We start from the raw sequence: 72089 nt of genomic DNA, 5'->3' as shown, positions 1-72089 counted from the left end.
TAAAGTTTGTTATCTGGTAACCTTAAAGTCGTTGCCGTATATAATATTTTAAATTCTTTGAAATAAAGTCTAGATAATACACAGGATAAGCAACACACAAGTATTCTGGACACTGAAAAAATATTCAAAATTTTATTTTTCCTTAATAATAAAATGAGTAAGCAATAACCGTTTCAAGATCGTTAGTTAGATTTTTTGTATAAACGAATTCAATAGCGACAATAAATTTGAAAAGCAATATTTACGTCTTTTGTTATTTTCACATTTGTAAACGTAATTGAAAAATAATTGTTTTCCGTCATTCCCCTCAAATTCCTACCTCTCCTTTGTAATAAATTCTGATGCTCATGTTTTGACAATCGAAAAGTCTAGCAGAAAGTCCCTTTACACCCGAACTAAATGCGCGTAACAATGTAAGATGGTAAGATATTTAAGATTTTACCTCCCATCCTGATCATTTAGGGAGAATAAAGTCTGTGCGTTGACCAGTTCATTGTCGCGCCTTTCCGTGTTTGGTGAACAACAATGGCAGATAGCAGTGACTTCACTTTGGAGGACCGCTTAGTGACAAGTGTGTGGGTCCATGAACGGAAGCATAACAACGAAAATATGCCGCAGGTGATGGATAGGTTTCATGAACGGTTCGGTAAGAAGCCACCAAGTCGTCAGACTTTGATCACGTGGGAGTAGAAAGCTTTTCGCCTGGTAAGTGTTTTGGATGGTTACTTATCTGGAGCTGTTGAATGACTGGCTTCTTCCACAGCTGCAGAATCTCGGCATCAACAACACGGTTGTTTACCAACACGATGGAGCCCCCGCCCACTTCGCACTTGCTGTTCGTGAACGCCTTAACGAACTGTTCCCTGGCCGGTGGATAGGACGTGGGTCCCCAAATTCACCAGCCCCTTATCCTTGGCCGCCTCGAAGTCCGGACCTTACGACACCAGACAATGCCCTGTGGGGTATCATCAAATCACACGTCAGGAAGAAGCGGTGCGTGGACAATGATGCTCTGCGGGCAAGTGTGCTTGAAGCCTTCCAGCTTGTGACGCTGCAGCTGCTAAAGAGGATGAGTAGGAGGACATGGAGGTGTATCAAGCTGTGCAGGGATCATGGAGGTGCACATACGGATGTTTTGGACAACTAACTGTAAATATTATTAATGTAGGGAGGAAATACGTGGAGGTGTAAAGGGACTTTCTGGCCACCTAGTTTTCGGGGTGAAAATAATATTTCTAAGTTCCCTAGCAACGTCCATTTCCATGCACAACAACAAGCATGGCAAGCTCTAAATAACACTAGGGAACATGATTTTTGCCCCCGTGAAAGTAATGACTGTTTCTAATGTGTTTTGTAGTGTAGTAAGCGGAACTAATCCTCAAAATTCTCCTACACGTAAAAATTTTTCATAATGTCAATTTTTAATAAAATAAAATTTAAGGTACAAGGTATACGAACATTGGAAAATAAGGCTAGATGTTTACCTGGAAAAGAAAGGGAAAGAATTACTTCATTCGAAAAGTTGTTATGCAAATTTATATATAAGAGACCGGTACACCACAGCGAGGAACTACCAGTTCCACCCCCCCACCCCCACCCCCCACGCACATAGGTTGTGCAAGCACCAGATGAAGATACCACAGACGAGCCGTCAACATCAATCGACGTAGAATTCCATTGTGACGAACAAGATGATGGTGTGCACCTCATTATGCATGATGGGCTAAGTGATCTTATACGCGATTTAAATTTGGAAAAAAAAGAAGCAGATTCTTGGTTCAAGGCTTCAGCAGTGGAAACTCCTTGCGAAAGACACAAAAATTTCCATTTATCGAAACCGTCACGAACAGTTTTTCAAGTATTTCACAATGAGAGAAAATATGTGCTTCTGTCTAGATATCGTTTCCTTAATGAATGAGTTCGGTGTTCGACATTCAGTACCCGATTGGAGACTGTTCATAGACTCTTCAAAATTAAGTATGAAAGCTGTATTGCTGCATAATGGCAATGTTTTACCATCAATTCCTTTATTCCATGCTCTAAATATGAAGGAAACATACGAAACAATGTCTGCTTTGTTAGCAGCTGTAAATTATAATAAATATGAATGGTAAATCTGTGCTGATCTCAAGGTTATTGCCTTGCTCACAGGATTACAGGGAGTTTTTACGAAACATTGCTGCTTTTTCTGCCTGTGGGACAGTCGCGACACAAGTCGTCATTTTGTAGTTAAAGATTGGGGAATGAGGGATGAATACCAAATTTGAGAAAAAATGTGGAATATGTGGCGCTTGTTGATCCAAAGAAGATTCTTCTCCCACCACTACATATTAAATTAGGATTGATGAAGAACATCGTGAAAGCCTTGAATAAAGGTGGCAGTGGATTTCATTACCTCCAAGACCTTTTCTCGAACTAGACAACAAGCAAAATTGAAGGAAAGTATTTTTGTGGGACCACAAATTAGAAAACTCCTGAAGACATTTTTTTTAAATCAAAGCTCCAAGACGTCGAGCTGGCAGCGTGGCGTTTCTTCAAAGCTGTGGTGAATGGATTCCTGGGAAACAAAAAAGAAGAGAACTATGAATTTCTAGTTTCAGAGCTACTGAGGTGTTACAAAGAAATGGGTTGCCGAATGTCTTTAAAAATTCATCTTCTACATTATCATCTTGAATATCTTGAATATTTTCCACAGAATTTAGGTGATGTAAGTGATAAACAGGGGGAAAGGTTCCATTAGGACATTTCTGACATGGAACGTCGTTACCAAGGACGATGGGACCCAGCCATGTTAGGGGATTACTGTTGGAATACGAAACGAGAAAGTAGCACTGAATATAAGAGACGTTCATTGAAAGGTAGACATTTTTTACCTATTCTCAAGTAAACGTATGCTTTTGTATTGTTCAAATTTCCTTATCTGAAGCAAGCTAATTACTTCTGACTAGTGGTTGATTACTAATTTCCTTATAAAATGATACTTTATATTATTTACATGTACTTGCATGATGTACAATTCATGGCTCTGTACATTTGTTACGCATATTTCCATGTATACTAAAATCTACCTGTAAAAATAAAATCTTGCGTGTTAGAGCATTTTTTTTTGTTATTTTTGAATTCAGCACACTTGTTTCCATAAGAGGCAACTTATTTCGCTCTGGAGGCAAAAAAAAAAATATTTCATTTGTTCCCTAGTGTAATTGTTTGTTATTGTGCCTCTAAACATTTAGTTAAATGAAGCACGATGTACATATGTAATATTTTCGCATTGAGAATACCAATATGTACGTAATTGTATCTGGACCAGTGATTTGCGTTGTCTACACGTAATCTACGCGTATATTACATTGGGTTGTAGTTTACATAAACTACGTAGACAATCTAAAGTGCATTTTTAAGGATTTCATGAAAGGAAAATGACTTTTTCAACTATATTGGTTCCTAACGAAATAAAAAGAATCCTATTTACAACAACATTTCTCTTCTCTTCTATTATCAACTATGGAAGAAGATAAATAGTATGCAAACAACAGCAACAGATGGCAGTCGTGAGGCAAGAGTAATCTCTTTCTCATAAAAAAACTAGAATATTTCCTATATTAGTTTCTTCCTAGGTGAGAAATTGTTCGAATTTGGAAGAAAGAGTATGAAAGTTCTCCTCACACCTTCAGCAACTGATACGCAGTATAATTTTCTTTTAATTCCATGGCTCCCTTTGCTAAATTATCACCTTTCGCCATTTTGTTTACATAGATTACGTAATCTACGTGTAGAATGTAGATTATCGCTGTATGCGCGCAGACCAGTGATGTGCCGTAGACTATAAGTTTACGTCTACATGCGTTGTCTACAGGTTACTCTGCAAGGTACATAGAGATTAGGTAAAGCCATCCGAAGATTGCCGATCTTGCACGAACGCGTGACGTCACCAGAGAGGGAGTGAGCTCGGCTGAAGCAGACGGCTCCTAGCATTTATATGGGAGATTCAGAGAGCGAAAGTATATTATTACTTTTAGGAGGGGGAAAATATTAATTGTCATCCTCCAAGATGGTATTGAGGCATCCTTTTAATGATTAGTAACATAAATGAAAACGCGCTACTTTTAAAAGGGGGCAAAGTACATGCGAAAAAATGTATTTTGAAAATCCATATTCCTGAAACTTTCTGACCGATGCGCTACAAAGAAAGTTGCGTGTTCTCCTTTAGAATTTCGTCATTTTACAAATCGTAATATAATTTTAACAAAAACGTGGCATGCGAAAGAAGAATTAAAGAGTTTAAAAAAATAGTTGATTAATAGACTTAGTTTATTTTACTTCGCTTATGTGTAAAATATGGCTAATCGCAAAGATGAGGATGCGTGATGATATGATGAAATTGAAGAAAGGAAAGTAGACCCATGCCCGGGAGGGGATTCGAACCTGGGGCCCCTTGGCATCGTAAAGCGTTGTGCTAACCACTTCGCCATGGAGGTCAACATTACAAGGAAATAAACAGAAAATGACAATCATATGGCATCTATCTTTTAATATGCGAGAAACATTTGCGAGGAGGTTATTGAAGTAACAAATAATGATTACTAGACGTTGTGATGAAAATTATTAATATATCTGAAATATCGAGAGTTGACCTTGCAGTCTCTATATGTACTTTTAGGGTTACGCAAAACCTTTATCAAAATTGCTAGTGTAAATTTATAAGCTATTAAAATTTAGAAGTTATTCCTGTTCGAAAAAAGAAACTGCCAAGTCAAATTAATATTTTATATAAATACATATATTTTTCTTTCATGAGGCCAGGACAGTATTTGGAGGGGACGGTGGCTTGGGAAGGCTATAGCCCCGGATCTCGATCTGCAAAGGGGCTTCCAGTGGGAAAACATCGTCCAGAAGAACGGGCGAAATGATTCTTTTTAAATGGCTCAAGAATACAAAGATATAAGTGGACATTTGACAAGCGTAGTCTAAAACTTACAACTGAAATCGTACATTTGTGTGTGGGGGGGGGGGGGGTAGGGGTGGCTACGTGAGGTAGCACAGTGGAATATGATTCACAATACTAAAATTAAAATAAATATGTGGGAACAATAGAAATCAAAATATGTTGTAGCTAGTGACGGCGCAATAGAAAAGATGGAGGGGTAAATCATATTTTCCCGGGGCAATCATGTTTATTATTTCGTTACATACGACACAAAAATGCATATTTTGGCTAAAAGAGCATTCATTCATTTATTTATTTTTGTCGTTTTACTGGGTGCAGATAAGAGAGAGAGAGAGAGAGAGAGAGAGAGAGAGAAATTGTCGAACGAGAATAGGGGGGCGTTCCTGCCCCCCCCCGTAGTGTGGTCACTGCCTATAGCTATGCTGGAGATGAATGCACTACGTTATTAAATAAAACAGATACTTTTAAAACTTTTAATCAAATTATTTGTGAACTATACTTTAAATTTAGAGAGAGCACATACCTGTTTAATTTAATTTGGATGAGTTAACTTCTGAAGCCTGCCATTTCCGAGCCTTCTTCCGGTGTAACTGCACTGTCCTATCTGCTGCGTTCAGGTGGCGGAACGAGCAGAATACTAATTAAAACAAATATGTGACAAATATATATAAAAAAACAACGTGTTGAAGCTATTGACGGCGCCAAAGAAAAGACAGAAGAGAAACGTGGAGAGTGCAGTGATATTTTACGGGAAGCAGTCACGTTTATTACACCCTTACATTTACATACCATATTAAAATGTTCTGCTTTTAGATCTCGCACAATGTCTTTTTCACATAAATGGGCAATCCCGCATTTTTTATAACAATCTTGTATTTTCGTTTACTTACGCAATTACCGACTGGAAAGGCTGTGATATTTTAGATTTCTTCCGTTAGTTTTCTGATAATAGTTTTCACAGCAAGAACAAAATAATCTTATTTTAAAACATACAGCAAAAAGAAATCCAACGCGCTTAAGTTAAAACTCCCTTATATTGGAAGCCTGGAGAGAACAAAACAGGGGTTCCTTCGTAACACGATTTCTTGAAAACCATTTTACACATTTGAATCAACTTTGTGATAAATTGATTAGAAAGGATGAATCTTAACAGTAAAAGTTGTAACTTTTCCACTGCTACTATATTTTAGAAGATATTCGTTGTCAAATATCTCAATATTTGCATAAGGAACCAGCCTTTTCCGTGCCGAGCTTCTTGATGGTGACGTCATGTATCCACGGACAACTGCGCATACGATCTGCGCCGCCGAACGAGCACCCCCTGGGTAATCTGCGCATAGATTACATTGGGTTGTAGTTTACATAGACTACGTAGACAATCTAAAGTGCATTAAAATTAATTTTCAAGTGTTTCATGAAAGGAAAGTGAAATTTTCAACTATACTGGTTCGTAACGAAATGAAAAGAATCCACTTTACAACAAAATTTCTCTTCTCTTCTATTATCAACTATGGAAGAAGATAATAGTATGCAAAAAACAACAACAGATGGCAGACGTGAGGCAAGAGTGGTTTTTTCCCCCATAAAACACTAGAATATTTCCTATATTAGGTTTTTTCCTAGGTGAGAAATTGTTCGAATTTGGAAGAAAGAGTATGAAAAGTTCTCCTCACACATCAGCAACTGGCACGCAGTATAATTTTATTTCAATTCCACGGCGCCCTTTTCTAAGTTATCACCTTTCGCCATGTTGTTTACATAGATTACGATAATCTACGTGTACAAAGTAGTCTACGTGTAGAATGTAGACTATCGTTGTTTACGCGTAGACGCACATCACTGATCTGGACTGAAACTCCTTATTATGTAGATGTCACTGTTATTTGAAGCATCTATTCTAACCAGGGGTTGATTCATCTGTGTGTTATTGATCTGTGAGAAATATAATGTAGCTTGACAATGAAAACGTGAATCAAACAATCTGCGCAAAAAATTCCCCGTGGGAATGGGTTGCTAAGGACATGAAAAAAGGGCATTTTTAACCTTAAAAAGGGCTAATTGAGCGATTTTGGAATTTTCTCGGCCTTTTAGGACAATTTCATGAGGGGTCGTAATCGGGCAATTTTTGCCTCTGGGGCTTCCTTCATGGAGAACATTTATGTCAGTGAGTGAGTTAGTGGTGGGATTGGGGCTTTATTGGATTTCGACGACTAATAAAGTCCTCTACAATTATATGTATTAAGAGGCAACAAATAACTTTGTTATTGAATACTGTACCTATATTAACCCGTTGCTAGTTCGTTGCACACTTTGACACTCGATATAGTGCAAATGTATCCCGGTGGTGCAAGGAAATGACGTTGAACCAAGTAGACGAAATGCGGTGTTCAAGTTCAGAAGATCCAACAAATGCCTGTATGCCGCTTTAAACGTTAATTTGATTAGTTAGCGCGCACCACGTGACAATGCACCATACACTACACTGCTCCCGAAGGTAGTGCAAACGGTGCAGACACAAAATACACTACTTGACACAAAATCAACGAACTAGACGATACGGTGTTGCACCGTGTAACCAAGTGTGCAGAATAAAAACTTACCTGCGAACTAGTCGAGGCTATTACCAGATTTAAAGGCCCTTGTGGAATGTACGACAATAATTTCAACTTTCAATAATGTATTCACGGAAAGGTTAACTTTGATGGTGGAAGTTATGTAAATTAGCAAGTTACGTGTGACAAATTTATTTACATCAGTGTAAGAAATTATGGAAAGGTGATCAAAATAAGTATTATAATAACATAGTACAGAATAAATGACCATTTAACATACAGGGTGTTTCAATAAAAAGGTAACTTAAAGTATAAAAGAACACCATGTTCAGTTACCTTTTTTATTGAAACACCCTGTATTACAATAAGTATATCTCTCCATGCGAAGCAACAATATTCCAAGCGTAAGTTCGTATGTTATGGGGCGGTAGGGTGTATATAAGTTTCTTCCGTTTCGCGTCACTTCGTCCTCAGTGGGTGTCCAGTCTAAACCCGGAATTGGCATTGGTGCCAGAGATAATTCTCAGTCACGCGATGTTGCATGCTAGAAAAAAGCACTATGGAACTCCTGTTTTTCCCAACATATGGTTAATTTCCACCTCAACAATTGGTCTGAATGATTAAGGTCAATTCCACAACAATATAATTTTGTCTGTAACAGTAACATACTCAAAATTCGACAAAGACTAGCTTTCAGATTGACATCAACAATGATCACAAATAGTTGGGAAAAGGAACATTCCCTCCTACACATGAATACCTAAACAGAGAGTTTCCGATTAGTAGAGATATTGAAAATAATAGAATGGTCGCATATGAATAAAAATAGGAGACGTAGGTCCTAAATAGGAGACCTAGATTCTAAATAGGAGACCAGGATCCTAATTAGGAGACCTAGATCTTAAATAGGAGACCCAGATCCTAAATATTAGACTTAGATCCTAAATAGAAAACCTAGATCCTAAATAGGAGACCCAGATCCTAAATTCGAGACCTAGATCCTAAATAGGAGACCCAGATCCTAAATAAGAAATCTAGATCTTAAAATACTCGGTTTCTGTGTGTTGCCCATTCTACGTCAAGACCCGAACCTGGTGTTGAAAAGTTGCTACTGTATAATTATCATAAACAATTAGCACATGAAACCAAATTTATTACATAAAAGTTCACATTTGTAGCATTTATAATTTAGCAAACTTCCGAACTTCAGTAGAAACGTTTCAACACCAGCGAACGACGCTACCTACCACTGCACCATCGGTGAGGTCCCAAAACTACTATTTTATGCCAAAATATATGCTAATTTTAGTAAATTGTGCATATTCACACTATCGTGGTCCTGAATCTTCTAAAAACTATTTTGTATGCATGTATTCACTACTCACATTTCAACTTATTCTTTGATTGATTGATTTGCTTCATTTTACTTCGGCTTTTGTGCCACTTTTGGCTAATTTGCGAAGATGGGAATGAGTAATGACATGATGAAATTGATGAATGGACATTCACAAACATCCTTGCCCAGGCCGAGATTCGAACCCGGGGACACCTGTCGTCGTAGCGCGATGTGCTAACCACTCAGCCACGGAGTCCGGCGAGTTGAAGTTCATGTTGCTAACGTTAGTAAACATATTTCATATTAATAATTAATAAACTAAAATCATATTGAAATAACAGAACATGCAGTGTAAAAATACAACAATCATGTTTTGTTTACAAAATCTTGTCGTATTACTGATGAATTCAATGAATTCACATGTAGATAAAACTGATTTGCACAGAAAATTTGGTTAAAATCAACAGCCTTTCGTTTGACAGGGTCAAAACAAGAAATGAACGAATGAATGAAATAACTTAGAATAAGTCATTAAGGCACGTTCTATTGGTACACAATCATTCAAGATTTGAAGAACATTTTTTAACAAGGTTTGTTCAGAAAGATTGAAGACTCAGAATTATAAAGTAGTGCAACATTTTATCGTTTCATAAAATATGATAGAAGCTATTTTCGTTCCTTCACATATTTTGCACTGGATTATCTCTTCCTGGATTCCTTCTTCTTGACAAAAAGTATACTTTTTGGTTGGCATTTTTACTTGCCATCTCGGGCCGCTATTGGGCAATGGGCTCTCGTTTGACCCAGAGAATCCCGAGACGGTGTGTAGAAATGTCAAAATTCTTATAATTAGAAAGTTCTCAAGAGATGGTGCTGTGTGTATTATTTATCTCGACTGACAAAGTCGCGGGCTCTATCCCTTGTGTGTGTATTTCCATATGTTCTACAATGACAAGATAATTTTAGAAGGTATTCAAAAGCCATGCCAACCTCAAGTAACCTCTAGTATTAAGCAGAAGTTAAATAATTCCAGCATGTTGTAAGCATGACGTATCTGTAAGTAATTTTAACATTTTAGGCGTCTGATAAGTGCGTCAATGTAAACTCATTGAGTCATCTTGATCTGTCTCGAAAACGCTGATAGAAACCTGTAACGAATTGCGGGTGCAATTTATCCTTCGCCTACGTCCCTGAAATGAATATAATTAAATATTTACTATGTGTCGGTTGCTAACGTCTCCATCAGAAAAGGGAAACAGCAAACAATATCGACTTCACATTAGGCGTTCTTCTATTGATGGCTCAGAATTATAAAGTAGTGCTACATCTTTTCGTTTCATAAAATATGATAGAAACTATTTTAAAATACAACACACGAAGTGTTCGTACGTATCCACGGATAGTTAAATACATTTCGCTTTCATATTAATATCTTACTGCGTATAAAATGTCTAGTGGTATGACATCTAAATTTATTCTAAAAAAAATTGGCGCAGAATTTCTTCTTGCATACTTTTACGTGACACGTGTATCGAAAATATACCGTTAAAGATCGAAATGGCTTTTTAAAATTGAAAGGATGACATTTCTTGTTTTCTACATTATTATTATGATTGTTATTATTATTAATAATAATAATAACAATTGTAATATAAAACTCATTGAAACACTACACCAGGTGCAGGAGCACTAACTTTTTTTAAACACAGAAGCCATTATTATTAAATTATTATTATTATTATTAAATTATTGTATTTTTTTAAAAAAAAGATAGTTTATAACTTCAATATTATATTCCACTGACTTTACCTACATAAGCATAATCATATTGTGATGACAACGGAAAATCAATTGCAATAAACCAAACTTTCTGAACACTGAGTTCCACTGAGGCGAGGTCTTCTTCACGTGATCAATGCTGGTGGCTGATAACACCAATAATTTGGGGAAAACGCTCAAAGTATATTTGCACGGAACCATTTTTCACATGCAACAAAAGTTTGATTGGGGCACACATCGCGTAGATATGTGTCCAACTGGTGTAGCAACAACTGTAATTGTAGAACACGATATTTCTGTTTGTTTGGAACTATTTACACTATGCGGAGCCAGGATTGGCATATTTGTTGTACAAGAAGGGTAAGTATAAACACATTTATATCACTCTGTGTAGAACACAAAGACATTTATGAGTGTCTTTAAACTTTTAGATTTATAATCGTATTGTTATGTTATTGTGCACGGTTTCTATTCCTTTTTGGGTTAATCGTGAGTTTGAGGAATGCTGAAATACATACAAGAACAAACACAATTAACCATCAACAATTTGAACCCAGGACCGTTACACCACATAAGTTGGATTATTATTCAAGTTTGTAAATAACATTCATTTGTGAGTAATAATACAGTGCGTCCAATTCCTTGCGAGGCCGAGAGATCAAGAGAAGTGTGGCTGGCGGCGCTAGCGGAGATGCCGACATTTTCGACATTTTCCCGCTTATTTTTATAACTAACTCCCTAGCCTTCATAAACCCGAAGGTTCATGGCTGCAGCAATACAGGCCTTCCATCTTTCCCTATCTTGAGCAAGATCTATATACTCTTTTCCATCCCTACCGATTTCCCTTAGGTCCATCTCAACGTTGTCCCTCCATCTTCTTCTTGGCCTTCCTACAGGTCTCTTACCATCAGGTTTCCCAACAAGAATCCTGTAAACTCCTCTTTCTTCTCCCATTCGTGCCACATGGCCTGCCCACCTAAGTCTTCTTGATTTAATTATTCTAATAATATCTGGACATGAATACAAATTATGTAGTTCTAAATTATGTAACCTTCTCCACTCACCTGTCTCCTCATCCCTTTTAGGTCCAAATATTTTCCTAAGGATCTTGTTTTCAAATACTCTCAATTTATGTTCCTCTTTCAATGTAAGGGACCAAGTTTCACATCCATATAATACTACAGGCAAAATTACTGTTTTGTATATTTTAACTTTTAGTTTCTTAGATATTAAACGAGAAGACAAAAGTTTATGAAGAGAGAAGTAAGATGCATTTCCTGAATTAAGCCTACTTTTTATTTCCTCTTTAATATAATTTTCATTTGTTAATATTACTCCTAAGTATTTGAATTTGGAAACTGGTTCAAACGAGTTGTTATCAATAATTAGATTTTGATTATTACCTAACACTTGGTTTCGGCCTGTAAGCATATATTTAGTTTTCTCTTTGTTAACTTCCAAACCTATCTCTTTAGCAGTTCTGAAAAATATTTTAGCATTATTCTTAATTGTATTCACATCATCCCCCAGTAAGTCCACATTATCTGCATATGCTAACAACTGAGTCACACCATTTAATTTTAGTCCTTCGTTAGTTTCTTTTACCTTCCTAACAGCATATTCTAAGGCAAAATTAAAGAGCAATGGAGATAATGCATCTCCCTGTTTTAACCCATCATGAATTGTAAATTTATCAGACATATTAATACCCACACGAATTTTACTTTCTGTTTCGCTTATTTTTATGGACATAACAATAGATATTTAGTATTTTAATTGTAGTTAGTGGCTGTATGTGTTGATGATTTTGACACACCCACCTCCTGTGAAACACGGCATGTTCGTTTGGAGAGCTTTCTAACGCTGTCCCAATTTCGTCGAGTTTTTCGTCGGTTAGAATCCGTCGTTTTTGCTTAGGGGTTCTACAATTTAAGAATCCAGTTTCTCGTAATGAAAGGACAAGACGTTAAACCATCTCTCTACCTGGAGGTGAAACGCCAGGGAATTTCTGTGCAAATTGCCTACACACGTCTCGGTATGAGTCTTTTTTCACGTAAGTGTCATACATAAAAAGTCTTTGTTATAACTTGAACTTTGCGGCTGGCATTTCAATCGTCTCACTTACACACAACACACACGCACTGCAATCACACAAAGAAGTAGCACGGCAAGTAACCAAAAACCACGCTCTTTCAAACAGTACGAAATTAACCCTCGCATTTCCAAGCGGGGTATTCTGACTACCCCAGGTTTATTTTTCCATATAATAATTTTATCTGAAGAGCTACATACTTGTGGTTTTAAGACGTTGTCCTAAAACGATTGAAATTGTATTCACACTCGTGACTGACTCAATTTTTTTTGTTTTTGTAGTTATTATTGACAGGATATATTGGTGGGGTTGTGAGACTAACCCGCTTGGTATGAAATGTCTTATCTTCTTATTTCTCACAAATGAAGGTTTTACGAAATATGTCTCTCATTCATCTTCGTTATTTAACTTTTCCATTGTTGAGTTTTACCATACATCCATTGTTTAGCTCAAATAACATATATTGTTCTCTATTGTGTCAGGTTACTATAGTTGAGTTGAATTAGAGCGCGCATACATGACAACGCTGCACTAGTGTCACATACGGTGTTTATGTTCAGTTTAAATACTTTTAATAATTTGAAAAACTGTATTTCAATACTAAATAAAGATATTCATTGAAAATAACAGAATCGAAAAACAAATATTACACTAAATCACAAAATTGTATTGGGGTAGTCAAAATACCCCACTTGGTAAAATAAAGATGTCGAAAAGCTTGGCAACGGGAGGGTTAACACGCTCTTGGTTCAAGGTCTGTTCCTCACTCAATTCGCAGCTATGTCCAGGGCACCTGTAGTCGCAAAGGAAAGAACAACTCAAGCTCTGAGCTTTCAGATTGTAAACAATGCTCACGAAAACCATTGACTTTTAACGGTTTAGTCTGCAACGTAATCTTCATACAGTGTTACACATTCGAAACCTCCAAACGATTCCGAGCGAAGCAAAACGCTTTCGAGGGTAAACTTAAGCGGGACGTTACTGGTCGAAAATGTTGGCATCTCCGCTAGCGCCGCCCGAAACACTTCTTCCGATCTCTCGGCTTCGCAAGGAATTGGACGCACAGTAATTTCGACATTTGACACTCTTTTAAGTCTGCTCGTCTCTTACACAACTAAATCTATTAAGGAAATTTTGATACTAAAAGGCATGCCATGTCTCACACAGACGTAGTATGCCACCTACGTCCAATGAACGAACATTTAAAACACAATTGCAATTTTGGAAACTGAATTTGTTTTACAAGCTTCAAATCGAAATAACTAACTTACAATTGTTATTATACTGTTGATAAAAATCTGAAAATTTACCCTCCAGATGAAACCAATACTGATGAGCATACCTTATTTGTTGCAGGTTTTGTGGCAAAGTTCTCGTCAGTAAAGTGAAGTCGTTCACGTTCTCAATAAAATGAGTGGATATCATTCATACTTGACACTAATATGGTAAGTGTGTATTCCGGAGAAGAAATAAAGTTTTTATTAACATAGAAATGCAGTATTATAAGTAGGGCTCGCATAGTTATGCACTAAAAAAACGCAAAATATGCGCTAATAAAGTGTCAAATATGCAGTTTAAAAATCCGTTTAATTTATAAATCCTGCATATTACAATCTATGAAAGATTTCATGCCAGGCAATGAATATGCATTATTCTGAATGCTAATTGGCTACACAATTTTTTTTACAATTAATATGGTTCTGCGTTAAATAAGGCCTCCCCGATGGCGCAGTGGTAGTGTCGTCGCCTTGTAATCAAGTGGTCAGGGGTTCGGGCACAAGTGGTGCGGATCGCACTTTAAAAAACTGTAGGTTCAGTACCGATTAGCCTTCCTGTGTACGAAGTGGACTTAAGACACCAAAGTAATCACCAATCAATCAATCGTTAAATGAAACACAATACATTGCAGATCAAGATCATGATTGAATTTGATAACAACATGTCTCAAATTTTCGAACTTGAAACTCCTTCTGTTTTCAGCTAGAATAGTCTTATATTCAGAAACACACGTTCCTCTTCGCAAGATACAAGTGGACTGTATTTTAGGGCAACAGAGTCAGACACATCAAGTTCCAGATCATCCACACGTCCATTTGTATGCAGAATTTTCCAAACTTTCACCACTGTTCTTTTTCAATACTGCATCCAAAAAATAAATGCAGTATATGCTCGGTGTTGGTTGTGGGCACAAAAATATGCACAACATCAACTTATTTTCATACAAATATGCACCTGCATATGAAATATGCATTTTTAGTTAAAAATCCTTAAATATGCATTTGCATACGCAATATGCAAAACGCATATGTATCCGAGCCCAAATTGTAAGTATTAATGAAATTATATTCATTTACGTGTTCTGTCTTGTCTGTAAGAACCATGCGGAATTTAGTTAGATATTGCTATAACCTGTTCCAACTATCTGTGGAGTAGGAGAGCGAAAACAAGTCTGAGCGCAAGTAGTGACGCGAGACTGTCCCGCCAATGAACATGTAAGTGAGAGGGAACGGGATTGCTTGAAGGGGAGTGACTGCAGTTAGCAGCCTTCGCAGCAGATGTACTGATTCGGTTAGCCCACTTCATTCCCCCCCTTCTCTGATGCTATGCGCGGCCTGGCTTCAGAGATACTTGGGACAGGGTATAGTTAGTTTACATTTTTAATTACACAGGTACATATAAGCTGAGTATCCTGTTACGAGTTGATGACGTCACTATGGGCAAATATTACGTCATTTCTTGTGAACAGAAGAATTATAGTTTCTAGTAAGACCCCATGCAATGAGGTTATATGTATACAGAAAATCTCTTAATTTCTAGAATTACGTGTGAGCGTTACGAAATTCAAAGGTTTGTTGATTTCTATAAATTAAGTTTAGTATCTTGACGTGGATAAAACTATCTGAAGCCTGAGTAGGGTGCGATGTTTAAGTATTACCAGGCACATTGTTCAACATTATGCTTATTTTCTTCGTTTTCGGCAATGAGAGTCTCAAAAACTAAAATTAAATGCCTTACAAGCTACTGACAACGTCTCAAACAGAATATTCCGTAAGAACAGGAGGATGTAATAGAAAAAGTATTGAAAACAGAAATGCCTAATTTGACGGGCAATACTTATCCATGCAATATGCCACTAAGACAAACATTGTACAGCATCAGCGAAAATACTAGTATTATAAATATGAAAATAGCCCGTAGCGTTGATGAAAGGGGCTGTAGGGGTAGAAGCCCTTCAGTGAACAAATAAAAACAAAACAAAATCTAATAGTGGTTGAATGTTAGGTGTTTCTTTGTGTAATTTAGACAGTCTAAAAGATTTCGAACTCCCAAGGTCGAGTCTCGAAATCAAGTTTATTACTAACGCGCGATTTTGGTATATGCAAATTACTAAATTTCATTTTTAAATTCAGAATGTGCTCAGAAAGCTTTTTTTAATAATTTTAATTATTATTCTTAACTTTTTTGTATTTCTTTACTTGTAGGCTTATATTGTGGGAACGCACTGCTGGGTTTCTTAAGTAGTAATAATAATGTTATGCAAGATGTTCTTCACATACTAAAACATAAATGAAACATTCCTAAATATGCTAAACCTTTTGTTTAAAATCAGAAATGCAAACTACGAATTTCAAAATACAGGGTGATTTCAAAAGGACTTTACAACTTTGAAACCATATATAAATTTATTCAGATAACTTACAGAGTCGGATGAGGTGCCATTGCAAAGCGAAACACATCAAACTTTTACTGACGTAGTTCATTAGTATCGAACTTACCCACCAGTAGCGCTGTCAGCATTGTTCTTGAAAATAGCTACTTTTACAGGTGCTGAACGTGCTCGCTGTGTGGTTTTGTTTTAAGTTAACCAAGATGGACGCCTTTACTATAAGCAAGATGGGGCACCACCTCACTACCACGTAGAAGTCCGAGATTTTCTTGATACCCAATTCCCAGGTCGGTGGATTGGTCGTGGAAGTCCAATGTCATGGCTATCTCACACCCAGATTTGACCCGCTAGATTTTTTCTTGTGGAGTTTCGTTAAATTTCACGTTTTTGTACCACCTTTACCTGCTGATCTTGCTGAGCTGAGACTAAGCTTGAACTTCCCGAGTATAGAAATAGATTGCAATTCTTGTTCTTTTCTTGCACTGAATGATCACTACAACGAAAACACTTAATAATGCAATGTAAATTTGCCTTTGCCAGGTTCTACATAACGCATACACTACTGTTAAATTACCTACATGCGGAGACGAGCAACAACTGTAGCAATTTGTAGATATATAATACATTGGAGTCATTCCATGCCAAATCAACACAGATATGTGCAATTTCCAACCTGACCATCTCCGATTTTCATGAAATTTGGGGAGTTGGAACTTTGCATGGAACTTAGTAACTATGAAAATTTTGAGTCTCGTGCGTCTTGTAATTGTTAAATTATTCAAGGTCAAAATTCGCATAAATTGCTCTTTTTGAGCCAGCTTAGCTTTACTAAATGTGCTGTAACTCCGCCCCTATTTCGTCTAGAAATACCAAATAAAGCTTATTGTACAGGGAATTCAACAAGCTTTCCAGTAAGCCTACCTTTGCATAAAAATATAATTTTGTCACGTGAATTTGGCCTTTGACCTTGAATATCTCAAAACATGTCATCAACAAAAATCATGAAAATAAGATATTTGGTCCCTCATGCCATACTCTAAAATATGATTCTGGGACTGTAATGGGATCAGAAGGTACAACATAATATGCGTAACTATGTGACTGATAAAAGCGTCATTACATGAACTATGACGAGTAAAATTTCCCTTAACACCCCCCTACAAAATGTAAAGGAGTTATCCTGGGTATAACTGGTCATGAAAGAAATAGGTTAGGCACAGGGAGATCCCTAGCCGTGTGTGTCAAGCGCAGGTCAAGCATATTGTTGACCGCCATATTGAATTCAACGAAAAATTTCAAAGGAAAGGGGGTGATGTGATATATCAATTCAGGCTAGAATTTCACGAGAAATGAAGTGACGAAGGTGAAGTGACGTGCTTAACCTGACGTGCCTAACGTCCCTGTGACTAACCTATTTCTTTCATGACCAGTTATACCCAGGATAACTCCATTACATTTTGTAGGGGTGTGTTAAGGGAAACTTGACTCGTCATAGTTCATATAATGAGGCTTCTATCAGTCACATAGTTACACATATTATTTTGTATCTTCTGATCCCATTGCAGTCCCACAATCATGTTTTGATATGTTTTAGAGTATGGAATGAGGGACCAAATATATTTTTTTCATGATTTTTGGTGATGACATGTTTTGATGTTTTCAGATATTCAAGGTCAAAGGCCAAGGTCACATGACAAAATTATACTTTTATCCAAAGGTAGGCTTACTGGAAAGCTTGTTGAATTCCCTGTACAATAAGCTTAATTTGGTATTTATAGGTGAAATAGGGGCGGAGTTACAGCACATTTAGTAAAGCTAAGCTGGCTCAAAAAGAGCAATTTATGCGAATTTTGACCTTGAATAATTTAACAATTACAAGACGCACGAGACTCAAAATTTTCATAGTTACTAAGTTCTATGCATAGTTTCAACTCCCCAAAATTCATGAAAATCGGTGATGGTCAGGTTGGATGCTGTGTTGATTTCGCATGGAATGACTCATTGCAAGCCATAACACTAGGGAACAAATTTAATTTTTTTCTGTATCCTGGTTAAAATATAGCGTTCCTAACTAATTTCGATGCGAATAATTCATAGAAAGTCTCAAAATTTGTGTATCACGTCACATTTCCGAGACAGGGTGTCCCAAATGTCACACAACAGAGACTTTGAACGTTCTTAACTTTCGTACAAAAACGATAGAGACATGAATCTTATATTAGTTATTAGCATTATGTGTATGGATATTCTTTAAACATTAAACACGAAAATAATTCTCTGCATGAACGTACAGTATGGAATAAAAGCTCGTAAATTGTAAAAAAAATATTGTACAAAGGAAAAGAAACATGGATATAAGACAGATATGTAGTCCCTTGAAATATGTTTTGATGTGTATCGATGGTCTCAATAGGTATTTACCGAATTTATCAAATGACGATACATTCTTATGCATTCTATGCATAAAAGGTAAAAAAAAGGTAACGTTCACCGTGCCTTGAAGGCACATTAGAGGATTTGGGAGTCATTACAGACGATTTATGGGGTTAATCATGCCATATATATACACTATGTGGAAGAAAGTCATTGGACACCTCGGTTTCAACTCTGAAACGAACTCCTCATGGAAAAGAGAGTACAGACGGATATATGTACGGCAGCAGGAGGCTTCTCAGATCATTCGCTGATAAAATGACGGACAGGAAAGGGCTCAGCATGTTTGAAAGATGGATCATAGTAGGCTGCTCTATAGGAGGCATGAGTATACGTAGCATAGCTGATGCCCGACAGGTCCCTAAATCAACTGTAGCCTTTGTCATCAAGAAGTCGAAGGAAAAGGGACACTGCAGACCCACGAAATTGGACGACCGGGACAGGAGAGTGCTGAAGAGGGAGATTCGGAAAAACAGGACCCGTCCGATGCATTCGATTGCAGGACAGTTTCAAAGTGCGACCAATTTGACTTTTTCGACCAAGACACTTCGCAAGGAGGTCTATGCGTTCGGTTATCATGGTCGAGCCGCTGCCCACAATCCCCTGATAACAAAAAACAATAAACGGCAGAGATTACGCGGGTGTAAAGAGCTGAGAAACTGGACGGTGGAGCAATGGCGGAAAGTCCTATGGAGCGATGAATCACGCTTCACGCTGTTTCGATCACATGGGAGAGTGTGGGTATGGTGATTACCCGGAGAACGTCTGTTACCCGAGTGTGTAGTGCCCACAGAGAAATATGGTGGTGGCGGCATCATGTTCTCGGGTTGTTTCAGCTGGCATGTCGCGGGGCAACTGGTACCAGTGTATGGCCACATGACGTCTGCGTCCTACCGAGATATTCTCGACAACTCGATGCTCCCCACGTTGTGGCGTTTCTATGGAAACGAAGAATATGTGTTCCAGGACGATAATGCGACTTGTCATGTTTCCAGGGCTACCATAGAGTGGTATGCAGAAAATAATGTCACCCGACTGGATTCGCCTGCTCAGAGTCCTGACCTCAACCCTATCAAACATCTATGGGACGAACTGGAGCGCCGATTGAGGTCGCGATCGCCTCCTCCTTCTACACTTCCAGGGTTGGTGACTGTACTGCAGGAGGAATGGCGGAATATCCCACTCGGTGTACAACACGACCTTGTGCCACGTTTACCGACCACCTATTGATTGCAAGAAAACTGATGGTATCCGCTGACATGTGGTGTCCAATGACTTTCTTCCACACAGTGTATATATATATATGTTTAAAAAGTTACGAAGTGTAGTGGCTACATTGGTCGTGTCAGAGTGCAGTACCAGGTGCACTGACAATTAATTTCCCGATGAAATATAAGATTTGAAATTTATCGTGCAAAAAAGTAACCTACTTATCTTGTACTATCTAACACTATATTTTAAATTTGAAAGAATGTTCCTGGTCACCAGAAATGTTGAATTCTACTGTGCTGGATAGTGATTTAGTAATTGGGAACCCCTCAGTATGTTGTGCCGACTTCAATGCTGAGGGCACATGGGCATATGCATATACTATAATTCTTGGAGGAAAAGCCACGCTTTACAGTGCGACAACTAAAAAAAATTGTAACCTGGTCCCTTGGTTAAAGCCATATCATAGATATATCACAAGGCATTGAATGAATACCATTTAACCATCCTCTTAGTGTTACAGCACAATTATGATATGTACAGTGTCTCTCAAAAGTTTTAGGACAACGACATTTTAAACTATGCAACCCAATTTACACAAGACGTTCGTGGGTTGCGTGTAGAACTAGGCTCAATTTCAGGGTTGCCACATGCACAATAGATATTTGTAAAATACGCGAAAGAAATAAAAACAAGTATTATTGTATAAAAGTATTAAAAATATCACTATTATATCGCATGTGACAAAATTACTTCTCAAAGGAAAAAAATAGGTTTTCTAGTATTTGATTGCTGATGAGTCTACAGAAAGGAAAAGAGGTGAGAGAAAACGAGAGGTGACAAAGTGCAGGAGAAAGAGAAAGCGAAAGGAAAAGACGAAAAGTAGAGGAGAGAAGAAAGAGAGGATAGACGAGGAGAGGAGATGTAGTGAGGAGAATGGAAAAATATTCTAGGAGAGATGAGCAAAGAAGATAAAGGAGAAGAAAAACGAGATGAGAGAAGAGGAGACGAGAAGAGGGGAGTGGAGAGTAGAGTAAAGGAGAGAAAAAAAGAGAAGAACGAAAAGAGGAGGAGAAAAGTGCAGTCGAGTAGGAAATCTAAGACAGGAGAGGAGATACGAGGAGTGGAGATGAGTGGGATGGAGATAAGATGCGAGAAAAGTAGTGAAAGCGATATGAGAAAAGAGCAGAGCAGAAGGAGGGGAGAGAAGAAGGAGAAGGAGAAATGAGAAAAACAGAAGGGACTGAAGAGAAGAGGTAGTTGCAGAAAATATCGTCTAAGCGTCAAGAATTGATGCATTGGTCAAATTGTCGACATGAAACATTCAATAACATTTTGAAATGTATTGGAGAATGTATTAGATCGGTGCGAAATGCCTTTTGGCTGAGTTCAGAGCAAGATAAAATCTTCCATGTAAGATCTTTGATTTTACCTGCGATTATACCACTAAAAGCATGAATGTAATTTTAATATTTATAAGAATTATCCAATTCTTGTCCACTTCTCGGTTCGTTGAAATGGAGATTTTGTAATTTAATATTTCCCCTCCCCGCATCGTTAATTCCAAACTGAATTATTCCGTTTCACACGACGTGGACAATGAACACAATGGGCGGTCCCAGGTTCGATCCTCCATGCAAGGGGTTCTTTTGCTTTTTTTTAAGTCCCCTTCTATTAAACAAGAGCATGGTGACATTATTTGTAATAGCGGTGTATAGTGGCTACATTGTCCTGCGTATGGAATTTATAAAAAATAAACAAATAAATGATTTGACACACGTTCAAAGGGATATTTTTATGTATAAGATCGTGAATTACGATACTCTAACGATAACTGTGTACAGCTTCAAAGACAATGAAAAATATTAATGAAATAACTATTTATATTTGTGCAATTCAGGACATACTAATTTTACCCCTTTTCCCACTCGAGTTCAATGCAAGGATACATCCGCAAATATCGAATGAAAAGTTTTCATCATGTGCAATTCTCCATTAAATATTTTCGCCGAGTTTTACTACCTTCGTTTCCTTTGTTAGAAACAAGTATTATTTGCACATTACATGTAGGAGGAGAGTTGCATCTTCATTTCACATTGATCAGCTCCTTCTACTTACCTTCAGGAGCGAAAGTTTGTAGGGTAGTGTTTACCGTTCAGGACTGTCAATCTGATGGTCGTAGGTTCAAACCCTTCCTGTGGCAGAAAATTTTCTAAAGTTTTAGACGTATCCCATTGTGTTCATTGTCCACGTCGTGTGAAACGGAATAATTCAGTTTGGAATTAACGATGGGGGGGAGGGGAAATATTAAATTACAAAATCTCCATTTCAACGAACCGAGAAGTGGACAAAAATTGGATAATTCTTATAAATATTAAAATTACATTCATGCTTTTAGTGGTATAATCGCAGGTAAAATCAAAGATCTTACATGGAAGATTTTATCTTGCTCTGAACTAAGCCAAAAGGCATTTCGCACCGATCTAATACATTCTCCAATACATTTCAAAATGTTATTGAATGTTTCATGTCGACAATTTGACCAATGCATCAATTCTTGACGCTTAGACGATATTTTCTGCAACTACCTCTTCTCTTCAGTCCCTTCTGTTTTTCTCATTTCTCCTTCTCCTTCTTCTCTCCCCTCCTTCTGCTCTGCTCTTTTCTCATATCGCTTTCACTACTTTTCTCGCATCTTATCTCCATCCCACTCATCTCCACTCCTCGTATCTCCTCTCCTGTCTTAGATTTCCTACTCGACTGCACTTTTCTCCTCCTCTTTTCGTTCTTCTCTTTTTTTCTCTCCTTTACTCTACTCTCCACTCCCCTCTTCTCGTCTCCTCTTCTCTCATCTCGTTTTTCTTCTCCTTTATCTTCTTTGCTCATCTCTCCTAGAATATTTTTCCATTCTCCTCACTACATCTCCTCTCCTCGTCTATCCTCTCTTTCTTCTCTCCTCTACTTTTCGTCTTTTCCTTTCGCTTTCTCTTTCTCCTGCCCTTTGTCACCTCTCGTTTTCTCTCACCTCTTTTCCTTTCTGTAGACTCATCAGCAATCAAATACTAGAAAACCTATTTTTTTCCTTTGAGAAGTAATTTTGTCACATGCGATATAATAGTGATATTTTTAATACTTTTATACAATAATACTTGTTTTTATTTCTTTCGCGTATTTTACAAATATCTATTGTGCATGTGGCAACCCTGAAATTGAGCCTAGCTCTACACGCAACCCACCAACGTCTTGTGTAAATTGGGTTGCTTAGTTTAAAATGTCGTTGTCCTAAAACTTTTGAGAGACACTGTACCATGTGACGCCCATGGTTATCTCCCCGCGATAACCAAAGTACAGACGGTATACTATCTTTACACAATCTGTGATGTTTTTCCATTGCAATTTTGGAGTGCATTGGTAAAAAATGTAGCATAATATGTTGGGATGATATACACAGCTCAGGGGTTCTTTCAGTCGACATAGTTTATCACAGCACAGTCCACTGTGTTACTGCACAAGTAAAATGCTGTACACTGCATGTTGATTTATTACGATATGTATTAATATCCTTTATTGTAGGGAACAGCGTTCCAATAAATATCACACGAATGAGGAATAATTACATGATGATTTGGCACGCAAACAGTATGCAGTGTTGCCAGATTACAGAAAAGCGGAATTCAGCGATATACACATTACCCATATTATACATTATATGACGTCACGAGCATCTCGAAAATGGTACGTGATGGAGAAAAATGAGTGGCAAATCCGAAATCAGCATGCCGAAATTAGTTAAGAACACATATTCGCTAACAGGATACAAAATGGCTGTTCCCTAGTGTAATTCACGAGGGGGTTCCAACACTGAAAAATGACTATGTTAATTATGGGAATATCTAATTTGTTTGTTATCTAGAAAGTAGACATACGGGATAAAATTTTGACCACCATTCAGCAGAGCCACATTGCCCACATCCAAGAACACGGTGACGCACTTGCGGACTATTTTCTGGAATCGAATTATTTCACGAAATTCAGATATTCATTGGCCTCCAAGTTCACCAGATTTGTCAGCAGAAAACTTTTTTTCTTTAGTGATGCCTCAAAGAACGGGTGAATGTTACCAAACCCCAAACAATGCAGCAGCTTAAGGAGAACATCCGTCCAGAAATTCAAGCCATGACACTGGCAACATTGACACGTATAATGATGGATGTTGTAGCAGAAGTTCCTGCGTGCGAAATCATTATTATAGTGACATTTACTTGAAATAATTTTCCACAAATAGGTGAAAGAAATCACCCATATGTAATGTACCGTGCGTCCATTTCGATCTGCAGCCGAGAGATCGGGAGAAACGTGGCGGGTGGCGCTGGCGGAGATGCTGACATTTGCGGCCTGTAATGCCCGCTTATTTTTATGGACATATGCAGACATTTATATAAATATTGCAAAACGAGCGCTAACCTGTGTTATAAGAGTTGTTCAAACTGATATCCACCAAGTGCCAAGTGTGTAGACTTTCGGGGAGAATACGTTGAATAGCCTGAAACTTTCGTGCCTGTAGCTAAAGTCCTTCTGGGTCGGGCCGAGAACTTATCAGCCCCCCTCGTAACGTCAACCTTGCAGCTGGCATTCCAATCCTCTCACTGACACAACACACATACACACTGCAATAACACAAACAAGTAACGGCAAGTAACCAATAATAACACTCTTGCGCACAGTACGAAATTAACACGCTCTTGGTTTACATTGCTCGCCACTATATTCAACTCTGTCGCGAAGGAACAAAAAACTCGAGCTCGGGATTTCGGATTGCAAGGAAGCTCACGAACACCATTGACTTTTAACGGTTTCGTCTACAGCGTAATCTTGATACAGTGTTGCACATTCGAAACCTCCAAACGATCCCCATCGACACAAAACTCTTTCAAGGATATAAACTTAAGCAGGACGTTACTGGTCAAAACTATGATTAAAATGGTTTATTATCTGTGGCTCTTTACATTGTTTTTTAAAGCGTATTTTTTGTGTATATAAGGGCAAAACTTGGATGAATTACAGATGATAAATTATAACACAGGTTAGTGCTCGTTTTGCAATATTTATATAAATGTCTGCATATGTCCATAAAAATAAGCGGGCATTACAGGCCGCAAATGTCGGCATCTCCGCCAGCGCCACCCGCCACGTTTCTCCCGATCTCTCGGCTGCAGATCGAAATGGACACACTGTACATAATACCAGGAAATCAATAAATACCACTATCATATGCTCTGCTGAAATCGCTCCGTGACTTATGGTCCGCCCTGTATAACGAAACCTGACCAGCCTTCTCGCATATGTGCCCAATAGTAGGAATAAACGTGTGAATAGGTCGTGCAGGTTAGATTCCATGCTGCAAGAGTAATTTACACAGCGGACAATATATGCGTGACGTCAGTCAGTGATGAAGGTTATCTTTGAGTTGCTAAAGCTGTCTCCATCTGCTAGTCAACCAGAGTCATGATATTCCAGGAGTCTCAAAGTTCAAATCAAGTACAGTGAGTTGAAAAAAATTAAGAACATAATGAATCTGTAAAAAAAAACACACAAATATGTCCATGCATAAGTTGTATAATATGTCTTGTCTTCTTCATTTAGGTTCATGCTCCCCTCAGCAGAAGCCGCATACAATATGTTCGATTTAGATAAGGAATACACAAAGAATATGCCTCCGATGGAAGGACGTAAGTTTTCATTTATATATTTTAAGGAAGAGATGAAGAAAATCTGAAAAACAGTATCCTATCTATGTCTCGGAAAATATAAAATGCTAATGTCTGGGAGATTGTGACACTGAAGACACAGGCATTTTTTTTCACGCGTACTGTACATATCCATCTATCTGTGGAAGTAATTAATCGATTTATTTCAAATATTCGATACCATCCAAAATATTCAGTCGAGGTGTAGGAATGGTTTACAAGTAGAATGCACTGAGAATTATAACTTTTAATGAGGAAATTTTAAAAAAAATCACAATTAATTTAGAAGATACATGGAAGTACCAAATAAAACTTGGGGCGTTTTCCCTCTTGGACTTGAAACCAGAAAAGGTTAGGATATGAAGGATTGGACTGACCAGAATAGTAGTGTTATCTTAAACCTTAATGGTTCGTTTATAAACAGTGGTTATTTTCAAGTCGATAGTGAGAGTATGAGGAATATACAAATAAATGAAGTAGATATTATGTTAAATATTATAAACAAGACAGTTGCCATAGCAATAGGAATTGTCCTTAAAAGATTACAGCGGGAGGGTAATGAAATGAGATTTTGACAAACTGTGAACTGCAAAGACGTAGAAAGAACGGCAGATCTACAAGCCCAAGGGAAAATAATTAATTGGGAATAAGGAATTTGAAGGACAGAGAAAAACGGAGAATCCTTATAGGAGCAGATATATAGATAGAACAAGAAGTATATTTTGTTCACAATAATCACAACGATAATGAACAAAACTCGAATCATCATTTTCGTGATTTTTCAAAAGAGCAGTGAAATATTAATTTTAATTGTCCTTAAATTAAGTAAATAATATAATACCTTTATGGTTATAAAGCTAAAAATATTTGGCAAGTTTTTGTTTATTATTTTTACTCATTGTTTCCAGACAAACCAACATTAGTTCGGATAATCTTCAAGGTCGATAGGATATCAGATATCGTGGAAGAGAAAGGGGTAAGCAAAATATATTAAAATATAAGAGTAATTATGTAATTATTTGCAGTTTTTACTGAATGTTGGATTTACATAAACTTATCATGGATAAATAATAACGAAGCAGGGAAATGATCTTGGAATCCATAAGAACAAACTATTCAAGAGCACAGTCTTGCAAACAAATGTCTTGAATTTAAAAAAAAAGTGATTCAACTTTTCACCATCGATTATGAAATCAAATGTTTCTCTTCCCATTTACTGCCTGAACTATTATTCCCATAGCAAGTAATACCTTTACGATTTTCCATTCAATCTTATTACAAGGCAGAGTCAAATGAAAATCTTAATTTGATTTTGTTTCTTACATAGTAGATTTCTGTATGTAGGGTTGCACACGTTTGCTTCATTTTAGCACAGACCTATTGCCGATCTACATATATTTTCAACTTTGAGTTAGTGCCTGTATTCCTTAAGAAGAATAAGTCTTTGGGGTCTACGTGCTGTCACTTATGAGGCACTGCGAAGACCTTTCCACCCATCTGCCTGCCAACTGAGGCCATTGTCGAACTTTCACATAGATGTTGAATTTTCATTTTCCGAGAACTTTCTGTAAGTTTTATACTACAGAGAGCAAGAAAAACACTTCTCTTCACTGGTGCAAGTGTGTAAAGGAGGCGCCATCTTTAAATTTAAAAAAATGCCGTTTTGAAGCTGACTTGATTAGTGTTTCAGCCTTGAAGCCAGTCGTTTTGTAAATAATAGGTGATACCTCATGTAAATTTGAGCTGTATACAGTCTTCCCTACCATATTTATTGGACATTTATAGTTTTAATTTGACTCATGTAATATTTTTGCCCATTTTTTGATGCCCAGCATAACATAAACGACTATTAAATTTTGCAGATATAGCTTACATACTTACATCATGTTCATCAATAGTATTTCAGTTCATAGTTATTAAGTTTCATCTTCGTTCGGTACTCGGCAATCTTCATCGATCATTTTCATTTGAATTTACTCACAAGTTCATTTATATTTCTACTGCCAGTTATTGTTTTAATTTTCACTTTATCACTCGACATTGTTTCAGCGACCGTTTATATTCCAAGTTACTCTACCACAGGACATTGTTTCAACGATCGTTTGTATACACAGTTACTCTAGCACTCGGCATCATTTCAGCGATTGTTTGTATTCCCAGTTACTCTACCACACGACATTATTTCAGCGCTTGTTTGTATCTCCAGTTACTCTGCCACATTGTTTGAATGATCGTTTGTCTACCCAGTTACTCTAACACTGGCATTATTTCAGCGATTGTTTGTATTCCCAGTTACTCTACCACACTACATAATTTCAGCGAATGCTTGTATCTCCAGTTACTCTACCACACGACATTGTTTCAACGATCGTTTGTATACCCAGGTACTCAAGCAATCGGCATTATTTCAGCGATTGTTTGTGTTTCCTGTTACACTAGCACTCGACGTTGTTTCACAATTATTTGTATTCCCTATTATTTTCACTTTTTGCTCTAGGACTGTACATTATCTCAGCGATTTATTTTTATCCCCAATTTTTTTGCACTTATACTCTAGCACTCAACATAGCTTCAACTATTATTTGTATTTCCAATTACTTTAGCACTCGACAGTGTTTTAGCGAGTGTCTATTCCCCATGGTATTCGCGCTTATTCTTGCTCTCGACATTGTTAAAGCTATTGTTTCTAAACTAACTAACTAACTAACTCTCTAGCCTTCTTAAACCAGAAGGTTTATGGCCTTCGATCTGTCCCTATCCTGGGCGAGATCAATCCAATATTTTACATCCTTACCGATTTCCTTTAGGTCCATCTCAACGTTATCCCTCCATCCTTCTATTGGCCTTTTCGATCTTACTCTGGCACTAGACATTGCACCAGCAATGTCTTCTATTCACAGTTAACATCTAGCTTTCTGTAGCAGTAGACAATATTTCAGCGTCTGTTTCTATTTCTAGCTATTTCTTTCTCTCTTGTTCTAGTACTCGACATTATTTGAGCGATTGTTTCTATTATAAGTTATTACTTTCACACTTACATTCGAGTCACGTGCAACTGCAGATAATTATTGTTGTATTATTTTCAACAAATAATTGTTATTGGTTTCAAATTTACCGTTCAGTCAATTCACTACCTCCTTGTACGTATTTTTGCATTTCAGGAGATCGAATTCAGCGGATCTTTCGAGATGGTGTGGAGAGAACACAGACTTATCCTCAATAACTCCTTCTTCCCGGACAAAGATGTGAGGGATTACCTCAACGAGAAGGAGAAAGATATGCTTTGGTTGCCGGATCTTACCATAATGCCCATGAGGTACTTACGAATAATGCATGGCGTGACGGACGTCAACAATATTTATTTGGATGGGCACAAGACGATCAGATATGTGCTGGGGTAGGTTAAAAGTAAAGTTTAAATATCACTAGTAATAACGCCCACTTCGAGTGGCAAGGGCGCCAACATAAGGGGGGCCAGGGGGTGGTACTTCCTCCTTGAGATACAGTAAAACCTCCAGACCCCGATAAGTCGGACTTCGCTTAATCCGGACAGGGAAAAGGCATAAGGCAAAATAATAACAATAAAAAAAGATTGTAGAATATAGACATGCACTTCAAACCAGCTTCCACGGCAAGGGTTTCGAGAGATACAGAGCCAGGTCCGTCCTGCACATCATCATAATATGTGTATCGCGTACGTACGTACTGCATGGTCGTATTGCTTTACATTTTAGTGTACTGTATAGTGTATTTAGGCCTATGCCCTTTAAATACACTACAATAAACGTGTTTTGTTGCTACAAACGGAGTTTTAATGCACTTTCTACTGTTCTTTTAGGTTATTTAAGTAAATCCGGACTTTCGTTAAACCGGTCAATTTATCCCCCCATTAGTCCGGATTAACGAGGTTTTACTGTATATGAAAAAGTTCAAATAATTCGAATGGTGAAATTGTAGCGATATTTTATTACAAGGAATATTGTTCTCTCCGATGTACAGACTGTAACTTCCAGCAAATTAACTGCCATAATAAGGAGAGAATATTTTCACAAGAGACATTTGAATTATGTTGTTCTGCTGCTGTACTCGTAACTATGGGAGTGCGGGACGAAAATATTTTGATCTGGACGAGATTGGGAAAGAAATACAGAAGGTTGATTCGTCTATATGTGTCCGATTTTGACGTCTCATCTACTTTAGGAAAAACCACGGGACCACCAGCGGTTGCCCTCCATGTGAGCACCATGGGTCCTGGCAATAGCCCTGCTCCGTAACTTCCATTGTAGGAGGCTCCGTTGAAGAACAGGAACGGAAATCTCTAGCCACTCCTCCTGGCAGGCTTTCCAGAGGCCACGGACAGTGGTGACACGACGAGATGCAAGTGCTTTTTTCAATAGGCCAAACCCGCAAAAATCCATGGGACTGGCATCAGGTGACTTCACTGGTATGTCCTGGAAGGGAATAGCCTGGATGCCGGTGTCTGCCGCCATTTGTTGCAGAAATCTCTGTGTAGAATGAGATGTATGTGATGAGGCCTTATCCATATGCACACGGACCTGATTTATAGCATTTCCATACAAACTGGGCAGATCGTCTGTATAAATTGGTGGGAGGATATGTTGCAGATAAAATGCAGAGTTGATTTTGCAGTTTTTAGGCACCTGCCGAATTGTTAATTTGCCTTCATAGCAGTATCCCGCAACAACCACAAATCTCGAAGCGAAACTTGCTTTGCACTGATGGATGAAGTCAGGACGGGTTTTTGCGCCTTGTGGGGTGTACGTTACGGCTCGAATTTTGCCAGAATCGGATAGATAAATCCATGCTTCATCGAGTGTGGCAACAAACTTCCACTTTTCCCCGGATAGATGGCGTTCGTAGAGGCGCCTGCAGTGAATCTTTCTCTCCCTCCGATGGGCCGCAGTGAGGAAGTGTCCACGACTTTTAAACACCATCCCGAGCTTTAATTTGTCAAGTAGCTTGCGGTTCACACTTGACTGTGCCACGTGCATTCGTCTTGCCATCACACGTTGCGTAGGAGGGATTTCCTGTAGGGCAATTTGGTGCAACTTCCAAGCTACAGGTGGAGTCGCCGCAGTACACGGTCGCTTTCTACTCCCCTTTGTGGGTGAACGAAGTGCTGGAACGTCGTGGTGTTTATGTCTATTAATTATATTCTTGATGGTCGTTAACCCCAATGCACATCCATTTTCTCCGCACTGTTTTTGATTCTGTGTCACGGAAAACTTGGCGTGGAAATGTGCTACGACGTAGCCTTCCCAAAATCGGTTCACATTGGGAGTCATGATGCACACACCACGCACACGCGATCGTGGCGTGATAGTAGAGGCCTTTGGCTTTCACCTGCTGTTTGAATGATTCAGATCGGTCGATTCTGTAAGCAGGGGTGAAAGTTTAAAATCGGACACATATACACGGATAAACCTTCTGTATTAATAATTCTTACTTCGGGACTGTTAAAGTATCAATTTTCCAACCAAGTCGTGAAGTTTTCGGAATAGTAAAGTTTCGAAATTTCTCAATGCGGTGAAAATCTCGAATTGTACAAATTATTTCCACTTTCCCTTGAGATTTCTAGAAAGACTTCATGTAATTCAAAATTTGAAATTGTAGCGTTATAACATGGGGTGCTGTTAAGGATAGCAGATTGTGTGCTTTTGCAAATTATTCTAGTGAAGGGGATGCTGTAGAGAATTCTCTTAACTGAGGTAGCGCATCAGCTCACCTTTCTCCCACTTTTAGCATAGCTGCCACCCCTGAGAAAAATCCTGTGGGCAGCCTTGACTATTTTAAATTCAAGTGATTGTTTTTGCACTTCTGGAATAAAAACAGTTAATTTCAAGACATTTCAGACAATTATAGTGCACAAAATATCAAGAATTAATTTCTCTTTAAATAAGATCGTTTGAAATTTCTGTACTGTTCGGGAATACGAGAGGTAGGAAAATCATTTCCCGAAGTCCAAGATCGATTGGTCGGACGTTTACAGTTTTTTCCTCCAGGGCTATGAAAACTGATTCCCAGATTTCACTCGGTTTCCAAATTCACTATTTGGGTAGTAATGTCATGCATGGTTGTTTATGGTCCAGGAACTCATATATTCTATTGGGTTCCGAAACAGGATCGAAACGTTTCTTCACGAACAATTTAAATTAGGTCCAAGTTGCGTATTGTTTCATTGAAACAAGATTCCTGGACCGTATTTAAATTCATCTCGAGAAAAAGGTTCCAGGACCGTTTTTAAATTCATTAGGAAAAAAAAGGTTCTGGAGACGTATTTAAATTGATCCGGAAAAATGTTTTTCAACCGTATTTAAATTCATCTCAAAAATGTTTTCAGAACCGTATTTAAAATCATTCGGAGAAAAGGTTCCTGGACCGAATTCAAATACTTCAAACATAAAAAGGTTCATTAAGGCGAGGAACCCATTTGCACTTGCTGGTTTTCTATCCTGGACCGAAACTGAATTTATTTAATATTCATGGACCTTTAACAACGCTGCTGTCATGTTGCTCCATTGAATTCATACGAAGTAGTTGGTTTCGGACACCACCACCGACAATTAAAAAATATTTACCTGAATAATAGAGAAGAAATGCTCTCTCTTAACATAGTGCTAGAATACTTGAAAGCTAAAGGCTAAATAACATGCATGCTAATAGAGAACCATTGCCAACATTCAGATAAGTTTAGTGGTTCACTGAACTCATAGTTTTTGAAATTTTGACTTTCACTACTTTGTTGACCTAATTTGCTTTGGATTTTGTATGAATCACACCGGGTGTTGAACAATCTCTATATATATAAAATAATGGATGTATGTGTGTATATGTGTGTGTTTGTTTGTTCAGCAATAGCTCTCGAACGCCTGGAGCAATTTCAACCAAACTTGGTACACGCATCACTTGCAATTTCGAAAGAAACACTGTGATGGTAAGGCACCCCCGGCACCCCTAGGGGTGGGGGTGGGAAGGGGTCATAAAATAGTATTCTGTTGCGTGGCATTTTCGTATCATATCCTGCACGTTATGCTTCCTGCAACGCAGCACGGCGAAGTTGGTTGCCTACACTGAAGGTGGGATATTGCTATCCTCGAGCAATTTCAACATATATCACTTACATACAATCTGGAAAGAAATACTGTGCGGGTAAGACACCCTATGAGGTGGGGGGTGACATGTAAAAATAATAAAAAAACGACCGATATTAGTGTGGAATCCATAGTTTTCTGGGTCACTAAGATGAATAGTGACACTCGCAATGCCGTTCTACTCCAAGTTCATTTTACACTATAGTTACAATTCATTATTTTCATCTCTAATAGAAGATTAGAATAAATAAATACCCAGGCAACGCCTGGCAATCAGCTAGTGCCTATAATACATAACCTGAAAAACTCCATTCATTAGTGTGATGTGTATGTAGCGGAATCGAAAATTCAGGAAAAGAAAAAAAGGATATACCTCCCTCTCCTTTCCCTTGGACCCCACTGTTAATCGTACAACATAGAAAACTCGGGCTAAAAGGCTCTGGCGAGTGGATCTATAGACACGATGATATTTGCACGCGGTGTTTGGTGTTGTGCCTATATTTCATCATCGTTTGCAATCTATTTTCTGTCGTCGAGTCCAATTAACCGCCAATCCACTTGAAAATGTACCTTAACCCTTAACTGGTAACCTTGTTTATTGAAGCGTAATTGGTAAGGTGGGGTTTTTCACACCCTACTCTTGCTTCCACTCTTTCCCGATCACTATGATGTAAAACCTATGTAAACTATTTTTTTATGTTTGATCATCTCTATGGAAAAGATTGCAGAGGAAAGATAATTTGCACAACTATATATATATTTCTTAACCAAGTACATAAATGATGCAATAACGTCATATTATACTGAAATTCTAGCTATTCACCGTAGTATACTCAAATTAAATATTTCAGAGCATTTTCGGAATTTCAAATGAACACAGCAATTAACAAAACCAAGCACTTTGAAACCACAGCAAACAATGATTTCTGCAAGTCCTGAACTTCAACCATTCTTACATACAGTTTTGGACCACTCTTTGCAGATGAGCCATCAGTGGAAAAGATTGCACTCAAATCCTCATGATTTGATTTGAATACAGCAGTGTATATAAGAAGCCCCAGGAAAGCCTTCAATTCAACCAAGTCAATGTCATTGTAAGTGGAGTTCCCTGGATTTCTCAACTTAGTTCTGCTCAGCGTAATCTTACAGTTTGTTTGACCAACAATTTCTTCACGTACATCGTTTGTAAATATGACATGCGTTAAGATACGAACAATATGTCCCCAAAGCTTTTGCTGGTCCTTTCAGACCAGGCAAATGCGAAATTATATTTTGTCTCCGCGTTCGTACGTTGCTGGAGGGGGCATCGGAGGCCCTACTGAACCTATTTTGGCCATAGTAATACTTGGGGTCAGGCGTGGTATTGTCGCGATCATTCCCACGTTGTGAAGTGCACGTTTTGCGGGACGTGCAGGCTCATTGCTCTCGGAATCAGATTCAGATGCCTCTAATTCGGAATTGCTCGAATAGTCACTGACAAAATCTGGGTCCACCTCAGAGTCATCATTTCCACTAAGATCGCTTTCAGCCTCATCAAGTATGCCGCGGGCCCACTCTTCAAACCCAGGGTCATCTTGACTCATTCGGTGCCTCTCACTCTCCATAATGCACTAAACAAGATGTAAAGCCTGATCACAAAAAACTTACGCTAATAGGAAAGTGGGGTGTAGCCCACCCCAGCCAAGAATTGTAATGTTTCCAGCGGAAGATTACTCACACTTGCAAAGCGCCGATCCTACGGGAGCACAGTGCCCTATACTGACTAAGCGCTGAACTATCCACCAGCAAAAAATGACTGGGGTGTGTAGCCACCCCAAGTTATCAGTTAAGGATTAAGCAACAATTCAATGTGGCAGACCAGACCGTTCAGGTGGTGTGCCACTCAACATACCACAAGCAGCTTGTCACTTACCATATGCATGTAGAGTATTTCATTATTGTAAATCTTAAGGTAGATAACAAAAATGGACAACTAAACGCACGATCATGATATTTGTCGGGTGGCAGAAGATTGCGCTGTTGCCATGTCGGAGTAACAACCGCGTATGTTTGGAAGTTTAAGAGCAGTCCGACATGTAGACATGAGTCTCCATTTCTGAGGCCTTAAATTCACATGATCACCATCTCTGGTACTAAAAAGTGCCTTGTAGAGAGGTCGGTCTGACGCTCGAACTAGGCAACGCAGCCCTGTTGACGTTGCCAGACAGTGCGCGGGAACCAGCGACATTTGTCCCGCCCTAGCTTTGCTTTTCTCCATATGTGGCATCTGCGCAATTCTGCCCAGCCTCCTATTTTCATGGCCGTGCGTTTAGTGCTATCATATGCATCAGATATCTCTCATGATAATTTACTTGGTCAAATAATTTCACTTAACGGTAATTTTCTCTCTTCAAGGTTTGCACCACTGATTCTTCTCTGCTCCATGGATTTCAGCCTGTATCCATTGGACGTTCAAAAATGCGAATGGAAGATTCATTCATGTAATGTATTTTAAATATACATTAATTAATAGTAGATTTGGATGCATAAGTAGGAAGCAAACTGTCCACCACAATGTTTATTGTATTTGTTTTACGTAATAAGAAATTCAGAAACTGAAATAAAATTCCCAATAGGCTGCTGGAAACGTCTACACCACCATACATAGAAATATATTTCAAAACCCATAGGATGCAAGAAAAATATTCATGAAAATATTCATGGACAATTTTCTAAGCACTGCTTGTGCTTCCCACTGTACAGTAATGGAAATTTTCAAGACCTATTTACAGAAACGATAGTTTTAAGTAAAATTGTAAAAGAATGTTCCAATATACGAAAATCCGTTCCATACCTAACTTGTAACGACTTAACAAGTTGTATATCATGCTATGATGCAATTTTGCAGTCAATGATGCAATTATAGAGAACGTTGTTTAACAACTGAAATGGGTTTCTACCCTTAGCCATAATTTCAATTTATTTGTATCTGGTTAATTGTCACTGAGGAAAGTGATGTCAATGTTTTTTATCACTAACTGGAAGTGTTTAATTTAACACTGTAGTGGTCACGGGGAAAAGCTTCCGTCATTGATCACGTGGATCACTATTGTGATCCCTAGAATATTATCTTTTTTACCCATTCTTAGAATTTATCTGGTTTTATAGCGAGACTGTTCTTCTTGATGTATTCTGGTTCACTTAACAAACAATAATAAGTTATTTTACTCAACATATTACAGTAGGGACGAAATTCCAAATCTAGCTCTTCACATTTCGATGTGATGAAATATCTTAGAAGTTTACATTTATATAATATTTTATTTCCCCAAAAAATCCAAAAATTGTTTTTTCGATGTCTGGACACTTCATATATTTATAACATTTTAGAGGCAGGAAGTTATTGTATACAGATATACTTCATATCGTAAAACTCCCGCCAGTAGTCAAGTGAATCACTATTGAGCTCCACTGAAGTTATGAGCTCCATAAAAAGTAACCAATTATTAAATTTCAAGTAACAGCTGAACAATCATAGTTCCTGGAATGTTTCAGGAAGGTACATTGGAAGCCGAGGCCAAAAGTGTTGCCAAATACTTGAAATTGTACGAGTCGATCACCATTGTGATCCAAGCAACCACTGTAGTGTTAATAAGATCCTTGATCCTTGCTCTACGTCAAAACTCATAACTATGTGCTAAAATTGCTAACTGTTATTTGAAACCTACACATTTTTATCAACATAAAACTAGATTCCAATATTAATATTTCTTGTATTCTTAACTTAGACATGGTACATAACTTTTTACAAAACTGTTTACTATATTCGATAGTCATTTGTTTCATTTTGAACACGTAGGTTCATAAATTCACATTACAAATTCATCATAACTCAACATAACATAACATTGTAACTATTGTGCTCGGCACATATTATGGCTGATAGGTAATATATGTGAATTTGTTTGTCTAGATCGCCATGCAGATGACGAACTGGAATTTGGCTGGAACGAGACTGGAGCCATTCAACTGCCTACGAAATCTACAAAATGGAGGATCCCAAAGTTTTTCTTGGAGTTCCATCTGCCGCCGTTCCCTTACCAGGTTCACACTAGACTTACTATTGGTAGGATTCTATATCAATTCTTTACTGATAACTTCCTAACCTAATGTGTATTCCAAATGTGCTTTCTTGATACGGTAGGTATCGGGTTGTAGCAATCCCATTACCTTTCAATGGAATCGTTGCAACCCAGAAGTTTCCGAGACTGTACAATGCATAGTATCACCACCCCATTTCATAGCTGTACGATTTGGCAACGCTACATCACATGGTATGACGTCACGCTACGTAATATCAAGGCCTCGTGTCCGAGCCAGGAGAATCACTCGCCTACTTGGTCTCGGGTAGCGAAGCTACTACACACATACACTGGGGGAAAGTTCCACTGCAGTTAAGTATTTCAAATAAACCATGAATTAATTAATAACGTAAACCGCTTTAGTCAGCTTATCGGCCATTAGGGCTAAAGTTATCATGATTAATTTGGGGGTTTATTATTTGTATTTTTTTGAAAACTAAACTTTCATAGATTTGTATGGCCGATAACAGTACGGGTATTAATGCAATCATTAATATCGATCTACTTTAATATACACAGGGAACACTAAATCTAGGTGCCAATTGTTCAAGGTTATTTACTGGATATGTATCAGGCGCGGTTGGCCCTATAGCGCACAGAATCAGTGAACCCCCAGTAATATACGATAATCACCTCGAGAATGAACAATAAACAATGTCTTTACATTTTCACATTATTTCGCTAAAAATTCTACACAATAAGTCATGTATTTGTGCCCGTAATACGGTGAACTCTTTTGCTGAGAAGAAGAAACCGCGATTCGGCCGCCCTGATACAGACCCTCAGTTGAACCCCCACAGGACAGCTCGTGCCATTGTGAAAGCTTCGTGCGGGAGCAGAAGCTCGAGGAGGGTATAGGACAAAATACATGGAAGGTGAGATTTGCAGAACCTATGTTCAACCCAACGGTCATGCGCAGTTCGTTCTCTCGCAGAAGGCGCGGGACAAGGCTCCGATCTCGCTGCTTCCTCCCTTCCAGTGTTGCTGTGTGCGGTTCAAGTTTGAAGCGCACACATTACATATTCAATATTCTCTTTGTATCATTTTTGTACTGAACTTCTTGGAATAAATGCAAAATTGTGGCAGAGATGGATGAGTGGAAACAAATAAAAGCTGGAATTAGATGCGATGAATTAAAATAAAGGAGATACATTACCAAAATAGCTCGTGCATGCATTCAGAGGTTTTTCCATAAAGGTGGAAACACTTCGGGTTCGCGAAAGAGAAAGAATGGCGCGAAGACGTGACTCGCTGTCGCTCGGTGTCAATCGTCTCAAGTTTGTTAGTTTTTGATGTGCTTGGATACTTGTTGGAAAGTATTAAGTGATGCTGCGAGTGAAGCGAGGGATGGACTTTACCTAGGTTATGTCACATGATGCAGTGTAGGCGTTGCTGTCCGCGCAGGTAAGAAATGACCGATAGAAATGCACGTAATTAACGTAAACGAACTTCCTTGTCCACTGAAAAAAAGCGTGTGCTGGTCGACCAGCCCCAAATTTGAACAAAGCTATCTTGTATCAATGAAAGGGTCTCAGGTTCGATTTCTAGTATGCACATGCCATTAGTTGTCATTTCCCTTTAATAAATGTAGGACCAGTTCTGATTAGTCGGCATGGACGGCCGGAAGGGGAAAAGGGGGCAGCCCCCCATGGAAATTGAATGTAAACCAAAAATTATATATTACACGCATATAATTTAATTTCAGTCACAGTAATTTTTGGTAATTATTATAAAAGCGTTGCAGTAACTTCAGACTGAAGGAGTGTTTTTTGCTCCTCCTGAGGAAAAAATATATTACTTGCCCCTACTTGAGGACGTCCATTCCAACAAAACTCAACTTTTTTTATAAAGGCACAATTTATTGTAGTTTCAGCCCTAAATTTATTCGCACACCCCTAATACAAAACCTTATACTCCCATATAAAAAAAATTCTGGACAAATCTTTTAAGCCCGCCCCCCATCCTTTTGTTAGGCGAAGGAAGTTTATTTTGCGGAAACTGAATATATGTCACATGACTTCAGTGAACCCCCGGGTAAATAATGCACGAGCCGCGCCTGATATGTATATATACATGACTGATCTTAGAATTGTTGTTATTAGTTCTTCCATTTACTGTTAATACGTTGATTGTAATAAACCTAACGAATGAAAAGATAGCTTTGGTTATAATTTATGCTATATTGATAAGATCTGTTGCTCTCACTACTAAGTATGTAGTTATATTGCTCAAGGAAAATGCGGGCCCAGTATAACTTTCCATTGCGTGGTAAGACGTTCACTCGTTAGTTGCTTCATCTGTAGAGGTAAATTACGTGGGGAGGTCATAATGGAGAATATATATTTATTGCTTTTGCTTTCGCTGTCGTCAGTTAGCAAAGAAAGAATTCAAAAACGAAATCTTTTCAGAGTTGTTAAAGGTCCAGGAATGTTAAATAAATTCAATTCCGGTCCAGGAAAGAAACTTAGCAAACGTAAATGGGTTCTGGACAGTAAAGAACCAATTTATCTGTAAAGCATTTCAATTCGGTCCAGGAACCTTTTCCCGGATGAATTTACGTATCCCTACGGTGCAAGAACATTTTTTGCGGATCAATTTAAATTCGGTCCAGGAATTTTTTCCGCATCGATTTAAATTCGGAACAGGGACCTTCATTTTCAGATGAATTTAAATACGGTCCATTAATAATTTCTTCCGCATCAATTTAAATTCTGTCCACGAACATTTTTCTCCGGGTCAATTTAAATACGGTCAATGAACTTCTTTGTGGATCAATTTAAATTCGGTCCAAGTTCCGTATTGAAATGAAACAATACGCAACTTGGACCGAATTCAAATTGTGCAAGAAAATATGTTCCGGTTCGGTTGCGGAACCCAACAGAACCCATTAGAATTTTTGGAAATGTCATTAATGATTCTGTATTATTAATATGTTCAATATATTAAAAATTAATGGTTAAATGAATTTCTGTCTGCGCTCAAATGCTAAGTAGGAATATAACTGAATAGGAAATTGCAGTAAGTAGAGACTGAAGATACTGGACACAAACAGGAGAATCTGCATTACGGGAGACTGTGCAACAGCAGGAGGCTGTACAATAACAGTAGATCCTTCAACAACAGTTGACTGTAAAGTAACGGTAAATTGTGCAGCAGCAGGGGTGTAGAGTAACAGAAGATCCTGCAAAAACAGAAGACTGTAAAATAAGAGTAGACTGTGCAGCAGCAGAAGGCTTTACAGTAAGAGTAAATCCTCCAAAATCAGCAGACTTTAAAGTAAGCGCAGTTTGTGCAGCAGCAGCAGGAGGCTGTACAGTAACAGTAGATGCAGCAACATCAGCAGACTGTCAAGTAACAGTAGTCTGCGGAGCAGCAGGAGGCTCTACAGTAACAGTCGATTCTGCAACAGCTGTAGACTCTAAGGGAACAGTAGTCTGTAGAGCAGCAAGTGACTGTACAGTAACAGTATATCCTGCAATAACAGCAGATTGTAAAGTAACAGTAGACTGTGCAACAGCAGAAGGCTGTTCAGAAACAGTAGATCCTAAACAACAGCAGTCTCTATAGTAGCAGCAGACTGTGCAGCAGCGGGAAGCTGTACAGTAACAGCTGATCCTGCAAAAGCAATAGACTTTAAAGTAACAGTAGTCTGTGCAGCAGCAGGAGGCTGTACAGTATCAGTAGATAATGCAACAACATCAGACTTTAAAATAAGAGTAGACTGTGCAGCAGCAGGAGGCTTTACAGTAAGAGTTGATCCTCCAAAATCAGCAGACTCTAAAGTAAAAGCAGTTTTTGCTGCAGCAGCAGGAGGCTGTACAGTAACAGTAGATCCAGCAACATCAGCAGACTACCAAGTAACAGTAGACTGTGCAACAGCAGAAAGCCGTACAGGAACAGTAGATCCTATAACAGCAGCGGGCTGTAAAATACGAGTAGACTGTGCAGCAGCAGGAGGCTTTACAGTAAGAGTTGATCCTCCAACAGCAGGAGGCTGTACAGTAACAGTAGATTCAGCAACATCAGCAGACTGCCAAGTAACAGTAGACTGTGCAACAGCAGAAGGCTGTACCGTACAGAAACAGTAGATTCAGCAACAACAGCAGATTTTAAGTAACATCAGTCTGTGCAATTATAATAAAATAAAACGAGAAGTTAACCGCACGTTTAGAAGTAAAAAAAGAGATTACTTGAAAAGCAAAATTAACGAAATTGAAACAAACAGCAAAAATTAAAATATCAGAGATTTATATAAAGGTGTAAATGAGTTTAGAAAGGGGTGGCAACCTAAAGTAAACTTGATAAAAGATAAAGACGGTGATTTTCTAGCTGACCCAAGCGATATTCTAAATAGATGGAAGAACTACTTTAATGGCCTTTCAAATGATCATGTAGGAGATAAATCAGAAGTAAATTAAGTACACACAGCAGAACCTTTAGTTCCAGAACCTAACTTGATTGAAGTTAAAGATGCTATTAAAAGGCTAAAGATTTAAACGTAACAGATCAACTACAGATCAAATTTTTCACATCAGACAGACATTTGAAAAAAAGTGGGAATATAACCAAAATGTCCATCAGCTATTCATTGATTTCAAAAAAGCATATGATTCGGTCAAAAGAGATAAATTATGTAATATATTAGTCGAGTTTGGAATACCTAAGAAGCTTGTTAATATGATAAAAGTATGCACCAGTGAAACAGAAAGTAAAATTCGTGTGGGTATTAATGTGTCTGACAAATTTGCAATTCATGATGGGTTAAAACAAGGAGATGCATTATCTCCATTGCTCTTTAATTTTGCCTTAGAATATGCTGTTAGGAAGGTAAACGAAACTAAAGAAGGACTAAAATTAAATGGTGTGACTCAGTTGTTAGCATATGCAGATGATGTAGACTTGTTAGGGGATGATATAAATACAATTAAGAAAAACTCTAAAATATTTTTCAAAACTTCTAAAGAGATAGGTTTGGAAGGTAGCAAAGATAAAACTAAATATATGCTTATAGGCCGAAACCAAGTGTTAAGTAATAATCAAAATCTAATTATTGATAACAACTCGTTTGAACCAGTTTCCAAATTCAAATACTTAGTAGTAATATTAACAAATGAAAATTATATTAAAGAGGAAATAAAAAGTAGGCTTAATTCAGGAAATACATGTTACTTCTCTCTTCATAAACTTTTGTCTTCTCGTTTAATATCTAAGAAACTAAAAGTTAAAATATACAAAACAGTAATTTTGCCTGTAGTTTTATATGGGTGTGAAACTTGGTCCCTTACATTGAAAGAGGAACATAAATTGGGAGTATTTGGAAATAAGATCCTTAGGAAAATATTTGGACCTAAAAGGGATGAGGAGACAGGTGAGTGGAGAAGGTTACATAATTTAGAACTACATAATTTGTATTCATGTCCAGATATTATTAGAATGATTAAATCAAGAAGACTTAGGTGGGCAGGCCATGTGGCACGAATGGGAGAGGAAAGGGGAGTTCACAGGATTCTTGTTGGGAAACCTGATGGTAAGAGACCTATAGGAAGGCCAAGACGAAGATGGAGGGACAACGTTGAGATGGACCTAAAGGAAATCGGTAGGGATGGAAAAGAGTATATAGATCTTACTCAAGGTAGGGACAGATGGAAGGCCTGTGTTGCTGCAGCCATTAACCTTCGGGTTTAAGAAGACTAGAGAGTTAGTTAGTTAGCAGTCTGTGCAGAGCAGGAGGCTGTGCAGTATCAGTTGTTCCAACAACAACACCAGACTGTAAAGTAACAGTAGTCTGCGGAGCAGCAGCAGGCTGTAAAGTAACAGTAGACCCTGCAACAACAGCAGACTGTAAAGTAAGATTAGACTGTGCAGCTGCAGGAGGGTGTACAGTAACGGTAGATCCTAAACAGCAGCAGACTGTAAAGTAACTGTAGACTGTGTAGCTGCAGGAGGCTATACACTAAGAGTAGATTCTACAACAACAGCAGTCTGTAATGTATCAGTAGACTTTCCAGCAAGTGCAGCAGGCTGCAAATTGATAGTAGAGTGGGCACCACGAGGCTTCAAGAAACTATACAATAATAAACTGCAGCAAAGGAAACTGTGAACCATTATAAGACTATGGAGCAACAGGAAAATGTGCAGCAACAGAAGACTGAGCAGAAGCAAAGGAATGTGCAGTAACTACATACTGTACAGCAAAGACAGACTGACTGTGCAGTAACAGTAGACTGTACTGCAACAGCAAATGCTCAGTAACAGTAGACTGTTCATCAACAGCAGACCGTTTAGCTTCAGGAAATTGTGCTGCAAAAGGAGACTACAGCAAAAGACAGACTATGCAGAGGAAAATGATACAACAGGAAATTGTGCAGCAGTAGGAAACTGTGAAACTAATGTTAACTCCATTTCCATTCTAGTGTGGGTTTTAAAGTTTTCATCCTGAGTCGCCTAAACATTTTATTAAAAAATTACAATCTATGATAGTCCGGAAAACAGAATTTAAAATGGCTGTAAAAATTAAAATTTTGAAGTGGCTGTACGCTTTCTTCAACAGGAGGAGTCCAAGGTACCAAGATGAAGTTGTTCATTTACCGGAACGTCTCTCCACACATCATGGTCACCTATTTTCCAAGCTTCCTGTTCGTTATAATATCCTGGGGGAGCTTCCTGGTACCTCCGGATAAAGTTCCTGGAAGAATGGTCCTGTTGGTAACGAACATACTGACCCTGGTGACAATGTTCAACTCTATCAGGTATGTAACATCCATTTATAATGATAATGCTCCTTCTTTAAAACAAAAGGTATTGTTCCACACAAAGTGGGATATTTCACACGTGTTGAAGGTGTTTCAGGTAGTGTGCCACGTTGTCTAACATGTGCCATGTGGCACGTATGTGTGTGAAATCTCCTTTACAATATTTTTCGATGCTTGGCAACTGTTCAATCTAACAAAGTGTGGTGACATGAAGAAGCTTTAAAACATAAGACACAAGCAACAAACAACACTTGTCACTTAGAAACGAAACTTCTGAAAACAATTGCAACTTTTAATATCAAATACAAGCAATTCCCACGGTGCCATGTGAAGAAAAGGCAGCGAACTTTCCAAATATTACGGATTTATCATTATATTAAACGGATCTTCTCCCTAGAGTAAAGAAGAAAATTTGAAATAGTTTGATTGGTGTCGAAAAGAAATTGCAAGACTTGGGAAATCATACAGATCATTTGCCGAATTCAAGTCCCACAAACCATGATTTCATCATGTCAATGTTAGAAGAAATGTAATTGTATTAATTAATAGACTGAGACCTGGTCAGTTATGTACTACAGAACATTTATTCAGAACTGGAATAACGAACAATAAGAGATGTTAATGTTGCTGTGAAAGTGCAGATATGCATAGCAATAATAATACACGTACATAAATATAAATATTGTTTTACAAGACATTACTTTCATACCCAAATTAGTCTTCTTACTCAAGCATTCATTGTGCCATTGGCATTCCTACAAAACATTCAACTGTTATTATGTTTCAACCATGGTGGATAAAAAAAATAAGTTTTACTTAAAAATCATTTTTGATGTTTTTTTTAATTTAAATCGGGGTTCTTCTATTTAAATCGATTTTTTTATTAGGAAAAACACAATTAAAATTTCTTGTATTTTTTTTGGTGCCCTACGTGTAGATAAATGTTTTTCTTTTATATATAGAAAGGCTTTCTCTGGTCAACGACCGTGTAAAATATTTGAATAGTTTGATTAAAGCAAACAAAAATATGTAAATATACAGTTGTCCGTTTCTGATACTCTATATTAATGAACAAACTTTGTTAATTGTGTTAATGAAACTATAATAATTTCAGTTTACTTTTATTCCAGTGAAAATAAAACATTCTGGTTGTACAGTCACGGACACTGCCGGGTTGTAATGATTCCATTGAATCGGTCAATGTACAGGGTGGCTCAATAAGTCACTTAACACCCTTAGTACAAGGCCACTGCAGCATGGAATTTGAAATTGGCGATGACGAATCGTTATCTGTTCATAAACAGAATATTCGATGATTTTTATATGATAACGCATTTTCGACAGATCAAAGCTGAATGGTTAGTGTTGGTAAGTTAACGGTGTAGCGTGCTGTGTGGGACACGATTGGTTAGTCAATTTTCCATCAACGGAACCTTAAATGCTTAGGGCTACTAGGATTTGTTAAATAAACAGTTTTTTTCATCCTTGCTTATGGAAGAAGGTACTTTTTAGAGTTTTTTCAATAGGGAAATACCAGAATACTTATGGGAACGTTATGAACCAGTTTTTGTCCAAAGATAGTTATCAGATGACAAGGGTCACAGATTCTGTTTATAAACTTCCTTATGAACATAAACATTAGCCTTGTCACTGTGAAGGACTTTTAATTCAATGGAAGCGTCACACTGTAAATTGTTCGTGACAACCATTCATAATGAGCAGCTCTTCATGGATGTATCCGATTAAAATAATGTGCAATGGCATGCGAACGTCTCTCCATAGACGTCACTTTGATCTCGATGCATTACCGAAGCGCTAAACAAATTTTAAGGCATTTTTCTAACACCTCGAAAAGGAGCAAATTGGTACAAGAATTCAGTCATAACTTTTTACTGGTTAAAGATACGTCGAAAAACCCTTCACCGTTGCATTTCTCGTGAAATTCTAGCCCATTTTGATATGTCGCACGACCCCCTTCCCATTTAAAATTCTGAAGTTGAATTCAAGATGGCGGACATCAAGATGGCCGCCGACCGTGTGGGTGGCGTCAATGTGGTTCCCTCTTGGCCAGGCAATGATTGGTCATCGCCATTTTCACATTCCATGCCGCAGTGGCCTTGTACTGAGGGTGTTAAGTGACTTATTGAGCCACCCTGTATAATAATTTCAGTTTACTTTTATTCCAGTGAAAATAAAACATTCTGGTTGTACAGTCACAGACACTGCCGGGTTGTAATGATTCCATTGAAAGTCAATGTATTCATTACAAGCCGGCAGTGTCTGTACTATATAATTGTAACTTAAAATATGTTTTATAGTCTGTAGTTGAATTTTGCATTATTTTAAATGATAGTTTTTCAAAGTATCAACTGCCATTTTACTTACAGTTTAATGATAATGACACTATTTACGGTTAAACATAGCTAATTAGTATGATTTTAATCGCGACTTAAATCAACATGATTTAAATCACTTGACCTTGGTTTTAACACATAAAGCCTACATTGTTATAGACTTCTGTGAACATGAACGTCAGTTTAAACTCCATCCCATGGTAGTCGATGGAGCTTATACACTGTACTTGGCTGACTAGAAACCCATCCCAGGAGGAGTAATCAATTATTTAGAGTAGCTCAACAAATGTAATAAATTCCGAGGCCTCATGACATTTAGATTGTGTTGTTATAACTATTGAATGAAACATGAGAATTAACAACTTTCCTCGAAGTCTTACGAACTTTCATAAAGAAATGACATGCAACAAACTACAGGTGTCGCTTGGAAACGAACATTCAGAAATAAATGCAACTTTTCATATTGAAGCTTATGGACCGTAGTGCGCGCGGAGCCGTCATTTTGTTCATTTGTGCCAGATTGATGGAATCATTCTTAATGTGGCCACCAGAGGTCAGTAGAATCGGTTACACAATGACGTGACAAGGAAGCCTCGGTGGGAACTCGCAGCCCTTCAGGCAGGGCATATTGGATTCTGACACACGGAGAGGAAATTGGCTTCCTCTAGCTAGACACTTGGTGCAGGTGTCCGAGGAACCACTGTATGGAGGAGAAGGATGAGTACTTTCCGTAATGATTTAAGTTGAACTTGCACTCACGCACTCAAATTATATTTTGTTCATCTTTCTCGTCAACACTACGTGGAGAAGTGACTTGACAGTAGCTAAACATATTTAGTTCATTATTATTAATTTGTTTAAACTAATAACCATCAAACTGGCCAAGTGATACGACAAGGTTCATTTCAGCGAGTTTATCATCGAACAATCTTTCGTTATTGTAGTCTGATTGTGCTTCCACATTATGTGAATAAACTCGCCTCAGTTGGAAAAATGTTGTATCTGTACTTTCTAATAGCATAGCTGCCCCATAGCAAATAAGTAGACCTTTAAGGCACAAATTTCCACTGCGCGCTTACTTTAAGGTTTGTATGCATTAAACAGGTCAGTTTAACGTGCATAAGCTGCATGGGCTATTTCTTTTTACAAAATTGAGAGAATTATAGATTCATATACTCAGATGCATCAAAAAATAAAGAAGAAGTAGGATGTGCTTTTATTGACTCTTCTAATGGAAATATTAAAAAGTTTAGACTACCTGGAGAGTGTTCTATTTTCTCGGCAGAAGCATATGGAATATATCGTGCATTGATGTACATCAATAACATTCCAGAAAAAAGAATACTAATATTAACAGATGCTAGAAGTGTTTTATGTAGTGTACAATCTTTATATAAAAAGTTATATAAAGCATCAACATTGGTGTTTTATAAGATTATATGATAAATTAACTACAGAGGGAGGACAATTCATTTTGCATATATACCAGCACATTTATGGTTCCTTTATAATCAACTGGCAGATAAAAATGTTAAAGAAGCAAGAATAATATAGGATTTGTTACCAAGAGTTAAAAACAAAATTCAAGAAGATTGGGAGATATGGGTAAAACAAAAATTTACATATATGGATCATTCATTCATGTACTGAATGTAAATAGTAAAACTCCATGGCTTATACCTAGAAAGGTTTTAATTTTAATACTAAGATTAAGGTCAGGGCACATCAGATTGAATCACCATTTATATATAATTAATTTAGTTAATTCATCTATGCGTAAATGTAAGTTAGACCAGGAAGATGCTCATCATGTCATTTTTCAATGTCCACTTTATAAAAACAAAGGGATATCTTATTCAACAGATACAACAATTGTATGAATATTTTTAAATGTTTTTCATGATATTAATGTAGATGTATAAAAACTATGTATATTCAAGATTTGTGATTCGATGTGACAGTGTCGTGTGAGACTTAATTTTTTGGGATACTTGGTGTAGAGCTGGCATTACAGCTAAATCCAAAAAAATGAATAAATGAAGCTGCATGGGCTCGCTAACCTATAAGACACCAAATTTCAAAAATTGAAATTTCAATAAATTTAACTATACTTCTCTGCTACAGCAATCTAAGTTGCTTCATTAACCATACTGCTAAGCTAACTACTATTTACTTCTTAGCCAAGAACGGTAACTTGTCAGCCGGGGATACCTATTTTTTTTAGCTCCAGTTAACTAATACCTAATAGTTGGTAGCTAACACAAACATCCATTGATTAGATTCTGCGTATGTATGCTCCCACCCTCGTCCACAGACACGAACTAGCTACCTTTTGACATTTACATAGATTCTACCAAATATGCATTATAAATAAATACAAATTAGTTTAATTAATTGCTTAAAATAGTAACATTTCATCCTTATTTTTTCTTTCACCAAGTGTAAGCGTTTATTCTGGGTTCAATGAGGTGAATACATAGGTGACCAAATAACAATTTTGATAATGATTGTGTCACAGTTTCTGCACACAAAGAAATCCAGAATGATGTAACCTGCAATCGCTCAAAAACCAATTCATATAGAAGTGTACAAGGTAGAATCACATTATCGACTTTCTATTTTCATTAATATATTATATTATATTGCAGGCAGATCATACCAACGTCAGAACGAATCAAGCCAATAGAAGTGTGGCTTACAACGTGCATTTTATTTTTGGCTGCTGCTTTTATTGAATATGCCTCAGTCCTCTATCATCTACGATACAACAAACCGGAAGATGAAACGGATCTCAAGTACATAGCAGTATGTATTGTAATGCATGGCATAGCCATGTTTTCAATATCCACATATGTACTTTTTCAGTATAGCACAAACACCATTTTTATCTCCGTAATAAAGTAAATTTTATAATCTTGGCAGGATAAGAAACACTGTGTCAAGGCACAAAAGCAATTGAAGAATCTTATTAAACGCTTCTATGTGATTTTTCTTTTCTTTTCTAAAATTAAATCAAAAGTATATCATATTGAATATAAATATGTGTATATTTAATGAAAGAAGGAAGTGTATATTTTTTTAATTTTATCTTTGATTGCTCTAGTAAAACAGCCGAGTAAATAACAAGTACGGATAGGAGACTGAAAGAAATCAATCGAGCAGTACAGAAAGGTGAATGAGGGAAGTGGATGGAAGGAAATAGATGGAAATACATCGAAATGATGGATTGAAGTAGATGAAAATGAGTAGAAGAAGGGTGGAAGGAGGTAGATGAAAATTAATAGAAGAAGGGCAGAAGGAATTGGATGGAACTGAATCGAAGAAGGATGGATGGAAATGAGTTGAAGAAGAATGGAGGGAAGTGAATGGAAATGAGTAGAAGAAGGGTAGAAGGAAGTGGATGCAAATGAGTAGAAGAGTGGAAGGAAGAGGGTGGAAATGAGTAGAAGAAGGGTGCAAGGAAGTTGATGGAAATTAGTAGAAGAATTAAGAAATATTTAAGTGATGCATCTGTATTTCGTTGATTATTTGGTGCAGAAATTAATGGAATAAATGATATTAGATTAATTTCTAGTAGAAGGAAGAGTGTGGAAATGAGTAGAAGAAGAGTGGAAGGAAGGGAATGGAAATGAGTAGAAGTAGAGTGGAAGGAAGGGAATGGAAATGAGTAGCAGAAGTGTGTGTGGCAATGAGTAGAAGAATAGTGGAAGGAAGAGAGTGGAAATGAATAGAAAGAGGTGGAAGAAAGTAGATGGAAATGAGTAGAAGTAGAGTGGAAGGAAGGGAATGGAAATGAGTATAAGAAATGTGGATGGAAATAAGTAGAAGAATAGTGGAAAAAAGAGAGTGGAAATTAATAGAAGGTGGAAGGAAGGAAGTGAATGGAAATGAGTAGAAGAAAAGTGGAAGGAAGAGAGTGGAAATTATTAGAAGAAGGGTAGAAGGAAGTGGATGGAAATGAGTAGAAGAACTGTGGATGAAAATGAGTAGAATAAAGGTGGATGGAAATGATTTAAAAAGAAAGGAAATAACAGGACGGAAATAAGTGAAACACTTAGAAGGTACATGTCATTGAAGCCAAAGTTTCCTAAAAGAAATAAGTGTGTGAAACAATTGGAAAGTAAGACTGATTGCTTAGAACTAGGCATAACTCTCTCACTCTCTATAGAGAATCCTGGGCACTGTTTTAACCCGCAGATATTCCCGAGTTCACATCCTGGTCAAGGAGCCCATTTCTCTTACTTAATAACTTAAAACAGTTAGTTAAGGAATAGTAATTAATCAGTTCTTAATTTGGAACGTCCTACTTCTGGAAGACCAGCTACTTGCAACTCCATGGGAGGCTTAAGGTCTAAGGACCTACATTACTCAATACATTTACTAGATAATATAATATATTCCAAGTTAGTATTTTATTATATTTATCATTATAAATTTCCGTAAGATTTTCAAGCTGAAAATCAGCACCAAACAAATCCTTAACATATACAAGTCAATTAGAAATTTTGAAAACACTGGTCAAACATATATATCACTTTGTTTGTTATATTTTATATTCATATTCTGTATATACTTTTCTCTTATTACATCCTCAAGTACAATAATCTTAGAAAACACAAACGTATATATACACACCTTGGTTTTATTCATAGGCACCAATGTTTGAAACTTCTCCCTACAAATACTTCAATCCTATTCCATATTCTAATCCTAAACAAGTCACTACCGCTCTTGGCGAAATAACAGCTATGATAAGCAATCTACCCAAAAGTATACCAAGAGAGAGGGTTGCGTAGTGTGAGTGGCGAGAGGAGGCTGGAGGACCTCTTCCCTCAGCGTCCCGATCAAAAAAATCAGTTCTTAATGGTAGCGTTCTTACTTGAAATCACTTTTCCACTTCTTTAGACTAATCGTGGCCATGAGATTGAATAAGATCAAAACTAATGAATATACTCAGTAAAGTAATGCACAGAGCGAAATTCGAACCCGATATCCTCGATGAAGTTATTATAGACCGACCACAAAGCACTGACCATCGAGGTACTAGTTTTTATTTAAGTTCGTATTATTATAACATAATATTCGTCTAAAGAGTTTTAACTTCATTTCAGTCATGTGTAATTACATGAATTACATTCTTGCAAATTGATTATAATATATTGGTTCACAGCTTGAACTTTATTGTTTTTCCAGCCAGAGCCTTTACGTGCGCCTAGGCCCGGGAGGAGAAAGGTAAATAAACACAGCAGGTATTTAGTGTGAGCAATTGTAATTGGGTAATGTACAGGGTGTCCTAAATCTTCCCGTACCACTAATTGTATGGATCCTTTTGCGACCGTGTTGAAAATTGGCCAGTGTTCGTTTTCATTTAAATGAATTAGGTTGCGTGGTTCATCTGAAGGTCACGTGGGAAGCTCCCTCGAATTCGTATGTAAGTTGTCCATGACTGGTGGGAGCGAACTTAGTTGCAGTGCTCCGGACGTGTGTATGGGTGCACTATCGACAAAGCACGAGGCAGCCTATGTACTGCAACATAATATAAAGTTCGCAAGTATGTTCTAACGTACATAAATAGATACAAATTTTATAATAAATAAATATGTGTTATATTTCTAGTGGTAATGTGCACCGTGAAATACAATGTAGAGATATGAGTACCAGTGATGTGCCGTAGACTATAAGTTTACGTCTACATGCGTTGTCTACATGTAATCTACGCGTAGATTACATAGGGTTGTAGTTTACATAGACTACGTAGACAATTTAAAGTGCATTAAAATTAATTTTCAAGGGTTTCATGATATGAAAGTGACATTTTCAACTATATTAGTTCCTAACGAAATGAAAAGAGTACCATTTACAACAAAGTTTCTCTTATCTTCTATTATCAACTATGGAAGAAGGTAAATAGTATGCAAAAAACAACAACAGATGGCAGTCATGAGCCAAGAGTGGTCTTTTTCTCATAAAACACTATAGAATATTTCCTATATTAGGTTTCTTCCTAGGTAAGAAATTGTTCGAATTTGGAAGAAAGTGTATGAAAAGTTCTCCACACACATCAGCAACTGATACGCAGTATAATTTTCTTTTAATTCCACGGAGCTCTTTGCTAAGTTATCACCTTTCGCCATGTTGTTTACATAGATTACGTAATGTACGTGTATAACATAGTCTACGTGTAGAATGTAGACTATCGTTGTTTACGCGTAGACGCACATCACTGATGAGTATTTATCGGACACCCTGTAAGTTAATATTTGTAGTGTAGGTTATAGTAGACATGAAGATTCGGTGTCCGCCTCCGAAGGCCTTGTTTTATTTTTCACGTAGCGATAAATACTTTGCACAGTTCATATTTTGTGTGTGCCTCAAATACTTAAGACTTATGACTTATTGCCAGTTTTATGGGTGTTGAGGGAGTAGCCGATGACACATTAATCTTATGTCAATTGAATAATTACACTGATAAACAATGAAATACTCCTTTAAATAAAACTAAGTGATCTTTATGTATTCAGATGTGCTGATAACGAATATCGCATCCGTTTTCCTGTATCACCTAATTTTTTTGCAGAACACCCACATTTTGTAGTTTTATGGTTTCAGGTCTCCGCACCCTGCTCCGCACCCTGCTCCGCATCCGGCTTAACGTTTGGTTCCTAGCAAATGGATAAGAACCTTTTGGCTACCTTGTGTGTTTATGACTGGCACTTAATATTTCGTGGAGGAAACATCTGGCAGTAGAGTAATTTGCTGTTTCTCTGTTAAAATTTGTTCTTTTGTGGGTTAGTCGAGTCTTAACTTCCTTTCCGATAACTTCGCGAGTAGCCTTCGCGAGTACCCGTATTTTATGTTTGTGTATGTTCGTGAAATTGTGAATGTAATATTGTGTAAGTTGTAATTTAACAAAACGACCAGAGCATTGTTTTTTTAAAGAAATATATTATAACTCAATTAATGAGTTCGACATGTCACGCAAATGTGTGAATAACCCGAACTTGTTTTGTTATGTTTGCGTCGAATTTACTCCGATGTCACAGAGAAATACTATCACTCCTATAGTGAAAAAAGCATATGAGGGAAAAAGCTGGGCACCAGGTAAAATTTGTTGTAATTGTTCGCGAACTTTACGTGGTTGGCTTAATGACACTCACAAATCAATGCCCTTCGGAAACCCTGTAATATGGACAGAACAGAAAGATCATACTACGGATTGTTACTTCTGTTCAGAAAACATAGTGGGATATAGTTCTAAATCAAAACATTCTATAGTTTATCCTGATGTTCCTTCAGCCAAGAAACCTATGAGTCATGATTTTATACCAATTCCTAAGCCTCCTAAAGAATGGACAGTGGATGAAACAGAACCAAGCAGTGCTTCTCCAGATGACGAACCTGGACCCTCATATTCAAACACAAACCAAATTTTCCTGATCCAAATATACCTAACTTTATTTCCCAATCCGAACTAAATGATCTAGTCAGAGACCTCAACCTTTCTAAAGTTCAAGCGGAATTATTAGGTTCTCGTCTCCGAGGGTGGAATTTATTACAAGATGGTGTTAAGGTGTCATATCGGAAACGCCAACAACCACTGACCTTTTTTTTTCTGTGAGTAATGACTTAACTTACTGCAATGATGTAGAACGCCTTCTGCAAGAAATTTGAAGTAGTCACAACCCAAACGAGTGGAGACTATTTTTAAATTCATTAGTTTAAAAGTAGTATTGTTGCATAATGGGAATATATACCCACCAGTACCCCTTGCCTATTCTTCCACCATGAAGGAAACATATGAAAATATGAATACAATATTAAAAGTGATAAATTATGAAAAATATGGTTGGCAGATATGCGGAGACCTCAAAATGATTGGTATACTGTTAGGCATGCAGTCTGGGTTTACAAAATGTTGTTGCTTTCTTTGCGAATGGGACGGCCGGGCGAAAGATAAACATTACAACATTGTGGATTGGCCCATACAAAAAAAAACTTCATTCCTGGAGAGAAGAGTGTTAGGAATCACCCTCTACTTGAGAAAGATAAGATTTTGTTACCACCGTTGCATATAAAGTTAGGGCTGATGAAAAATTTTGTTAAGGCTTTGGACAAACACGGTGAGGGTTTTGGGTACTTGAGAAAAACATTTCCTAAACTCAGAGATAGTAAGTTAAAAGATGGCATATTTATTGGGCCGCAAATCCGTGAGATCATTCATGATGACAACTTTGTGGAATTGGTAACAGAAAAAGAGAAATGCACATGGTTAGCTGTCAGACAAGTATGCTGTAATTTTCTTGGAAATGTGAAAGCTGACAACTACAAGGAACTTGTTAAGAACTTGTTGAGATGTTATCAGCGCATGGGGTGCAATATGTCCTTGAAAATTCACTTTTTAAATTCGCATTTGGACTTTTCCGCCCTTAACTTGGGCGCCGTTAGTGACGAATGCGGCGAGAGATTTCACCAGGATATTTCTGTCATGGAGAAACGATATGCAGGAAAATCGCTAAAGAACATGTTAGCAGACTACAGTTGGAACCTCAAGGAAGAGGTTTCTGGTGGCAGTTACAAACGGCAGAGTTCAAGAAAGAAATTTTGAAAATTTGAGTAAAAAGTGTTTTTTTTTCCTTTTTTTGCATGAAATTTCATCATTGAACAGTCAAAATCGGTCCTATATACATTTTTAATTTTTTTTATATTTCATAGTTAGTCACTTCAATATTTAAATCTTATTTCATGAGCAAACAAACAAAAATAATTTCAAATTTCGATGTATTATTACAAAGGGAATTACATTTTTATTAAAAACAAAAAATGAAAATCCAGGGAAAGCGATAGGTGATGCAGCATTTCTACTATCAAATTTGGATTCAGCGGGGTCGAATTATAAATAATCACCTATTTTCGTTCAAAGGAGCAAAAAAAAGTTTGAATTTGTTCATCAGTGTTATTACTAATTTTAGGCGTAAAGGTGGTCTATAAATTCACGAAAACCTTTGCTGGAAAATAGAGATTCAAGGTAAAATTATCCTTATGCGTTAAATCCTGTAATTACTTAAGACATACACTGGGTATTGAGATAGGCCCGTACATATGAAAGTGATTTAACTAAACATTAATTGTAAGTCATTATGAAACTACGTGGTGTAGCGGTAACGATATCCCAGTCCCGATTAGCGTATGTTGTGGGTAAAATGGACTTAAGCTTCAAACTTCGTAAGTTTATAAAGATAGGTCTCTTGCACAATTGAATTCGTTGCTTTATTACAAGTGTTAATGATTTTTTTAAAGAGTTATATAATATCCTTCTCGGAGGTGAAACATTATCTTTCTGTGGGATCTAATGAAGCTACAATTTGAGGCAGTGACGTAAAAAAATTCCGGTGAAGGTAAATTTCATTAAGAACAATGGCCATCTCCCCCCCCCCCCCCCCACCCTTTGCAAAATATGTCAGCCTAATTTAACACGTAGAACTTAATTTCATTCACAATAATTTACATATTTTTTTAAAGTACTGATAAGTACATAGTACAGATCGTTGCAGGAACAAAAAAACTTCAAATAGAAACAAATGTTTTCCTTCCACTGGAGAAATCCTTGTTTGCAACCGCTTGAGAAAATCGTGCGTACGCCCTTACATCAAGGACATAAACATTTCAACCCAAGGAGTAGGCGGGCCCGCATAAGGAGGGGATAATTCCCCTAACACCCTGTCAAGTAATTATCTCAGTTTAACCTGTGATGCAAAGAAATCATGGATTTTCTTTAAGTCCTATGTGCCTCAACCGGATATCGAACCTGGAGCACCTTGATTACAAGGATATAAATTTGCCACCACGCCTTCAATGAAGCCAATATCAACTGGGAAGAGGTATTAGATAAGTACAAATATAAGAATTTACTTAGTAAAAAAGAGAAATGTGTTCCTGGTGAAAAACGCTGTGACGTAGATATAGCGAACAGCTTAGACAAGGAAACTTATTAGAATGAAACAATTTTATGATTGTGTGCTTTTAAAGGGTAACTATTGTCTCTCATAACGCAATAATATAGATGAGCAGAAGTAATTAACATTTTATTTTGTTTTAAATTTCTTAATGTATTTAATGTGAGGAGATTAATTCTGTAGAGAAAATTGTTTTAACTTCTTTTCATTTCAGCCGAAGAAACATGTGCCCCATCTAGGATGGATCGCCGAAGACAAGAAGATGCCTCCATTAAGAAAATGGAAGTTTGTGAAGAACCTTAGCCTAGTCAGGGGAAAATTCTCACACCTCCTTGCAGTTACTAAGAAAAAGCTTGGAACTCGTTCTTCAGAGTCAATAGACCGAATATCATTATTCGCCTTTCCTTGCGTATTCTTGCTCTATAACGTTGTATATTGGTCTGTATATTTGTCAAGGAGAAGCGACAGACTTAGTTTATTAGCCACTGAGGAATGTAATGGAAATATTTGTTACAACTACAACACAGGCATGGTTGAGTATCGTGAACACTGAGTGTTGCCAGGTACAGTGGGATGCATAAGTATTACCAAGCAAATTATCCATCAAAATGCGTATTCTCTTTATTTCACGCAATGGGAGCTTCAAGTCCAATGAAGGTTTCTTAGATATTTGAAAAACAAAGTTTAGAAAGTTTACTCCTCGTTTGAACGAATTTAAGACAATTGTGATGGAAGACAATTGCGATTGCGGACAATTGCTATGATTTTGACATTGAAGGTCATTTTACAAATTAATAGTAGGACAATAGCGACGATCAGGATGACCAACCCACAGGTGCACCTAACCTATCCTAACCTAAAAGTGGTTGTAATGCAATTACGTTTACAAGCTACCTTGCCAGTCTCAAGCCTGTAGAAAGTGTAAGAGGAATCAATGTTCTATTCGAGCATATCAATATTTCACATAATTCTCTTGTAAAAGGTACTGCACGAGGTGTTAAGTCACCCTTCAATTTTGTTAGATGATTTAAAATGTCATCGCAACTGCCCACCCGCCCTTTCACTTCTATGTTCATCGCAATTGTCCGTGATCACAATTGTCCGCCATCGCAATTGTCCGGCTACCATTTGAACAGTGTTGGAACTTAATATATGAATGTCGATTTACAAAGCCATGTCATAGAAAAACGTTAAAGGAAATTCTTGTATTCGTGTGCAAGTTTTTAAATCATAAAGTAGATGCAGATCATCTACTCTCTCAGAATAACTTTTGAATAGCGTCTACAAAAACAAGACACGAGGGTGAACTTCTATTCTCAAGAAGGCTAAATTGTGGAGAATGTGCATCAGTTACAACAAATTGCTAATCAAGAATAACACCATTGACATCTTTTCTATGAACCTAAAGGGGCCCTTACACGATCAATAATATTGACAATATAAGTATTGACAATACAGCCATCAATCCACGTGCCAACCAGTCTCAGTACTGCCCTACCTTACACGATCAATATTATTGACAATACTTTTGTCAATAAATTTGCACAGTACCTCTCTTTCTGCCTAACGAGCAGGGTGAATCTGTTTGTTTGTGTGGTTTTATTCTGTTATTTCTGGGTTTTGTCCTTCCAAAACATGGATAATCGTAAAAAAGGGTGCATAGCCATTATTTTAGCGCTTGGAACTACTCGTCAAGTGCAACGCAAACGCTGGATGAAGGAATGGTTGACTTTAACTCAACAACTTTAAAAGTTGAGTCGTAATATGTTTCTTTCTTTTATCTTGCTTTACAAAGAATAGAATTTATAATTTACAAGTTACAGTAATCCGTTGATCCAAACGGTTATGTACAGGTTAAAGGCTCTCTTCATCTGAGCACTGATTGGCGGAACATTAAATGAGTAATACAGCCGCGTTACATTTTTCAACATTTGGCATAAGAATAAAGCCGTAACAAATAAAATCGTAACACACTTCTTGCCTTCACCGGAGTGCGACGTGCCCTGAACTGAGTATTGATGGAAATATTGACGCTCGCCCCTACACGGTCAATAATATTGACAATATCCCCTCCACTTTCCAGTATTGATGCCTGAAAAACAGAAAATCCGGATTTTCTTCAATACTCCATCAATATCGACCGTCAATCCAATTTTTCACCTTACACGGTCAATATTATTGTCAATGTGATAAGGTATTGTCAATATTATTGATCGTGTAAGGTCCGTATAAGGGACCTTTGTAAAGCCACTGTTAAAACAATGGCTTAAGTTTAAACACAATATTTGTTTATGAAATTGTATATTAAAAGTTGCAAGCACAAACATATTACATAAAGTCACTGTATTCATTTTATATAAATGAACTCTGTAATTAGGTATGTCCTTGTTGAGTTCAGTAATTAAACAAAATAAGAACAGAGGCGCAAACACGATTTTTTGTCGGGGGGGTCAACGTACCAATAATAATAACGATAATAATAATAATAACAACAGTAAGAAGAATAATACCATAGTTGTTGCTGTTATTATTATTATTATTAGTAGTAGTAGTAGTATAGTAGTATCAAGGACGTAATATCCTCATAAATTATGAAAAAAGGGGGTAGAAGTCGGTGCTAAAGCATTTGATTGGAACAAACGATTTGAAATATTTTTCTGAACACGTTCAATTTCACATTACCATAATGAAAACCAAACAAACACACTGTATTTTTGAATGGCAGAAAATAAATTATTAATGCATTCCGAAGATAATTCTTTTTGTACTAAACATGTATAACTTTCATATATACAAGATATATTTTACACATATGCAACATGGAGAGACATAAAATAAGAAACATACATATGCAACATGCTAGCAGAAAATTGTGTACGTATTCAAAGTTTATTCAACACATACTATATACAACACATATTATTTAAATGCATTACAGTAAAGAATCAAATTGCGAGCGAAGCGAGCAAGGAAGTTTTTAGATCCAATTTTTGCAACAACATCGATTTAATAGGACGTAAATAATTCCACGGGGTGCCATGGAATTCTCTCTTTCAAAACTGTTTTTCAATTAGATCATTCGGCGCCCATGGCCGATTTTCACCGGGCCTGAACTTGACGAGACTTGAGAAACGGAGGCATTGCGAGCGAAGCGAGCAAGAAAATTTGATGAAATATAATTTTATTTGCTTTGATTGATTGAGTTGGAGTTTGAAGTCCACTTTATGCATTGGGAGGCTAATCGGGACTGGACCTACAGTTTTAAGTGGGATCTGAACCACTATGAGCCTCCACCGGATATCGAACCCCTAGACACATTTTCATTTGCATAACATTTGAAATCAAGGGGGGTAATTGTTTCTCTGTGCCCCCTGCAGGTGCCCTTGGCCGTCAACGATTGCCCTCCTTGCCCCCTAGAATCGACTTCCGTCGATGGTTGGGGGCAATGCCCTCTACCCCCCTGTGGTTGCGCCACTGAATACGAATTCAAGCAAAAACTCCCAAACAAGCTGATGACAAAACACCAGCAACGTAAAAAGAAATATTTCTTGGAAAGACTTAAGAAGCGACAGAAAAATCAATTAATGTAATCATGGACTGTTCGCCAGGCAATGCATGCCCATCCCACTATATAACTCTTTTCCAATATGTGCTTCCATGCTAAATCATGCAACAAAACATTATGCGCTCAATGTTAGCATTTTTAGACTATTTTTAAAATTAGTTTAATAAAGTAATTAAATTGTGATATTTCCATGTGTGTTACAAACTGATCGCGAGAGCCGTAGATAGCTGACCAAGACGAAGAATGTTTATTTGACATAAGGTTCGAAATGCACATTGGGAATTATTAACGTATTTGATTGTTATGCACCACATTGAGTACAGTCTTTTTTCATTATACAGATAATTTTTGAAACAATATAATTTCTAATAGGAGAACATGTACTTCAAATATACGTAATATGAAAAAACGATGAAGTGTTATTTTGTAACTGATATTCTTCAATATTGAACATTTTTCTGTCTTAATGCAGTTGTAATAATTTATATTTATAATAACTTCATCAAAACGCTAAACATGAATCCACAATTTGAGCTTAACTAGAGTTAAACTATTCGAATATGAGGAAAATTGTAATGATGCGCAATCCAAAATTGATCAGTGTACAGTGGGATCCATGAGTATTACCGTGCAAATTGTCCATGACTATTTCTATGAATTTTTCTCTTACATCCTATGTGTTTTTAAGCGATGGATTTTTATGTATGCTGGTGCAGAAGTTGTCAGCAGCTTGTTTTGAGTTTTATTTTAATTCTTGAAGCTTTTATTGGCTCACGAATATTGTGATGGATAATTTGCACGGTAATACTCATGGATCTCACTGTACAATTATCTCATACTCTTCTAGGTTCACTAGTGTTAAGCACAAAACTACGTAGCTGCGTATAAATGAATAAATATTTTGTGCCACATAACGTGTTAACGTCGATTCATACTGCCTACATTTTCTACACAGTGTATCATGGAATATTCACGCAGGTATTGTCTCGTAGCATGGCCATGATGAAACGTCTCAGAAATGTCCGATCATTGTCGGGGTAAACTCGTCTAGTCCCCCTAAGGGGGCGGTACTTGCTTGCATAACCACCCTTGGGGTGGAGGTATGCGAGGAGGTCTGAATTGCACATGGCCAAAAACATGTATTTGATAGAGTGTCTGATATTTGACAGTTTCCGGCAGTGACATAATATTTTCTTCAAGAATCTCTTTTTCACGATTTTCATGCTAGGAGATTCATACGCAGATAGACATACATTGCACGATATTTATGAAGTGAATTACATTTACATTACACATTAGTCAGCTTGTTATACAGGGTGTACCAAAAGTTCCTTTAAACCCCTTTGAATTGTAGACAAAGCTGCACAATGTTATTTTAACAGCATGTGTATGATGAGAGGATGGCACACACATCAATTTTCATGACACAGTATTATTCGCCTCCAGGTGCGATGTGAAATCCTCCGTAACATGTCTCGAGTGAAGCAAATGCACACCGAACAGCTTCTTGAAGTACCTCAGTTGTCTGATAACGATCATGGGCGACTTTATGTTTGATGTGCCCCCATAGCGCATTATCACAAGATGTCAGATCTGGACTTCGGGGTGGCCATTTCAGAGGTGCTGGCAAATTTGGTGATCTTCGCCCAATCCATTTGTCTCTGAACACATCATTGAGGTGCATACTAGAATTGGAACGTTTGGATCTTCTTGGTCGAATCTGATTCCAACAGGATGGGGCGAGAGTGCACTTCGCAATACGTGTAAGAGAATACATGAAATACCATGAAAATGGTGGTGTGCACACAGATGCTCTGGAGTAAATGGTAGTCATTTGTCTGATTTAATGGTATACCATCCTCTCATCATACACATGCTGTTAAAATAACATTTTTCAGGTTTGTCTACAATTCAAAAGGAGGGGGGGTTAATGGGACTCAGGCTATTTTGCACCCTTCACATTATACGGGGAGCAGCCTCTTAACATAACTAAAATGCGACTAATACAACATAACTGTAATGTCGAGGGACTAAAATATTCTTACTTGTGTTAAAACTGAGACTGTAGAGGGTCACTCAGCACACATACGGACAAAACGCAGGGCGACACACACACAACGTTACGAGGATTATACTCGCAATCAGGGGCGGCGTTTAGGGGGCGCGAGAGGGGAAGTTCCCTCCCATGTTTTGCCATTTTTGCTCCCGCACTATGCTAAACCTTATCTAGCAAGGGAAAGTAAACTGTCTTTGCCATCCCCAGTTTGGGCACCTCCCCCTCAGTTTTGGAAACCAATCACCGCCACTGCTCGCCGTAGGTCCTGACGCCAGAGCCTCGTTAGTCTGCAAAATGCAGTCCAGGGTGTGGATCGTGAATGGAAAGATGCAGTGAAATTTAAACTTGAGTGAACAGTCATCATCTCAATGTAAAAATATAGCTACTTTTATTTATCTTACAAATACACAATAATATATTGGTTATTGATTAATTTGGTTAATTTGGTGTTTCAAGTCCACTTTATGCACAGTAAGGCTAATCGGAACTGGATCTACAGTTTAAGGTGGGATCCGAACCACTATGAGCCTCCACCGGGTATCGAACACGTGACCCCTTGAGGCGACAACGAAACCACTGCGCCATCGGGAAGGCCCACAGTTATATATGAAAATGAAATAGGCCTTCCCTATATTTAACTACATAGATGTCAGATAACGAATACATGCTTCTTTTTATCTTTTCATGCAATCATAACATCAATAATAATTAGTAATTTACCTACAGTGTTCAAAAAATTGTTACAGAAGGTCCTGTTATAAAGGTCTGGAAGGTCTTTATACATTTTTTCCCCTTTTGTATTGTATGCACCATTGCATTCAAACAAAAGTTTTTGCTTTCTGACTCATTTCCGGGCATGTCTCATTTCCTTGACATTATGAAACATTTTTTGAGCACTGTTTTTTAATATTACTTTAATATTATTATTAACGTATTTATTATAAAGTTTGGGCTCCGACTGAGGGACGGCATTGGTTCGAGTCCGCTTGGGTTCAGTCTCTGGGTTCTCGGCCTGTGCATAGGACCGGTGGCAACCCGCTATCGTGAGGACATTGGGGAGCTACGAGCGAGTAGCGTAACGCAGTCTCGGAAATCTCCCATAACGGCTGGGGATTCGACGTGCTAACCCCACGTCACCCCATGTCTGGCTGAAGATCTCCACACCTCTAGGTAGGATTGTGGGAGGGAGACTGGCAGTCGGGAGATAGGGCCAGACCCTTTCGAGGGCTGTCAAGCCATGGGTTATTATTATTATTATTATTATTAACTATAAAGGTTATTATTATTATTATTATATTTTTCTCATGGAAACGCTTTGAAAAAGAAAGTACACTAATATACTTGTATAAAACAATAACTCGTCCAATTGAATATGCTAATGAAAATTAACTTCAGAAAGTTTAATCTGCTTAGAAACATTTTATTAGTTTGTTTTGCACGAAGTTAAGAAATAACTGCTATGAACATCATTATTCTGAATGGTTAACACAGTTGAATATATCTGCCTTGGAAGAAAGTTGAAAAATGAAAAGGATACATTTTGTACAGAAGATGTTATCTTTCCAAGTAGATATAGAATATTTTCTGAATAATATACCTTATTAAATTCCAATATATTCCCAGAGAAACATCTCAATTTTAACATACCTCAAAAAGGCAAGAGGTTTAGTAGCTCAACTTGCGGGAAGCTACAATATGAACTTATGATGATGTATAAGATTGTAGGATACATTGTATTATTATATAATGATATACTCAATTTTGTTATTTTTGTGCCAGCTATTTTGGCCTTGTTTTAAATTTCTCATCACTTAAATAATAATAATAATTATTATTATTATTAACCTGATTGGTGTTTAACTCGAGTTAAACTATACAAGCAGTAGTTTCGCATGTATTTTTGCCTGTCACGTGTCGCTTGTCAATTCGGTATGAAAGCATTCTAATGGTTGAATGATTGAATAAAGAAATTATATAAGAAATCTCTTAAACAATTACTATTCCTACGATTAAATGATCAGAAAGCTAGTTTGTGTTATTAAACAAAAGTACCCTTCGGCCCAGCAACATAACAGTAAAATGCCTTTTCATCGAAAATAATTTTTCATTAAATTTGACCCATTTTTCACAAGTGAATGCAGACTACACCTGCAAAACCACGTTTCCAATTAATTCATTTCATACACCATGTTTATGAATACGCACCTCAGGCATGTTATGTCTCGCTTCGAATGAAATAGAAAAAAGACAGCTCTTTGATATAAACGTTAATTGAAAAACAGAGTTGATTCTAGAGGCTACATTTGTAACAGAGAAATTAAAAACCAATTACACACCTCGTTGCTTTGATATATTCATTGTACATGATTGATTTTTAGTAGCGCCGCTCCCATTGTACAGTCCCCACCAAAAGTTAGGACCACCTCGTCATGTGTTTTTCAGACAAACAAGAAAAGTACATATGCGACTGCTTTTCATGAAATAAACAATTTAATACAAAATTGGAATTATCATGTAATGCTATTGAAAGGTACATCAAGCTCAAGACAGTGTAAGTGCATATTAATGCACTTATAACTAATCGATGCAACCAAAGGTACAATATGTTTAATCATGAAATCTGAACTTTGAAAATATACTTGGAAACAAACATTTATCCTGAAATTAGATGAATGAAGTGTGAATTTTACTGGTCAAAAGGTCCACCATTAAGTTTCAAGCACATTTGCACACGTTTTCTCATGCTGCGGACCAATTTCTGGCATTCTTGGGGCGTAATATCATTCCATACTTCGAACATCTTTTACCCTGGTGCGGCCGCAGCGTGGTTTATCAACCACTGTACTGTATTTTGCTGCTTGAATTTGTTTATTGTGTTCGCCACGCAGGTTTTACTCACATTCAAGGCGACTGTAATTTCTCTAAGAGACCTATTGCATCTGTACATACCAATTATTTGCCATTTAACGGCCACGGGTACAGATTTTTTCCCCATTATCACGTAGCTACCGATTCAAACAGCCTGTATATTATCAAGCGTAACGAAAACAGGTTTGGACTTGCACAATGCTGCTACTCGATGTATGTCTTTCCGCGCCATCTATTGACATACATTTCAACTAATGACTGATAAAATTTGTTCACTCCAGCGCAGTCGCTGAGGAAGATATTGTTAACTGAAGACCTCTCAGTTTTCGCTGTATTTCTTTAATTTTGCGAATTTTAGAAAACAAATATAAAACACGAGAATTGTTTTTATTTTTTGCGCCAAAACCTTCGTACACGTTCCACAATACTGGAAAAAATTCAGTACTGTCATAACGACGTCGGTTACGTGTATACACATTCATCTGTACTTCAAAATGCTGGATTTTCCAGTTAAGAAATATGATTTTCCACTTTCGTATCTCAAGAACTACAAGACGTATACCAATATTTTTTCGGCAATATATGCCTCACGCACTATATTACTTTCATACAACTTCACTCCATATTTGTACCAAAAACTTTCGGTCAGGATTCATTTATATGAAAAACGTTGGTGGTATTAAACTTTTGGTAGGACTGTATTAAGAACCACGTATCTGGAAAGGACAGATCGTACATGGTAAACATGTATTGATTCTTTGAATTCATCACCATTGATATTCTTAGGTTACGTGTGATTATTAGTTTTTTGATAAACGCATATTGCATATACAAATGCCCATCATGAGCAGCGCCGACTTGTAATAATTATTGGGGGGGCTCTGATCAGTGGACTAGAGGAAAGATTTCGAGGATAACAAAATATCGTACATATCAATATTGCCTGAAAGTCATGCTTACGACCTAAAATTGTTCAGAACTCACTAAACAACATACTGGTATATTTGACATATCACCTCGTCATTTTGAAACTCTTTTTAATAAAAATGTTAACAATACTCAATACTTAGTATAAGTAATAAGTTATGTGTTTTGCTGTCTCCGGTCATAGCCCCCCCCCCCAAAGTTGAAGGTTTGGCGGTCTCAGTTATCCAAATTTGATGGTCTAGAACATTTTAAATGTGTATTTAAAGTTAAGTTCATGTGGCACAATTCAGAGTAAACTTTACAAGAGAAGCAAAATAATACATTATATCCTCTTAAGGAAAATTATTTGGGGGTTCTGCCCCCACATCGTTAACATTGGGGAGGCTCGAGTCCCCCCAACCCTATGTTAATAATACATGAAAAGTTCTTGCATATTGTAGAACCAACATTCAGTACTAAAATTGTATTACAGGTCTGTGAGTTGAGTATTTTTTCTTCATAATAAAATAACTTCCTATTTCCTTCCGACACTGCTAGTTATTCTCCACTTTCTTTTACAAAACAAGGAGATAAAACTTCTTTGCAGGGTTTTTTAAGGTCCAGGAATTTTAAATAAATTCAATTCCGGTCCAAGAGAGAAAATCAACAAACGTAAATGGGTTATGGACCGTAAACAACCTTTTTATCTGTGAAGTATTTGAATTCGGTCCAGGAAACCTTTTTTTTTTTTGATGACTTTAAATACGGCTCAGGAACCTTTTTTCCGGATCAATTTAAATACTGTGCAAGAACCTTTGATTCGGTAGCTTTTCGCCCGAGTTGCAGTTCGTCCGAGCCTGGCTGATGAGCACACCTTGACTAACCGGTGGCTTCGGAGGGCGCAAGACATTGTTGATCATATTTGGATCATTTCTTTCAAGGAGAACACATCTATTCGTAAGATGGAGTTTTCAACAACCAAAAGGGGGTCAACTGAGTTTGATATGTAATGGGTATCGGTACACAAAGAAGAGGGAGAATCGGTCTGGTGAAGTTGTGTGGCGTTGTGTTGCGCGACCATGTCGTGGAGAAGTTATTACCAACAACACTGAACTAATTAAAGAAGAGAACCACGAGTGAGTTCCTGATGTGATTGTGTATTTGAAGAAAGAAGCAGAGCATTCAGATGCTAAGTTTGTAAGATTGGAGCTGCATGTATAGAAGGGGTGAAATGGAAGAAGAAATATGTTTCGATGGACAACAGAATTTTAAGAGCAACTGAAGGAATGGAGCAGTCAGGAGACTTAGCCAAAGTTTTAAGAAATGTCTCTTTCTTTATCAAAATGGATTAAAATACCTTGTGATTATAGTTTATTATTAAGAAGTTATCTAGCTAGGTACGTATATTTACATCAACTAACTGACAAAGCGATAGCTGCTAAAATTGAATTATATACAACCTCTTACAATAAAGTTCGGTGAATGACCCTGAATATCGAAAGTAGACGAATTCTTAATGAAACCTACCTTACTGTCCTTCGAAGTAGTCCCTTCCCATGCCTATGCACCGTTGAGAACGGCTTTACACGTCCTGGAAACTTTTAGAAAAGTCTTCTTTCGGGATGGTATTCAAGACCCTCGTCACGTTCCGTTGGATATCCGGAATATCCTCAAATCTCTGATCTTTCAAAGCGATTTTGAGGCGTGGGAAGAGAAAGAAATCTGGAGGATTCAGATCTGGCGAGTATGGTAGATGGTCAATTTGCACCACCCCCTTCTTAGCCAGAAACTGTCGGACGATAGTGGCAGTGTGAGGGCGAGCATTGTCGTGTACGAGAAACCATGAACCTTGTTGTGAGTACTGGGGTCGTACCCGTTTCATGAACGCCCCAGAATTTCAACATTCTTAGCAGCATTCGTTGTTGTTCCCTCCGGTAGGAATTCCTTGTGGATCATGCCATCACTGTCAAAGAAAGTGATGAGCATCGACTTGATGCGCCAGATCTGAATCCTCCAGATTTATTTATCTTCCCACGCCTCAAAATCGCTTTGAAAGGTCAGAGATTTGAGGATATTCCGGACATCCAACGGAACGTGACGAGAGTCTTGAACACCATCCCGTAAGAAGACTTTTCTAAAAGTTTCCAGGACATGTACAGCCGTTCTCAACGGTGCACAGCCATGGGAAGGGACTACTTCGAAGAACAGTAAGGTAGGTTTCATTAAGAATTCGTCTACTTTCGATATTCAGGATCATTCACCGAACTTCATTGTCAGAGGTAGTAATTATATCAAGCATTTTGTGTAACACATTACAAATGACAAAGTGCAAGCTGCAATTTAATTTTGGGCTTAAATTTTTATTAAATTTAAGGCCGAGTGCGGTAATTCCATGGAGTTGTTAAGCATTTTAAAGATTCTAAAAATAACTTAAAATATCCATGGATTATCCGTGCAGTTTCATGGCGTCCGTCCTGTCGTGCATGACGAGTGCGAGGCTATATACGGCAGGCCCACCTCTATTTTCATAGAGGTGCCAATTAAAGAGTGCACGCAGTCCTGGCCTGGCTGGTTCTAACAATGGACCTTATCGCAATGTAAACCTAAGCAATGAACAATAGGTTTTAAAGCTTCATTAAACACTGTTAGGATGGTAGCCCTCGGACGAAACGCTACTCTGTCAGGTAACCGTAAGCTGGCTGTTCCTGGAATTCGGACGAAACGCGACGCCACGGAACCTTTTCCCAGATGAATTTAAATACGGTCCAGGGACCTTTTTCCCAGATGAATTTAAATACTGTTCAGGAACTTTTTTCAATTAAACAATACGCAATTTTCACCGAATTTATATTGTGCGAGATATAATGTTCCGTACCTGTTACGGAACCCAATAGAATCCATTATAATTTACGGGTTTCTCCTCCATTAACAACCCTGCCGCGAGAACACTCAACAACAACTTACTCTTTTTGAGAGAGAAACACGACGTTGACGTGTCAGATACTTTTGCCTTAATATATTAAAATAAATAATTTGGGATATCATGTTCTAATCAAGAGTAATCATAATCTCTAAGGAATGCAATTTTTCTTTACAAAACAGGAGTGTAAAATAAACAAGAGTGCGTGGAAGAATACATAACTGCAACTTTTAAACATATTACATGTTAAATCGTATTAACTGAAAAAAGAAAACAAATATCTGTTTACATGTACGTTTTTTCGGTAAGTGATAGATACCATATTCAAATGTCAGATTTTGTTCTAAAGTGCATGTTTATTTGCATATTTTGCACCTTTTGGTGCATATTTGCATGCATATTTTAGGCATATTTTAGTGCATACGTATCCTGAACCTAGTGATTATTATTCTTTGCAAACGTCGGTATTAACGTATTGTGTTGTGTTGTAATTTAATACGGTCCTGTGACGTCGAAAATAAATTATATAGTTATATTTGCCTTAACTTTTATCACGCATTTTATATTTGTCATTAAATTTCGTCTGGATACGTCGTGCACGCAGTTCAATCCATTGCCGTAGAGATGGCACTATCAGCTCTTCCATGTTTCCACGTAGTTCATGTGAAGCGGCGCTAGTGCGGACCGAGGTTTTTGATGCGCTACGGAGCAGGTTTTCCTCGGTTGTTTTATCGGTCGGGTTACGGTAACACTTATTCTGTAAAGAACTTGACTTTCCAGGGAAATGGAGCTGCTGTTACGACCTACAACAGCAGCGTTCCTGTTCGATGTTCCAGACTACGAATATTTACCAAAGGAAGAAAACTATTTCCCTCAGCAGGGGCGGCTCAAGGTAAAATTTTCACCGGGGCGAGATGATTTTTGCCCCCCCCCCCCCCCCCGCTTTCCACCCTGCCAATCCATAACTTTCTACTTCCAATAAAAACCTTGACCATATTACATTTACCGTTTTAAATAAGACAAATAGTAGCGTTATTTTCAAATACTTTAAGTATTAATGTTAAAGAATGTATGCATTCAGGGGTTCCCACATTCAGGGTTCATGACGCGCCGTCGTCATGGGAAGTTTTGTGGGACAAAATTTTATACCAATTCTATATATCTTCACACAAAAATGAGGGGAGGGGTCGTATCGTTTGATTGACTTGTTATTGATTTTTGGTTTTGATTATTGTGTACAGTTTTTCTACCTACCTGTGGGTCATGGCGGCGATAGGGTTGAAATAAAACACCACCTCTTATGCCTTTAGAATCGGTTTGGATAGAGGGGAGGGGGCGTGGTAATCGCATTAATACAAGGTTAGTCGAGCAGACAAACTGTGCAGAATAAGGTTGACTAACAATGGCAGTGAACCTAAAGTATCTAAAGTAAACATATATTGCTTGAATATGTCTGTATTATACACTGACGCAACCACAGGGGGGCAGGGGACCATTGCCGCCCCGACCTTCGGCGGAATTCAATTCTAGGGTAGCAAGGGGGGACAAACATTGACGGCCAAGGGCACCTGCAGGGGGCACAGAGAAGAAATTACCCCTTCGATTTCAAATTTTATACAAATATAAATTCATTTTGAAAAAAAAAAAAGAAGTTTGCTTCGCTCGCATTGTCTGCTTTCCTCGTTTTCGTCAAGTTCAGAGCTGTAGCTAGGGCGGTGGGAGTTGGCCATGGGCGCCGAATGATCTAAAAAAAGTTGTAAAACAGAGAATGCCATGGCGTCCAGTGAAATTATTTGCGCCGTATTAAATCAATATTGTTATCAATTGCAAAAATTGGATCCAAAAAATTTCTTGTTCGCTTCGCTCGCATTTTTTTTTCTGTAATGTAATGTATATTTAAATAATATATTTTGTATATTTGTATTGAATAAGCTTTGAATGACGTACACAATTTAGTGTTAGCTTGTTGCATATGTATTTTCTATTTTATGTCGCTCCATGTTGCATATGTGTAAAACATATGTTGTACATGAAAGTTACTAGGATATCTTCGGAATGCATTTATCATTCATTTTCTGCCATTCCATCATTAGCTAATGTAAAATTGACCGTGTTGAAAAAATATTTCAAATCGTTTGTTGCAAACAAATGCTTAATACAGACTTTGCGTAATTTACGAGTATAATAACGTCTTTGATACTACTACTACTATTATTACTACTACTACTACTACTACTGTTAGTAGTAGCTAGTAGTAATAATAAAGCCATTATTAATGCTGTTATTATTATTATTATTGGTACGTTTATCCTTGTACTCCCCCCCCCCCCAGCCAAAAACATTTGGTTGCACCTCTGGTATTATATTTTTCTGCAAATTTTGTGACAAAAAAATTTCAGTAATTAATTCGGCATAACCGGGGGGCGGGGTGTTTTACTTTTTTGGGAGGGAGTGCGTCATGGGCCTTGCATTCATGTAAAAGCTACACAATGATATCAAAATAACAGCATCCTCTTCATTTAAATTGCTACTTATTTTGCAATTTATGTGTTGTTATGCAGCAATATATCCAAAAATTTCTTCCTTAGAGTGATGACAAACAACTACGCATACTTAATTATGTTTCTTGAATCCTCAAATTCTTACTTCCTTGAATATATATGCATCACAAGTGTATGGTGAGAACTATTTAATATACAACAATCATCATCAATTGAATACTTTATTTATCTGAGCCTAACTATTAATTACAGGTTCGAACCTATTAAATTATGATAACCTCTTCTATTTTCTATCCTTCTATTATCTATTTCTATACATTGCTTTCATCTTCTCTACATCTTTTTGTCATATATTTAGTTTCATTAGGTCGACACTTATCCTCCAACAATTATTTTGTATTTTTTTACCTTGTGCTGCCATCTATTTTTCTTTTCTGAAACTGCTTTCTTTCCATCTCTTGTTATTGTTTCCAATATGAAATATCTGGTTTGTAACATTTCTCTTTAAAACAAATAGCCACACTTACGTAAACAAAATTAAGGTTTTGGATATACTCAAGGAGGACCGCCCGGTTTGGCGCCTCAGACAGACGCCCCTGGCTCTCCTTGTGCCACAATGTTCTTTGTCTCTCAGACTGAGCGTAGCATCCTACAGAGAACTATGATAAATATGCATGATTTGCAATGTTGCAACCTTTTTGTAAAAAGCCGAATAGGAAGTCAAGATGGTGGATCAAGATGAAAAGCCACGTGAATGTATTTCAGGCTCCGTTCACTACTTTTGAATTAATTTCTTTTCTTTCTTTCTCTGCTGTTATGCGCGTCCTTGCCCCACAGATTCCTGAAAGAGAGTGTAGTTGGGGTTAATCTATAACCTCTAGGCATATTTTCGAAAACATGGCTAGGTCTTTAACTACTGCCAGTCAGTAACACTTGAACTTACAATAACCTAAGAAAAAATGTCCATGAAGGTGTAACATAAATTAAGAGTATTTAAAGATAAAATCCTTAGCATAATAGTTGGACCTGAAAGGGATGAGGAGACAGGTGAATGGAGAAGGTTACAGAATGTAGAACTGCACAATTGGTATTCCTGTTGAGAAATTATTAGAAAAATAAAATCAAGAATATGGGCAGGCCATGTGGCACGAATGGAAGAGGAATGAAGAGTTTGCAGGATTCTTGTTGGGAAACCTGATGGTAAGAGACCTGTAGGAA

The 72089-nt window shown here is 37.5% G+C and overlaps 1 protein-coding gene across 1 annotated transcript; it reads left to right on the top strand.

The window, feature by feature from the left end:
- The first annotated feature begins 28994 nt into the window (after positions 1–28994).
- Positions 28995–56358, top strand: LOC145999183 (glycine receptor subunit beta-type 4-like). Its single transcript, XM_083136113.1, has 6 exons — positions 28995–29160; positions 35270–35355; positions 36828–36980; positions 43547–43745; positions 48751–48911; positions 56270–56358. Exons 1-6 carry the CDS (start codon positions 29042–29044, stop codon positions 56356–56358), a joined length of 807 nt encoding a protein of 268 aa, XP_082992239.1. The 5' UTR covers positions 28995–29041.
- The last annotated feature ends 15731 nt before the right edge of the window (positions 56359–72089 follow it).

The sequence above is a fragment of the Lepisma saccharinum genome, chromosome 15, assembly GCF_977018435.1.
Source record: "Lepisma saccharinum chromosome 15, izLepSacc3.1, whole genome shotgun sequence".
Taxonomy (NCBI): domain Eukaryota; kingdom Metazoa; phylum Arthropoda; class Insecta; order Zygentoma; family Lepismatidae; genus Lepisma; species Lepisma saccharinum.
Note: the sequence above shows the minus strand (reverse complement) of the source record. Positions and strands in the feature narration are given on the sequence as shown.

Coding starts and splice junctions, on each gene's coding strand:
- LOC145999183 (XM_083136113.1), top strand. CDS start 29,042: ATGCTTTGGTTGCCGGATCTTACCATAATGCCCATGAGGTACTTACGA. Junction 29,161..35,269: donor ACGATCAGATATGTGCTGGG/GTAGGTTAAAAG, acceptor TCTCTCTTCAAG/GTTTGCACCACTGATTCTTC. Junction 35,356..36,827: donor CGAATGGAAGATTCATTCAT/GTAATGTATTTT, acceptor TTGTTTGTCTAG/ATCGCCATGCAGATGACGAA.